This window comes from Mobula hypostoma, chromosome 8 (genome assembly GCF_963921235.1).
Source record: "Mobula hypostoma chromosome 8, sMobHyp1.1, whole genome shotgun sequence".
NCBI lineage: Eukaryota > Metazoa > Chordata > Chondrichthyes > Myliobatiformes > Myliobatidae > Mobula > Mobula hypostoma.
In genome coordinates, this window is record NC_086104.1 from 84,998,641 (window position 1) to 85,070,729 (window position 72,089).

Below are 72,089 nucleotides of genomic sequence, written 5' to 3' on the forward strand. Positions count from 1 at the left end.
CCTTGAGATTCATTTTTTTTGCTGTAGAGCGAAGAAATACAATAGAATCAATGAAAAACTACACACAAGTACTGACAAACAACCAGTTGTGCAAAAGGCAGTGAAGAATGCATTTGACATGCTGGCCTTCATCGGTCAGTACACTGAACATTGCAGTTGGGACATTATATTGACAATGGTGCACTTGGAGTATGTTGTAGGAAACCACGCTGTTGTCGGAAATCCATCAGTAAACTAGAAAGAGCACAGAGAAGATATATGAGGATGCTGCCAGGATGTGAGGGGCTGAGTTATCAGGAGAGGTTCAACAGGCTAGGACTTTATTCCTTCAAATGTAGGAGATGAGGTGTGTATAACATCACGAGGGGTGTAGACTGGGGGAAAGTACATACTCTTTTCCCCAGGAAAGGGGAACTAAAAAACAGGGGGCATTGGTTTAAGTTGAGAGATGAAAGATTTAAACAGGATCTCTGGGACAAATTCTTCACACAGAAAGAAGTGTGGATATAGATCAAGCTGCCAGAGAAAATGGATGAGGTGGTTACATGAATGACATTTAAAAGACATTTAGTAAGTACATGGATAGAAGGCATTTAGAGGACATGGGTCAAAGGTGGGCAAATGGGACTATCAATGTGAGCACCACAATCAGCATGGACGAACGCTTCCCTGACATATTACTCTATGGTTACTATGATTAATCTATAACTCTGTCATTGTACCAGGATGAAAAAAAGATCCACTGGTGAATCCTGTGGCTCTATTTATCTTGAAATGGCACAAAAAAAAACTAACCAAACAGTGTCTGCGGAAAGAGAGCACTGTACGTGTTTCAGGTCCGACAGCAAAGGAATTTCAACCTGAAGCATTGTTTTCCCTTCTCAACAGATGCTGTCTGATCTGCTGAACGCTTCTGGCATTCTCTGATTTTATTTCAGATTTCACCTGCAGTTTTTTTTTACTTCCACAACTCCCTAGACGTTTACTTTAACAGTTATATGAATTGCTTCCATTTCAGTAGAAAGGGCACACAGGTGCTTGAATATGTTCCACCATTTAAAAGCTGATCAGACTGTAATGTCAACCCCACATTCCTATGGTAACCTTACACCTCCATCACTTATCAAAGTTCAAAGTTCAAACTCTCATGAATTTATCTACTTCTGCATTAAAAACACTCAGTGATTCTGCTACAACCACCTTTTGAGGAAGAGAGATCCAAAGAATTCTCACAACACTCTGAGGAAAAAGATTTTTCCTCTTCCCTGTATTAAAAGGTTGACCTCTTATTTTTAGATTAATAAAGAAGAATTGTCAACCTTGTCAAGACCCCTCAGTTTGTTACATGTTTCAAATTCTAAAACGTAATATAGAATAAGTTGCTTATTTGCATAAGATGTTGTATATTGTATCATCACCGCCTTTTAAAACTGAATGTTTTGTTTATTCAAACTGTGAAACAAAATGGTTTATTTTAGCATTAAACCTTCAAACTTCCATGATAGTCACACTTTTTATGATACTTTTAACGGAAACATTGTGCATTTTTATTTCTGAATCTTTTTAATGACTTTCAATACACACAAAGGGGGAATGGCAAAAGGTGAATCTGTGCATCATTGATTTGGGAAATTCAGATGGTTGACTTGTTCCCAGTCACTTAAGTACTTTTGTCTGAGTATTAAGAATATCAGAATCTCGGAATCAGGTTTAATATCACTGGCATATGTTGCGAAATTTGTCATTTTGTGGCAGTGCAATGCATATAAAAACTACAAATTACAAAAAGAAATATATAAATAAATATATATTATATGCTATATAAAGTGTATATATAGTATATATAGTATATATGGATAGATATACTGTATATATAATATACATTATATAACATTAATTAAATAAGTAGTGCACAAAAGTGTAAAATAAACATCACTTGATTTAAAACATAAAATCATCTGAATAAACAAGGGGCTGTGTACATACATCTATTGATGCTTCTGGACACATCTTCAGTGACATTGCTGGAATCATCGGGTGTTTCGGGTCTTTCAACATCATACAACCTCCTCCAGGTGACCCAGCCGGGGCTGATCAGACCCCAGCTTGTGTCCAGATGGCTAGCTACTTATGACTCCATGGCTCCCCTCTTTTGAGCCACAGCCATCTTGAGGCCCTCTCTGCCGCATCGGTGGTACTGCGGATGGCTCTCCTCTTCCTCTCTCCCTCGATGCCCAAAATGCTGAAAGCTCTAACTAAAGAATGGGCTATGAATCCCCTACAACCAACCTCCACTGGGAGACACCTCACTCTCCATCCAGCCTGCTGGCAGTTGCTGACCAGTCCTGCATACTTGGAGAGCTTCCTTTCAAAGGCCTCTTCCAAGCTATCTTCCCATGGGACTGTCAGCTCCAGCAGCACCACTTGCTTAGTAGACTCAGACACTAGGACAATGTCTGGTCGCAGGGTGGTGGCTGCAATATGGTTGGGGAACTTCAGCTGCCCTTCAAGGTCCACCGACAGCTGCCAGTCCCTTGCAGAGGTCAGAATGCCTGCAGATGTTCTTTTGGCAGGTATTGGCTGCTCCCCAGCTCTGACAAAGGCAATGGTCTGCTTGGAGGGTCGGGACCGCTTCGCCCACTCAACTCCTGCGCTGACGGCTTCAGCGATGGTCTTCAGGACCTGATCATGCCTCCACCTGCACCGTCCCTCACCAAGTGCCCTTGCACAGCCGCTGAGGATGTGCTCCAGGGTTCCTCGCTTGGAGCACAGTGGGCACGCAGATGACTCTGCCTTGCCCCATGTGTGCAGGTTTGATGGGCTTGGAAGCACATCGTACACTGACTGGATGAGAAATTGGATGCGGTGTGGTTCGGCTTTCCAAAGATCAGCCCAGGTCACTTTCCTCTCAACCGCATTCTCCCATCTTGTCCAAGCTCCCTGTTGCTTCATTCCCACCGCCTTGCAGGCTCTCATCTCCTCCACTACTGCTCTCACCTCCTCCTGAACTAGACGACGCCTTTCCTTCCCTCTGGTGTCCATTTGGGGAGTTGGAAAGGATCCTAGCCCAGCTCAGCCTCATGTGACCACTCCCACCAGCCTCCTGTGACGCAGCCTCGCCTCTGCCTCCTGAACAGCTTCCTCTGCCCTCCACTTCCTGCCAGTGCTTACTTGGATCCCTGCTCTAGCCACCTTCGGGTCACTTGAGTCCCTATACTGTAGCACTTCTCTGGCTCTTGTTACCTTGAATTCTTCCTCCAAGGATTTGAAGGGCAGTTGCAGTTTGTTGTGGTGTCCATAGAGTGCGATGCTGCTCAGGCTCTTTGGCAGCCCCAGCCATCTCCTGAGGTGGTTGCTAACCCTCCTCTCTAAGGTTTCGACTGTCGAGATCGGAACTGCATAGACGAGGAGGGGCCACAGGATTCTGGGAAGAATGCCATGCTGATTCACCTAGGCTTTAAACTTCCCAGGTAGGTCAGACTTGTCCACAGATTTCAGCCAGCCATCCAGTTCGGTGCAGGTTGCCTGAATGGATGTTGTGTCCCTTAAAGAGCTGTCAAAAACTTTGCCTAAGCTCTTGACTGGCTTTTCTGTGATGGTTGGGATGGCTGTGCCTGCAATGCTGAACCGGAACTTGTTCTCCACCTTTCCTTTCCTCAGCACCATCGATCTTGATTTTGGCAGGTTTGAAACGCATCCAGGCCCACTCCACCGGCTTTTTGAGACCTTGCAGAATCCACCAGCAGCCTGGGACTGATTCTGTGGCGACTGTGAGGTCATCCATGAATGCCCTGATAGGTGGTTGCCATTGAGCAGAATTCATTCTGGGCCCTCTGCACTCTGGTTCAGCAGACTTAGTGAGCATGTTCATGGCTAGGGAGAACAGTGTCACTGAGATAGTGTACCCCGTGATGATGTCGACCTCCACCTTGTGCCAGGTTGATGTAATTGCTCCTGAAGAGACCCTCGTCCTGAAGTTGCTGTAATAATCAGCGATAAAGTCTCTGATTCTGCTGGGGACGTGATATTTGGTCAGTGTGAGCTGCACCAGCTTGTGCAGAATGGAGCCATATGCATTTGCCAGGTCGAGCCACAACACTGACAGGTTGCCCTTGTTCTCCCTTGCCTCCCTGATGAGCTGTGTCACCACACCGATGTGCTCCAGACAGCCTGGCATCCCTGAAATGCCACCCTTCTGGACTGATGTATCAATATAGGTGTTCTTTGCTAGGTAGGTGCACAGCCGGTTAGAAACGGCACTGAAGAAGATCTTCGCCTCGACACACAGCAGGGAGATGATCTATCTGGGTGGTATTTTCCTCCTTCGGGATCCACACCCCTTCAGCCACTCTCCACTGTTCTGGAATCTTCCCCCTTCTTCAGAAGATTCTCAGGATCTTCCACAGACGCAGCAGGAGTTTGGGGCAATTCTTGTACACCTTGTACGAGGTGTTGCTTGGTCCTGGAGCCGAGCTTGCCCTTGCTTTGCGGACGACCTCTCTGACTTCCATTAGTTGCAGCTCTGACATGTCGAACTGCACATCCGGTTCAGGTGGGTCTATTAGGATGTTGCACTCTCCCAACTCCTGCTCTCTTTCAGGATCATTATATATCTTCTTCAGATGTTGGTCTATGTCTTCCTGCGAACAGGCCAGTTTCCCACTGCACTTCTCCCCCAGCAACTCCTTGGTGAACTTGAAGGTGTTGGTGATAAAGGCAGCACGTTTTCGGGCCCTTTCACAATGCCGTCTCCGATGCCACTCTGCCCGGCAGAGGACCCTGATCTTCTTTCGTAGTATGCACATCAGCTGGGCCAAGCCAATGCGCTCCTCTTCTCCTGCCTCCTTGTATTGGGACTTCAGCGCTTTCATCTCCTGCCTGATGTTGTGGATCCTCAATGCTCTTTGGTTCTTCGAGTAAGATATTTTGGAGCCTTCCTTCTCCTCTTCTCCGAACCGTTCAGCTGTGATACTGACAATAATTGCTGTCATGGCTTGCAGCTTCCTATCAACCCCTCCCTTCGCCGTTGCCTCCAGAATTTGATTAACATCTTCATCAAACTGCTTGTACAGTGAAGTCATGTTAGCTGCAGGCCACTTGATCCGCCTCCTGTTAGACTTCACGTTAGGGGGATTAGTTTGCAACACTTGGAGGTTCCGGGCACTATGGGGTGACTCCGGGCCTGGCCCCTCCTTCGTCTCACCAGGTTGGACACCTGCGCGTTGTGCAAATAGTTTGTCACACTGGGGCTTCACACCTTTGCTTTCAACTGTTACTGTCCCCACTTCCACTATAGAACCCACTAACTCTCATGAATGAGTGAGATAAAAAGCAGCAGTCTCACCATTATGACATTCCATATATCCATCAGGCATACACTCAGAGACCGCCTTATTAGGTATACCTACTTGTTAGTGCAAGTATCTAATCAGGCAGTCAGCAACTCAATGCATAAAAACATGCAGACATGGTCAAGTCGTTCAGGTGTGGTTCAGACCACACATCAGAATGGGGTCGAGTATCTCGAAAACTGCTGATCTCCTGGGATTTTCACACACAACAATCTCTAGAATTTACAAAGAATGTTGTGGAGAACATCTGGTGAGCAGCAGTTCTGTGGGTGAAAACATCTTGTTCATGAGAGAGGTCAGAGGAAAATGGCCAGACTGGTTCAAGCTGACAGAAAGGTGACAGTAACTCAAATAACCACACGTTACAACAGCGGTGTGCAGAGGAGCATCTCCGAGTGCACGACACATTGAACCTTGGTGGATGGGCTACAGCAGCAGAAGACCATGATCATACCTTCAGTGGCCACTTTATTAGTTACAGGAGGTACCTAATAAAGTGGCCACTGAGTGTAGATGATATTGTTTCTGAGAATATTCTTTGAGTGAGATGTAGCTGCATCTTTAAAAAGAAGCAAACAATTCAATTTAGTGCTAAATATTTTAAGGAAATAAGTGCAGCAAGCAACTTAATAACTAAATTCTGGACACTTTGTCTACTTAATAAATATTTTATTTCATTCTCCATGAAAAGTTTTGGTTTAATTATTTCCAACAGCTAGAAATAAACAGAAGGAAACATTTTAATTTCCCTAATACATGGAAATATCCCTTTTCAATTGATTGATTAATTGCAGGGCGAAGGTTTATTGCTGGATGTAGTACTTTTTTGACAGCAGATGGCGATAATGGACCACATGTGTAAGTAGTCTGTACCTTTCCTGCCACTTGAAAATAGATTTTAAAAATGTGGTGGACTTTTTGCCATTATCTCTTATCAATTATTTTTAATTGTTTTTCCTGTTGATGCAACCCATCTCCCAAGACTTGCAATTAGACTTTGCTGACATAAGTACCATTCAGTATTCAGCTACAGAGACACACACATTCAGATTTACAGTTACTTTGTGAACCGACATTTCTCCTCCAATTTTGACTGGGAGATGTCAACGTTTATGTGGCTCTTCTAATTAGAAGCATGGTCCAAAAAGAAAATTTTGTGAGGACAAAGGATATATCAACATGTCAACCCCAAGCCCACCCCAGTGAATTTGAAAGTTTAGGTTTGTCAAATTTCTTAAACACTCCCATCAGGAAGGAGGCTACATAGTATCCTCACCAGGGCCACCAGACTTAAAAGCAGTTAATTTCCCCAAATAGAAAGGCTGATCAACACCTCCACCCATTAACACACCCCACCACACCTCCCCACCACCACTACTTTATAATTTTCTGTCAGTCACCTTAACGTACAGACACTCCTGTGCCTAGCATCACTTTAAGGACATACAATCAATCTATATACGTATATAAGCTATCTTATGTACTTATACTTACCGTGTTTTATTATTATTAATATTATTGTGTTCTTTACCTTGTGTTTTTTTGTGCTGCATCAGATCTGGAGTGACAATTATTTTGTTCTCCTTTACAGTGGTGTACAGGAAATGACATTAAACAGTCCTGGATTTTGGATTCTTAAACCATTTCACCAGCAGCGAACGGATGGCTGGAGAAATCCATCAAGCAAGCAGCACTTTGTTGGCTGGTGCAGACTTGGTGAGTTGAAGAGCTGTTTCCATGCTGGTTTCCCATCATCAAAGTGAGTGATATCGCCCCCTGGGGGCAGTGGGAGTTCCTAAGGACACAGTGAAGATAAAGAGGTGCTCAATAGAAAGGGGGAAGCTGAGAGATTACAGGCCTAATTTAAGAAATTTACTTATATGCATTTGATCCTCAGTGCCTCAAAATCAATTACAATGATCACATAATCACCTCATCTCTTACTAGCCTATCATTCTCTTAGACATTGCTTGAAGCATGTTATAGTTGTTGAAAAGCAGTGGGACACTTCTGCATTTGGCAATTCATAAGAAATCTAGACTGAAGAAATACTGTTATTTTCAGGCCTGACCTGCGTATGGGCCGTTCACTACTGTAGTACAGTGTTAGATAATACTCCAATCACACAGTTACACAATTCCTGTGAATTAGGGTATGGAAATCAATGGGGTAGAGTTCAGAACCTGCCCTTTCGAATGGTCTTAACCATATTTTTCTAACCCACAGCCCAACCAAGATATCATGGTCCCACTTTCTGTACCTTCAGGCAGAGAGTCATATTTTGCCTGAGCAATTATCACATCATAAATAACTTCCCCCTTTACTAATCACAGAGCTAGAAGCTGGACTTAAACTATAAGGGATTGACTGTGGTCACTAATCCAAAATGTTGCAGACCAAATGAAAAAGAAGTGTAAACAGTATAATGTGGAGTATCTCAAAATATGGGTTTATACCAGCACCAAGCAACCAACAGCAGCCAATATGTCTGTTGTGTGAAAAAAGTTTTTTTTTCAAATAAGGCAATGAAACTGTCAGGCTCCTTGAACGTTTGAAGAGTATATATTCTGAAAAGCAAATAAGAACTTGGCTTATTTTCAGTCACTTCATGAAAACTTTCAGAAATGAAAAACACTTCAAATCATGTTTGCAAGCACTTCACAACAAAACAGCGATGGATTGCGTACTGCATACATTTATTGCTTCTTGCTAAATCTGAAAAGCCCCATACAATTGGAGAAGAACTAATTCTGCCAGCAGTAAAGGAGGTTCTGAGTATGGATTTGCATAAGTCACCACCCCGAATAATTAAAGTCATTCTGTTCAGCAACAACTCTGTTCAACAATGAATAAATAAAATTCCTGAGAAAGTGGAATGCGCATTGTGCAACATACTTACAACAGAATTTGCTCTACAGTTGGATGAATCAACTTTGCCAGGCAAAGAATCTTTGCTTCTTGATTATGTTTGCCTCATAATAAAATGAAAATATAGTTCAAGAGTTTGTTATTTGCAAGGGGGCTAGAAACAGATATGAAGGGGGAGTCAACATTTCGAGTCATTGAGTAATTTTTCAAAGACAAGGGCATTCTGCTCATTACCATTCTTCCTTGTGCACCATCAATGACAAGACACCACCGTGGGATTATTACTTTCTTGAAAAAAGCTGTACCTAACATATTTACTATTCTCTGTGTAATTCACAGATATCTTGTCATAGAAAAACCTGTGATCAGCTGCACAAATCATTAAATACTGCCAGTAAATAAAGTCAAATCCCATGCTTTCAATTCTCAACTATTCCAAGAGCTTTGTATTGAGAATGATGAACAGTTTGAATGCCTGCTGTTGCACTCAGAAGTCAGATGGCTTTCAAAAGGAAACTGCCTGAGACACTTTAATGTGGTTTTTGAAACTGTGATAAAATTTTTTGAAGACTCAAATGCTTCAATAGGTAATCAACTCAAGCATATTAGGCATGACTTTGCTTATTTGTCAGAATTATTTGCAAAGTTTAATGAAATCAATCCTCATTTGCAAGGAAATGATGTGTCTTAACAAGGTCAAATCAGTCGTCTCCAGATTTCTGTCCAAGTTTAACACTATTTAAGTTCAACACTGGCTGCCATGACCTTTTCCAATTTCTGAGCATCTCTGAGTTGGAAAAGAAAGAGTAGCAGATAATGAACTTCAAGTATACTGTGCCTACCTTGGCGAGCTGTATAAAGACATGTCAAAAAGATTTCAGGATCTTCTCTCGATGCAAATTTCAAATTGGGGAATCAATTCATTCCCGAACATCTACAATAAGCAATTAACATGAAGGATGTAGGAAGAACTGATCTTGCTACAAAATGACTTTGAGCTGAAGACAAAGTTCAATAGATCATATCAAGACTTCTTGTTGCAGAATGCTATCCTGCACTGTGAAAAAAAGGTCAAGATGTTCTTTATTGCCTTCCCAATGTCATATTTAGATGAGTGCAGTTTTAGTGCAGTTGCCCAACATCTGTCAAGCCAATGAAGCAGACTGCAAATTGCTGAACATAGGGTTTGAGACTCCTGAGTGACATTCAGCCTAATGTTGAGAAGCTGACATCACTGCACCAAGCCCATTCGTCTCATTAAAAGTTTAAAGAGCAATTAAGTAATGAATAGTTGGACTACTAATGTACACTCTAAAATTGCTGATGAAAATTGTTTTTACTGTAATTAAATAATTTTATTTGTAGCTTTAAATAAATTTGAATGATTTTTGCAATTGTTGGTCACTGCTTTGAATTTGCAATTCCTATTTTCTTCACTGTACATCATAAATCAAAATTATTTATAGTTTTTGTAACGGCTAGAGATGAAGAGGGGGAGCTGGGGATGTGGCCTGGGAGCTAAGGGGTGGGTAATCCAAAATAGCTTGTCAATAGCTCTGCGAGTGACAACCACAGGTTGTGTTGCAGCACTAAAATTACCCAGGAGGTGGCAGCATTGTCGTGCTTAAGCATAAGAGTAACGAAATCTATGGGCATGTTTCTGATTTTGACTAGCAGGTCTCATTTAACGCCGCTTTTTTCGCGCAACAGGATTAAACGAGCAGCTGCTTCCAGCGGCAGCAAGGGTTGTTACAACAGTCACTAAGTAGGGAGAGGGAAAAGAGTCCAACCGTATGAGGGAGGCATTTGTCCTGGTTACTTTTTCCCCAAGCCCCACCCACACACATCGCATCTATCCAGACTACAGATGCTGGAAATCCAAAGCAAAATGCCGGAGGAGCTCAGCAGCTCAGGCAGTATCTATGGAAGTGAATAAAGAGTCGCGTCTCAGGCCGAGAACCTCTCCACAGGACTGGAAAGGAAGGGGAAGATGCCAGAATAAAAAGGTTGGGGAGGGGAAGGAGGCTAGCTGGAAGGTGACAGGTGAAGCCAGGTGGATGGGAAAGGTCAAGGGCTGGAGAAGAAGAAATCTGATCAGAGAGGAGAGTCGACCTGTAAGAGAAAGGGAAGGGGGGGACCCAGGGAGAAGTGAGAAGAGGTGGAACGAAATATTTTTGCCAGAAGGAGAAATCGATATTCATGCCATCATGTTGGTGGCTATCCAGATGGAATATAAGGTGTTTCTCCTCCACCCTGAGGATGGCCTCATCTCAGCAAAAGAGGAGGTCATAGACACCTTCTATGGTGGGATTTGATCTCAAGGTTTCTGGGCTATTGTTCTGTCCACCTGGTTTACTAGTCCAGTAATTTAACCAGTACACCCTGATTGTAGTAAGGCTCAATAAAAGTTCATCAACCCAAAATCCTCAGGTTTAGCTTTAGTCAACTTTCTGCAGCACATCAATACCATTTCCTTGGTTTGATTCAAAGCTTCATCAGTAAAGCATTTTGGAACATGCTTTTAGGAACGTAAACATGGCTGTTTTCTGAAGTACAATTTTTTTTCTTTTTCCTTGCAGCTTTTATTTGTCCTTTCTTGCAGCCATTGACATCCTTCAGATCACTGGGAAAGATTTGGCAACCTCTGGAATTAGACACAAGCTTTCCCATCCAGCCAATCCCACTGCACCAACAGCAAATCACTTCAACAGGGTAGGACCCCAATAAATGTTGAGTCCACTGGGAGCATCACCCACCCCAAAAGTGGTGGTTTTATTTATTTATTTTGAACTCAGTAATAGGTCCTTCCGGCCCAACAAGCCCTTGCCGCCCAATTAAACCCATACTAACCCGTACATCTTTGGAATGTGGGAGGAAACCAGAGCACCCGGCGGAAACCTGCGGATATGTACTGTCTAGACTCCTTACTGTCGGTGGCAGGAGTTGAACCTGGGTGCTGGTGCAGTAATAGCGTTACTCTAGCTGCTGCTGTGTCAAAACTGGAATCGTCTCATTGTTTCCCACCAGAGTGGGTATGCAGCAATGTGTAAATTAAAACTTGTGGGTTTAAATGGTTGGTGTCAGATTAGTATTGTAAATGCTGGGAACACAACTGTTTAAAAGCATTGGACTAGAAATTCTTTCATACAGCAGGACATGTTGTCTGGTGTAAGCACAGGAATTATATCGAGATCCCGTGGGGACCCTGGCAAAGGGTGATGAGATGCCCACTTCAAGGATTGGATTAGTGTTCAAACCGCAAATGAGTTAAAAGCAAACTGCTGGAGGAACTCAGCAAATCAGAGGAAAAGGAATTACCAATGTTCTGAGTCAATAGATTCCTTCTCCCCCACAGATGCTGCTTGACACGCACACACTGAAACAGAGTCAAACACATAATCAGACACATGGACATTCAGCCACAACCCATAATATGTATGCGTACACTTGCAATAAAGTGCTCATACTCACATTCATATATACAAACATATGCATGTAATTACATACACACAAAAATATTCACACATAGAATTATGCACACATTCACTACACACTCAGGTACACACAGAGAAATATACATGTGTACACATAAAGCCTTATGCTCACACACACACACACACACACACACACACACACACACACACAACAATTTGACTATCTATCTACAGTAAGACCCAAAACTCTGGCTAATCTGCCCTGCCTTCTCATTTCGCTCTTCTCTCTAATTGATAAATTGTCATTAATATTTCAGTGCTTGTTTCTGTTAATTAGGAGAACAATCCACTGGCTTCACAGGTGGCATTTTCTCACATTTGTGTATTGACAGCCCGCCCCGAACACACTCTGAATATCTCAAGGCCAAGCTGTTCCTTTCCTTCAGCAATTCTAAGCTGACTCCTCCGACAAAGTCCATCTTGGCTCACTCTCACTGCGGTGAATGACCCATCCTGGGCTGTCACTCATTTCAAGAGTGATCTTCCATTGGCTAACTTACCACGAGTGGGGGACAGTGTCTAATCTGCCTATAAACTGGTTGAATCAGCATAAAAGATCCCACAGATGAAGAACAATAAATTAGCTCATTGTAACGCACACAAACTGCTGGAGGAACACAGCAGATCAGGTAGCATCTATGGAAAGGAAAAGAATCAATGTTTCAAGCTGAGACCCTTCATCAGCACCATAGATATAGACATAACACACACACACACACACAGCAATTTATCTACTTACAATAAGTTACTCTGGTTAATTTGTCTGAAATTAATTCATTTCAGTCTCTCAGACTGCTTTTCCCTTTTCCAATCAACACTTTTATTCCCGGAATCTTGCTGTGCAAACATCAGAGATATATGCCCAAACACAAGCTTGTCAGTGAGATTAATGAGATCAGTCCTGATGAAGGGTCTCGGCCTGATACATCAACTGTTCACTCCTCTCCATAGATTCTGCCTGACCTGCTGAGTTCCTCCAGCAGTTTCTGTGCATTGGCCTGGATTTCCAGCTTCTGCAGAATCTCGTGTGAATGAGATTAAGGAACTTAATGTGATTGTTTTCTTCGCTGAATGTACTGGCCTGGAAATTCAATGTTTAGCTGTGTGCTTGGAATGCACAAGATGATTGGCAGGGGATTGTGACTGCTGGAGTTGGCATTGACCTTGGAATTGGCAGTGCAGTACACACAACAAAGGATGCACCAACTCGTGGAAGTCTCTCACCTTATGGCAGTGACGTCAGCTAAGGTGTAGTATTTGTTTGCGCCCATGGGCAGGACGTATGATGTAGACTGTGAATAGGTAGGGTTATAAGGAGCAACAGTTTGGGAGTCTGGCACTGAAGAAAACAATGGAACCTTATCTCTGCCAACCACCTCGTGGGACTTCCTTTGGTCACCCTGATGCTGCCGCACATTCAATGCCAAGGTTATCCCAGCCCTGGGAGTGGGGTGCTGCCCACTGCTGTACCCAGTCTCCATTCCCAACGATGGACACCCAGTTGTCCACACCGTGAAGCAGCACCTCCTATTGAGACCCACTGCTATGGCAGGCAAGCTGGCCCAAACTCTGTGATACCATGCACTTGCACATGCCTTGACACATTGTGTACATCAGGACATCATTGTACGCAACTCAGAACGAAGATGGATAGGTCCCCCATACCAAGCAACGTCTAGTGTCATGTGCACAATTCCAGTGAATTACAATGAAAACCTTGCTTGCAGACATTTAAGTACAGACAATATGGAGAATATTAGTTATACATAAATCATACAAACAATAAAGAGAGATGGAAAAAAATTGACTGTGCATAAAAAAATGACAGTACAAAACAAAGACACATTTAGAGATAAGTCCATAATTGTGCATTCTCCCCCAGGACTAAGAACAGCCACACAACATGACACTACTACACATTTGGAAAGTGAGTATAAGAATTGGTGGAAAGCTCATATGTCCTTGTGTGTACTGGCATTACTGGTCTCAACCTAGCTGGTCATCAGAAAAATGCCATTGCCTTCAGTGTCTCCAAAGCCAGGGAGTGTTTGCTGCTCTTCTCACACTCCAATAATGACGCTGGAAGGGTGAGGTGTAATTGGTGAGCGAGGGTAGAATTAGAAAGGTTTGCAATAATTCCCATGATAATTCGCCTGTAACTCCATACCCCACTGACACCACATAAGCTCAGAAAGAAAGAATGGTCAATTGGTCAAAGCTGGAAAGTGAGGCGGGTGGCATTTAAGAATAAGTACGCTTAGATGATGAAAAATAGAATACAGATAAGTTTTGCAGGTTTTGCAGACATTATTCTCCTGGGCATTGTAAATTTCAAATTGAAGTCTGCAAAATTTTCTTTCTATCTATCACCAAGGTCACTACTGATTGACTAATCAATGTTTCTGGATGTCCCTGAAAACATGGTTTTATTATCACGAACACCAGTTGAGCAAGCAGTTCCCAGTTTAATGTTGGAAAGTACTTTGAAAAAGCTGGCCGAGCCTCAGAGCTGAAGTGGTGATCACCCGAAGACCAACCTCTGTTCACCCCCGATGTTTCTGAACAGGAGGAGTTGGGGAGGGACATCCACGGCTTGTACTGTAGTGGTAATATTACAGTGAAAACCACTGCCTCGCAGATGTGTGATCAAATATAATTCGTTAACAAGCATTAGATTGGGTGGTAGATTTATTAATTTTGTGTGATTTAAATTTCTTATGCTTATCTGTATCTGTATTTTTATGTAATCACTTACATACATGCAATTGTTCAGTCAGCTTTTCAGTGGTTACAGCTGCCTCTGTATTTTTTCAGAAAATACCTGATTCCAGTGCTGCTATCATACTACTTGAATCTAGCTATCTGATTGGTTAATGTTATCAATAGAATTTCAGTTAATAGCACTCTGGTATAAGAAAACAACACTACTTTGAGTCTTTCTCTCTTGCTCTTTTCTCTTTGTCTCTTGCCTTGTTTCTTCCTTTCTATTCTTTGCTCTTGTAACACTTGATAAAATGATTGCAAACAACAAGCTTTATACCTCATTCATAACTTCTGAAGAACTTTTGGATCACAAAGGCATCAGGATCCGACAGAAGTACGTTAGGAGATATTGAGATAGGTAACTAAAGTTGGTGCAAAGAATCAGATTTCATGGAGCTTCCTCAAGGAGGAGAGAGATGCTGTCTAAGTTGCATGCCATCTTGGTCAATGTCTCCCATCCACTACATAATGTACTGGGTGGGCACAGGAGTACATTCAGCCAGAGACTCATTCCACCGAGATGCAGCACAGAGCGTCTTAGGAAGTCATTCCTGCCTGTTGCCATCAAACTTTACATCTCCTCCCTTGGAGGGTCAGACATCCTGAGCCAATAGGCTGGTCCTGGACTTATTTCATAATCTACTGGCATAATTTACATATTACTATTTAACTATTTGTGGTTCTATTATTATTTATTATTTATGGTGCAACTGTAATGAAAACCAGTTTCCCCCGGGATCAATAAGGTATGACTATAACTATGACTATGACAATGCAGAGGCATTTAGGTTATAGAGTCATTCAGCACAGAAGCAGGTCAACTGGTCCTTGCTGACCAAGATTCCTATCTAAGCTAGTCCCATTTGCCTGTGTTTGGCCCATATCCTGAAAAACCTTTCCTATCCAAGCGCCTGGCCATTTATCCCATGTATCTGTTCCAGTAGGGTGGGAATTCCAGATGCATAGTCTGGATTAGCGTTAGAATCATAAGGGATACCTAGGGGAGATATGTTTAACTGGAACCATGCATTTGCTTAGTCCAGCTTGTAATATGTTTCATGGCCATCGGTAGTGAAAGGAGATGTGGACCTTAGTATACACAAACATTTATATTAACCAATTTTTTACAGCTGAGGGTTATTGGGCCTGCCTAGCTGGTATAGGCTTTTAAAGGCACGAGCTTGCACCTGATCAGAAAGGAGTCGATGACTGAAGTGTCTATCGACAGATATCATAATCCTAAATGAATATCCAGGCACCCTTTGTCACAGCTGGCAAAATTGTGACAGACATTTGCAATTACCATAATCTTTGAACCTGAGCTAATAAAACTGCATTGCAGAATTGAGTATATTTGTATCAGATATGGTGGTGGGGGGGCGGGGTGCTGGATATTATTGAATGATTGGAAGTTATAGCACTAAATAGCATAATGATGTGCTCAAGAGCTGACAGAAGATGATATATGGGACCTAATATAAAAGACAACCTTGATGATGAATGAGTGCAGATGAATTGCACAGATACAATCCAATGATAAAGCAAAGTAAGTGCCTCTAGAACAGTGAATGCTTGGCTATTCACATGGCTTGATTATTGATTGATAAAAAAAGAAGCACAAATTTAAAAGTTTTTAAATTAATAGTGATAAAAATGCCAATCCTTATTGAATGAAGGGTTATTACCGTCACAATAAACCCAGCCAGGCAACAACCACAAATAGGACTTGCTGTCATGCACCAGTCTTTGGATGAAGAGGAAAAATATATCAAATTACATTTCAAAACCTATTGTTTTTCCCAGTTCTGTTTGCTTCATTTTCTCTTTCAATACTATATTGACAAAACACTCCTTCCAGTGACTTTACACACAATGGTGTTTACTACTTCGCATTAACTACAGACATCAGGAGAATCACTACTGGGCCAGAAAAAATGTGCTTCCTATGTTGAATCTGTGCCTGAAGGAAGTGGATTTCGGCAAACCTCTTTCACCCTCAGTTCTAATAAACTGGCCAGTGAATTTATGTTCAGTATCTTCGGTTGCTGCAGCCCATCCATTTCAAGGTTTAACATGTTGTGCATTCAGAGATGCTCTTCGGCAGACCATTATTGTAGCACATGGTTATTTGAGTTACTGTTGTCTTCCTGTCAGCTTGAACCAGTCTGGCCACTCTCCTCTGACCTCTCTCATTAACAAGGCGTTTTACTGCCACTCACTGGATTATTTTTTTCACACCATTCTTGTAAACTCTGGAGATTGTTGTACATGAAGATCTCAGGAGATCAGTAGTTTCTGAGATATCAAACCCACACCATCGGGCGTCATCAATTATTCCACAGTCAAAGTCACTTAGTTCACATTTCTCCCCCATTCTGATGTTTGTACTGAACAACAACTGAACCTCTTGACCACGACTGCATGCTTTTCTGCATTGAATTGCTGACACATGATTGGCTGATTAGTGATTTGCGTTAACGAATGGGTATACAGATATACCTAAAGAAGTAGCCATTGAGTGTATAGCGCACCGTAAAACAGAGCAAACATCCCAAACTACTTCGCCCAGCAAAGCTAGTCAGAATTTGATGCCAAACTACGTTGAAAGGTTTGGAACAGACAACAGCAAATGTCAAAATAGCACATATTAATTGGTGCCTGGAAGTCGGGGAGAGGCCAAGGTTTAGGGGGGAAATTTTAGGGATCAGGTCTTAGGCAATCACTTATGGAAGCCATGTTCAGTAATGGAATAAACTGAGGATGCCTAAGAGTTTGGGGAATGCAGGAGACACAAGCCTTCTAAGGCTGGAAAAGACGCAGACTTTCCATAAAAAATTTGAGTGCCCTTGTCTCTGAGGAATCAAAGTGTTTCCTTTTTTTGCTTTTTCTTAAGATCACATGAATATAAATAAGTAATAGACTTTGACATATCTTTACTTGTTCTAAACTACAACTTATCCTATCTATCTGTCAACTGATTGAAGGATTCCCAGCATCCCAGCCCAAGCAAGGCTCCAACTTGGCTGAGATCCGCCAGTGTTTTGTGCGTTGCTCCAGATTCCAGCATCTACAGCCTCTTGCATCTCCTACTTGACTAACTTGGAGATTTTAAAGCTCTTATCATCCAATATTGGTTGCATGTTTGCAGTCACTGAAGATTACTGAATACAATTCAAAGCAAGTGAATAAACTGGATTACATTAACAATGGTTCAGGACACTAGGCAATCTAAGAAACACACAGAAGTTACAGGAGAAAGTTACTGAATGTGGGAGAAGGAAGTACACAAATGTTTTATTCTGCCTGGGGAGCTCACTCAGTCTTATAATGCATTAGATCATTGACAAGAGAGCAGCACTACCAATAAAGCAAGCATTCCATGCGCCTTCCTTAACTTGCAGGTTGAGTCAGTGGTGAGGAAGTCAAATGAAATGTTCACATTCTTTTCAAGAAGACTAGAATATAAAAGCAAGGATCTAATGCAGATGCTTTATAAGACATTGGTCAAACCACACTTGGTATATTTGTGAGGAGTTTTGGGTCCTTATCTAAGAAAAGTTCTACATGCATTGGCAAGGGTCCAGAGGAGGTTCAAGAGAATGATCCCAGGAATTAAAGTGTTAATGTAGGAGGACCATTTGGTAGCACTGGGTCTGTACTTGCTGGAGTATAGAAGAATGAGGAGGGATCTCATTGCAAGCTATTGAATATTAAAAGGTCTGGATAAAGTAGATGTGAAGAGGATGTTTTCTTTGGTGAGGAAGTCTAGGACCAGAGGGCACAGCCTCAGAATTGAGGGATGTCCATTTAGAACAGAGATGAAGAAAATTTTCTTTAGCCAGAGGGTGGTGAATCTGCAGAATTCATTGCCCCACGCAGTTGTGCAGCTCAAGTCATTGTGCATGTTGAAGGTGGAGATTGATAGGTTCTTGATTAAACAGAGAGTCAAAGGTTATAGGGAGAAGGCAGGAGAATGGGGATGTGAGGAATAATAAATCAGCCATAATGTGTTGGCAGAGCAGACTCAATGGACCGAATGGCCTAATTCTGCTTCTATGTGTTATGGTCTTATGGTCTATACCACCTTATCCACTTAGTAACACACACAAAATGCTGGTGGAATGCAGCAGGCCAGGACGAAGGGTCTCGGCCCAAAGCATCGACTGTACCTCTTCCTATAGATGCTGCCTGGCCTGCTGCGTTCCACCAGCATTTTGTGTGTGTTGCTTGAATTTCCAGCATCTGCAGATTTCCTCGTGTTTGCGTTTTTATCCACTTAGTACTCACTTCCAGTTAACTATAGACCTGGCCTCAAGATTCCACTGTACCTCAATGTTGTTACAGTTGGCATTAACTGTATACTTTCTCCTTTCATTTCAGATCCCAGAGAAGGTCAACATCTCACATCTGCCTGGATTAAACTCCATCAGCCATTTCTGTAACTAATCCCTACCCCTTTGCAATCTTTGATAGTTTTTTTACACAGTCCACAACTCCTTAAAGCTTGGAGTCATCCACAAATTTGCATTTCCATCCATCTTCGTTTTCATCCAAATCATTGTTATATATCACAAACAGCAGAGGTCCAAGCTACAATCCTTGCGGAACATCACAGATCATGATAGAATAGCAGCCTTCCACAATGACCCCCTCTCACTGCACCCCCTCTGTGATCTCCGCCTCTCTCCAACTCTTCGATCACATCCTGACTCAGACCCGCTACCACAGCCACGTCTCCTTCCTGGCAACGTGTCTCCGCCGCCAACTGGTACCGCAGGGATTCCAGCTACGGTTCCAGGCCTCCCAGTTTGGGCCCAGCGAGGATCCCAGGTACCTCCGTTTCATTGACCACTGCTCCCGCTGGATTCTCCGCGTCATGCTCACTGCCATGCCAAGATACCTAAGGGCCCTGTCCCTCTCGCTGCCACCACTCAGGGCCTCGCTCTCCACCGTCTGCCATGGACCTCTCCTACACCTCATTCTCCATCAGATTCACACCTCAAACCGACGTTTCTTCTCCTTCCTCGCGTCCAAGAAGGACAACAAGCTCGCCCGCCTGAAGCCCCCGACGACAACGACTGGCTCCAGCCTGGACCGCGACCACTCAGACCTCGACTTCTCAGGCCTTCGGCAGGCCGGAGACGCATCCGCCTCTGACTCTGACCCCGAATAGAACCACCACCTCCCGAAAAGGAGAACCAGCCCCCAGCGAGCCATGGACTCACTCGCCTCCGACTCCGACCTCAGTTCTGAGGCCCTGCAGGCTACAGGCCTCCGTCACCCCCAGCTCCAAATCCAGCCGGACCGAGATCTTGACACTCTCCAAACAGGAATTGCTACTACTGCAGCTGGGTCCCACCGCCCACCTTATTCCCCCACTACCCTCTTTCCACCCAGCAACTCCCAAACTTCCCTCTACCCCTCATCGCCCCTCCATTCCTCTGATTCCTCATCCTTCCCTAACCCTGCTCTCCCTGAACATCCCAACCCCGCTCTCCTCCTGATACCTCCCACTCTTCACCATCCTCCAACCCCAGCCCCAACCCTTGCCATGTCTTCACCATCCCCTCTGACCTACCCCTCTCTGAGGCAGAACATTCTGTCCTTTGCAAGGCCCCCACTTTTGTCCCCCTCCGTCCACACCTCAGTGAGTTCCATGCCCGCCATGACACTGAACTCTTCTTCCGTCCCCTACGTCTCTGAGCCTACTTCTTTGGCAAGGATTCCCCTCCCGCTACAGATGACCCTTTCTCCTGTCTTCAACCCTCCTCCTCCACCTGGACACCCTGCCCGGGCCTTCTACCTGCACTCGATCTCTTCATCTCCAACTGTCGCCGAGACATCAACCATCTGAACTTCATCACTCCTCTCTCCTGTTCCAACCTCACTCCCTCTGAATGCACTGCCCTCCACTCTCTCCGCACTAATCCCAACCTCACCATCAACCCTGCTGACAAAGGTGGTGCCGTAGTAGTCTGGCGGATGGACCTCTACCTCACTGAGGCAAAACAGCAGCTCTCTGACACCTCCTCTTACTTACCCCTGGAACAGGACCCCACCAAAAAACATCAAACCATTGTCTCCCACACCAGCACCGCCCTTATCAACTCTGGAGACCTTCCATCCTCAGCTGCTAAACTCATTATTCTCACACCCCGTACCGCTCGGTTTTACCTCTTCCCACAGATACACAAGCCTAACTGTCCCGGTAGACCCATAGTTTCTGCCTGCTCCTGTCCCACCAAACTTGTATCTGCCTACCTAGACTCCATTTTGTCAACCATAGTTCAGTCCCTCCCCACCTACATCCGGGATACATCCCATGCCCTCCACCTCTTCAATAACTTCCAATTCCCTGGTCCCAACCGCTACATTTTTACTATGGATGTCCAATCCTTATACACCTCCATTCCCCATCAAGAAGGCCTCAAAGCCCTCCACTACTTCCTGGATAATAGACCTCACCAGTTCCCCACCACCACTACCCTCCTCTGGTTGGGGGAACTGGTTCTCACACTTAATAACTTCTCTTTTGGCTCTTCCTACTTTCTTCAGACTAAGGGTGTAGCTATGGGAACTCGCATGGGACCCAGCTACGCCTGCCTCTTCGTTGGTTATGTGGAAAAGTCTGTACTCCAAACCTATTCTGGTACTTCTCCCCAACTTTTCCTTCGGTACATCGACAACTACATTGGTGCTGCTTCCTGCACTGGTGCTGAGCTCATCAATTTCATAGACTTTACTTCAAACTTCCACCCAGCCCTCAAATTCACTTCCTCTATCTCGGACACTTCTCTCCCCTTTCTCAATCTCTCAGTCTCCATCTCTGGAGACAGACTGTCCATTGGCATCTTCTACAAGCCCACTGACTCTCATAACTACCTCAACTATACCTCTTCCCACCCCACCACATGCAAAAATGCCATTCCCTATTCCCAGTTCCTCCGTCTCCGCCACATCTGCTCCGAGGATGAGGCTTTCCGTTTCAGGACATCTCAAATGTCCTCTTTCTTTAAGGATCGTGGTTTCCCTTCTACCGTCATCAATGATGCCCTCACCCGCATCTCCTCCATTTCCCACACTTCGGCCCTCACCCCATCCTCCCGCAATCACAACAGGGACAGAGTTCCTCTTGTCCTTACCTACCACCCCACCAGCCTCCAGATCCAGCACATTATCCTCCGCAACTTCCGTCACCTTCAACAGGACCCCACCAGTAAGCACATCTTTCCCTCTCCACCCCTCTCCGCTTTCCACAGGGATCGGTCCCTCCGTGACTCCCTTATCCACACGTCCAGCCCCACTGATCTCCAACCCGGCACTTATCCCTGTAAGCTTAATTGCTACACCTGTCCCTACACCTCATCTCTTGCAAACATTCAGGGCCCCAAACAGTCCTTCCAGGTGAGACAACACTTCACTTTTGAGTCTGTTGGGGTCATCTATTGCATCCGGTGCTCCCAGTGCAGCCTCATCTACATCGGTGAAACCCGACGCAGATTGGGGGACCACTTCGTCGAGCACCTCCACTCCGTCTGCCATAACAGACAAGATCTCCCGGTAGCCACCCACTTCAACTCTGCTTCCCATTCCCATTCAGATATGTCCATATATGGCCTCCTCTACTGCCATGATGAGGCTGAACTCAGGTTGGAGGAGCAACACCTCATATACCGTCTAGGTAGTCTCCAGCCTCTTGGTATGAACATAGAATTTTCCAACTTCCGGTAATTCCCTCCCCTCCCCCTCCCTTCCTCTATCCCTATTTCACTCTACCCCCTCCCCCAGCTCCCTCATGGTTCCGCCTCATTCTTCTACTACCCATTGTTTTCAGGGCTATGATGTCAACGCTTCCCCTCCCCCACCCCTTTGTCTTTCAAATTACTAGTCTATCAATTGACGCTACAAGCGTTCTTCAAATCCTTCCCCATCTTTCATTCTTCAGTCCTGACGAAGGGTTCCGGCCCAAAACGTCGACTCAGCATTTCTAACTGATGCTGCCCAACCTGCTGAGTTCATCCAGCGTACTAAAAGCATAGCCTTCCACTCCTACTCTCCACCTATGAGCAAGCCAGTTCTGAATCCCAGCTTGCAATTCACCCTGAATCCCATACTTCTTTATCCTCTGAAACAGGCTGCCATGAGGGACCTTGTCATATGCCTTACTAAAGTCCCAATAGATAACCTCCACTGTCTTATCCTCATCAAACTTCTTTGTCACCTCCTCAAGACAGTAATTCAAGTCCTTCAGGTATGACGTGCCCTGCACAAAGCCATTCAAAAACAAGAGAAAATCTGCAGATGCTGGAAATCCAAGCAACACACACAAAACGCTGTAGGAACTCAGCAGGCCAGGCAACATCTATGGAAAAAAGTACAGTCGACGTTTTGGGCTGAGACCAGGATCCCGACTCGAAACGCCGACTGTTCATTCTTTTTCATAGATGCTGCTTGGCCTGCTGCATTCCTCCAGCTTTTTGTGTGTGTTGCTTTAGTATTTAGCCCTGGTTTGCTCAGAGTAGACGACCAATTGGTTATTGTATACAATCGCCCATCAGGTTTGCTTCTGGGATCCAGTGACAAGCTTAAAATCTTTGATCAAGTACTCAATAAGTGTAGAACACCTGGACAGCTGAACACTTTGTCCCACACACAGGTCACCTTACACTGGCTGTCAGTCCAGCTACGTTCCCTTTTAAAATGATCATGCTTGATTTCAAAGCTCTCACAGCCTTGCCTCTCCCTGTTTTAATCATCTCCTACCCTGCAAACCACAGTTCTCTGAACTCCTCCAGTTCTGGCCTCTTGATCATCCCTGGGTTTTGTGATTCACCCCTGTCAACCAAAACATTGGAAACCTTTGGTGAATGGTGAAGTATTTCAGAGGGGAAATTTCTTCACTCAGAAGTGGCGAGAGTGTGGAATGAGCTACCAGCTGAGTTGGTGGATGCAGGGATAAATACTTAAATAGGTGGTTATCATTCAGGTGCGGGTTGATGGGATTAGGCAGAATAATATTTCAGCATGAATCAGAAGGGCCAAAGGGCCTGTTTCTGTGCTGTAATGCCCTATTACTCTATGACTTTGTAAACTTAGCCCACAGCTATGAAGATACCTCCCTCAACCTCTCCACTTCTCTACCATCTCCCATCTTTTAAGATGCTCTCTCTCTGTATCTTGTTTTACGGCGGTTGGCATCCAGCTTAATGGTGCATTACCGCCACTTTTAAGATGCTCTTTACAACCAAACTCTTTAAGGGATTATCAGGTCACATGACAAAATAATCCCTTTCACAACTCTCAAAATATCCTTGACTATCCATTTTATAAAGAATCTTACCATATGATCAGTGCAGGTTGTTATTATTCAGAGTATAATCTACATTAATTCTACCTGTTTTAACTCAAGGACTATCACTCAGCAACAGCACAAGCCAAAATTTAATCATTGGCTTTTCTTTGAGGTTCAGTAGTGGGATATTTTAGCCTACAGGGAACTGGATCTCATGGGAATGATCTAAGGATATAAATCCATGAAATTTATCTGGAGTAAATTCAAAACTGTAACAGTGACATCTGAGCTAGTGAGCTGGAAGAGTAACAAACAGCTTGTATGAGTGACACTTAGTATGTCTGACATGAGAAGCTCTCAAGTGAACAGTGCAATACTCTAAGATATGACAGACATAATGCAAGATGCTTATTGATGCTGATAAATTAAATACTCGCAGACACAACTGATCAATGTTGACTCCCCTGAAGCAAACTAGACCCTGAGTGCATTTCACAATGATGCGCTAGAGCTCAGCACCTTCAATCCTCAAGTCCTCATGGTAGACTTGGTATGCAATCATTTATGAGAATGAAGTGTTTGATGCAGATAAACCTGCTCCATATAGTTTTAAACCAATCTGCATCTGGTGCGTGAGCTACTCTAACACGCAAAGTATGATTAAGGGATTTTTACACACTTGATAAAAGCAAGGGCTGACGAAGGGCTATTAAACTTAAATGTTCACTCTGCTCCCATTTCCACAGATGCTGCCTGCCCTGCTGAGTGTTTCTGACACTTTTTGTTTTTTCTTCAGGGACGGAATGATGCAATTTAAGAGTCTAAAGTCAGAAATTTTTGACAGAACAGATTATATCTGTGCAATTTATGTTAATTTACATTTATGTAATTTAACTTTGCTATGTTTTTAAGGTACTGTGTTGCTGCCACAAAAAACTAGTTTTCATGCCCAGGACAATAAACTTGGAGTTGATGATGGTTTTATAGCTCTCGCCATGTAAAGAATGGATGATCCTTAGCTCCAGGGTGCTGATGAAGTTCAAAGTTCAAAGTATATTTATTATCAAAGTATGTATACATTATACATTCTTGAGATTTACAGGAAGCCATAAAACAAAGAAACGCAAAAGAACACTTTTTTTAAAAAAACTATCAAACACCCAGTATGCTGAGAGAAAAAAAATTCAAATCGTGCAAACAATAAAAGCAAGCAAACAGCATTTAGAACTGAAGTTCACAAAAGTGAGTCTGTCCACAGACACGAAGCCTCAGCCTCAGTTCAGCACAGAGCAGTGAGCTGAACCAGCCCGTCCCTCACCTCCAGCCCCAACTCCCTGACCTTTTCAATCTGGCCCAGCGTTTAAGTTGTCCAAACATTGGGTCGTTCCTCACTCTTGGACCCAGGTCTTGCAACTTCAACACGCTCTCAGGCCTGGACCCCACTGCTTCGATTCAGCCTGGCGTTTCAACTGTTCAAACCTCAGGTCTTTCCTCGCTCTTGGGGAAGTTTTTGTATTTTTGTATTAATAAAGGATAAAACATTGAATTGCCGAAAACTTCCGCAAAGAAGAAAGCCATTCAGCCACCTGTGTCTTTGCTATCCCTTTGAAGTACTGTCCCATTAGCCTCACTCCCCTGGTTCATTCCCTATGACAGCCATAATAGCGAATTAAGTTGTCTCTTTATTAGTGCCTTTTCAATAATGTTTCAGTAGAATTTTAGCCTTTAAAGCAAACACAAAGGATGATGACAATGCACACATTCTTAGTACAGTGAGAGATTAAAGGATTGCCTAATGAGTCATCCAACACACACTATTTGTCATCGCTTCTTACACACAGGCTAGCATACATTACTCATTGAACAATGACTTCCTGAACAGGCCCATTGGTAATGTTTAGATTAGACCGTGCTTAATTATCTCTTTGTTTATTTTAATAAAGGGACATCCGAGTGTTCCAGCCCATATGCACACACGATAGTTAGAATAATATTGTTTGATAATGTTGCACCAAAAAACAAAAAAAAACCTGTTAATAATACATTAACTAGTCCAACATATCAAAGCCCCTGGAAGCTACCATGCAGAATCACAGACTTTCATTATGAACCACAAATTTGCCAGCTTCAAGAAAATAAGAAAATAGTTTTATGACTAAAATAGGATGAAAGATGTTTCATTTGAAGAGGCACTTACCAAAGAGTCAACAACTTTACCTCTGTTTTCCTGCTGCACACATTGTTGCAATGATTAGGTTGTATCCAGGCAACCACAAGAGCTAGGTAGCCATAATGTGTGAATATATTTAACAATAAAACAATAAAGCATGGTCCTGCTCCACAGACATTAAATAGCCTTTGCCTTCTGTTGCATAATGTGACTAGTTACCATTATGTCTTTAATGTGTTAAAATTAGATCACAGCTTTTGTCTCTACTTCTTTCTTTGTGGTTTGAAAGGCACTCCCCCTTGTCAGTTTGACAGTCTCAGAATGGCCTTTTCACTCAGAGACTAATACAAAAGTGTGAAAGCTTGTGTGTGATCTGTAGTGTGTCTTGTATTTTAAAAAACACAGGTGATCATAACAAGAACTTAGCAGCCTCTGCATTTTATTTACAAGTAGTGCAACACTTTAACCTTGCTGACCTATTTTTGAATACTTTCAACAAAATCAAGTCCAGAATATTTTCTTCCAAATTAAATTTGTTGGCTTCAATAATGGCAACTTTGTCTGTTTATATAAGTCTTTCATGCAGTAAATTATCCTCAAACACAAAAAATATCAGGCCAGACAAGGAGATGTTGAAATGGATGCCCATAAGGGTAAATATCAAGGACCATCTTAACAAAGGAAAGTGAGCTGCAGAGTTTTAAGAAGAGAATTCCAGAACCTCAGGCCTTAGCTGCTGAAGACGTGGGATGAGCAAGAGACTAAAATTAGAGAAGTAAAGTTATCTCAGAAGGTCACTGGGCTAGAGGGAATTAGAGTGATGGGGAAAGTTGGAGGCATAGAGGAATATAAACTCAACGATGAGAATTTTAATACAACATGAGGCAGATCAGTCAAGTTCATATCAAATGGAAGATCAGGCTTGAAGAGATCCGTGACCAACTCCTATTCCTGATCTTGTATGTTCTTATGCTTGTAACTATCGCCAAACTATTTTAAAAAAAATCTAGATCAGAAAAGTGGCAAATGAATGGAACTTGGATCAAAGTTGATGCACAGAACCAGAGTACAAGATTACATCAAGAGAGGAGCAAGGGAGAAAGGCCAGGTGGCATTACAATGGCCAGTGTCAGAGGCCAGAGCAGTGTGGATGAAGACTTCTACAGCAGCCGACCCTTTGTAAGGTTAGAGTTAGGTGACAACATGAATAGGGCATCCAAAAGAACATAAAATAAACTGCAAACAACAGGAATTCTGCAGATGCTGGAAATTCAAGCAACACACATCAAAGTTGCTGGTGAACGCAGCAGGCCAAACAGCATCTGTAGGAAGAGGTGCAGTCGACGTTTCAGGCCGAGAGGTCGTAACGAAGGGTCTCAGCCTGAAACGTCGACTGCACCTCTTCCTACAGATGCTGCTTGGCCTGCTGCGTTCACCAGCAACTTTGATGTGTGTTGATAAAATAAACTGCTTATCTTTAGCCCCGCCTGAAGAGTAATGGCTCCAACTAATCATCCTTATGTGAGCAAATTCCAACCCTTTCCCAAATAAATATCTAAGCAGAAACCCCCTAGAAGAATCTTATGTAAAAAAAACTTTATCATTAGAGTGGCATTAACCAGAAATGTGCTTGGAAGTTCATCTTCTGTCAGTTGTACCCTGCATCGGACATTTAGTTCTTTTGTAGTCAGCAGGACTGAATTTTGGGGGAATGTAACCTAGAATGAATACTGGAACAGCAGTGTCACACTTGGGCACCCTGCAAAAATGCTGCATCTCCTCACAACTCACCTTAGAGCATCGAACTTACTCTTAGTCGGTCTGCCCAGGATCTTAGCACACTGTAAAGGTCACCTGTGTTTCTTTATATATCATGAAACAAATACCATAAGTAAAAGAATTAAATGGATAGCAGTTCACCGCCTATTCAGGAAATCTGAGAAGAGTTTTGCTTCTTTAAGCAATCCTAGTTCCATTATTGTAGATAAAAGACAGATTTTCATTTTATTGCAATAGTCTGTGCCTTGTGTGCTTATCCATGTAACCACTACAAGTGTATCTTTTTTTCTAATATTCAATTAAATTTAATTACAGTTATAAACATATGTGCGAACAAAGCAGAAGGCAAAAGCATTCACTTTTTTTTAGTTTGTACGTTCACTCACTTAAAGTCAGTCTTAATAAGTTCAATTAGCAGAAGGAAAACACAAATATGTGGAGCTGTTGGACATATGTTTTACTGAACCTGAGTTAACACAAACATCTCCTTCTGTGCCATTGGTCCGATCTGCTCATTCACAATGCACATATGTTCTCTTCAGCTTTGTACACAGACATGAAAATCGACCAGTCTCCCTCTGCTGAATGGTTCCTCTTTAACTCCGTGCATGAAACTCTTCCGTTAGTTGTTTAAAACTGTTATTGGTAGACTGTTAACAATCGTAGCGAAAAAGAATTCGGCTCCTGACTTCCCTGAAATAATCTGCTGCTGAAACCAATGATTTATTTATTTATTTCTGACCATTTTATTCCAAAGGACCTCTGGTTAGCCTCCTACTCTCCATAAGCATCTCATTTAAATTCTGCTGCCCATGTCCTAGCTTGTACCATAGCAACCACCCATTCTCTCTGTCTAACATTTGCCTGCAGATAAGCAACCCTTGGCTTTCGCAATCTTCAAATTATCTTCATCTGGCCTTGCCTCTCCTTACTCCTGTAACCTTGCCAAATCTATAATGATATCAGGGCTGTTCTAGCGCTACTCCATTGTTCCACCTCTGTTTTGTTGTCTCGCACAACATCAGCAGGACCTTCAACTACCAAGAGCTTTCAGGAATTTCCCTTCCCTCAGCTTGAACCTGTCAATCTTCAGAACCCCATTGGTGAAGATGTGGATGTGGTGTATTTGGGTAAGGCATTTGATAAGGTCTTTCTTGGTAGGATCATTCAGTATTGAATTGACTTTATTTCTTACATTCCTCAACCACCTGAATGTACAATGTGCAATTTATAGTAATTTGTAATAAATAGTATGTTCAACAGGACAGTAAATATAGCATAGAAATACAATTGTCTCAGCGTGAATTAATCAGTCTGATAGCCTGGTGGAAGAAGCTGTCCTGGAGCCTGTTGGTCCTGGCTTTAATGCTGCGGTACTGCTTCCCAGCTGGAACAATTTGTGGTTGGGGGACTCGGGTCCCCAATGATCATTCGGGCCCTTTTTACACTCTGGTCTCTATAAATGTCCCGAGTAGTGGGAAGTTCACATCCACAGGCTGTCCTCACCACTCACCGTAAGAGTCCTGTGATTGAGGGAAGTACAGTTCCTATACATGGAATCCAGAAAAAATGTTGCTGTGTGGATACAGAATTAGCTCGCCCGTAGAAGGCAGATGACGACATCAGATGGAGAGTATTCTGCCTGGAGATTGGTTACCAGCAGTATTCCACAGGAATTTGTTCTGAGACCCCTGCTCTCTGTGATCTTTATAAATGACTTCGATGAGGAAGCCGAAGGTGGATTATTAAGTTTGCAGATGACACAAAGGTTAGTGGAGTTGAAGATAGTATAGAAATTGTTGTAAGTTGCAATGGGACATTGACAGGATGCTAAGCTGGACTGAGAAGTGGCAGAGGGAGCTCATTCTGGAAAATTGTGAAGTTAATCACTTTGGTTGGTCAAATTTGAACACAGAATATACGGTTAATGGCAGGATTCTTCACAGTGTGGAAGAACAGAGGGATCTTGGGGTCCCACACCCATTGATCCCACAAAAATGCCATGGAAGTTAATAGTTGGAAGTTAATTAAGAAGGCATATGGCATGCTGGCCTTCATTAACCAAGGGATTAAGTTCAAGAGCCATGAGGTAATGCTGCAATTCTTCTGGTATAAGATAGCACTGGTGAAGCATGTAAATGTTGGTAGCAAACTAAACAAATCAAAATATAAATTACTGTATTAATCACACTTTCCCTTAGATACAATCACTGCAACCAATAACCTGTAATTTCCCTTTTGGAGTTAAGCTTTTGAAACACCTGTACAACCTGGCATTTTTGAGGTGTGAACCATAAGTCTCAAAGGTGCAAGACAGTTGCAGCAAGGTGTGTATGGGTTGAATCGAGGTGGTGGGAACTGGGCCCGAGTGCGGGGAACAAGCCCATGTTTGGCCATTGCTGGAGCAGACTTGGAAACGTTCCGATGCTGCAGAACCAAGGCGGCGGGGCCTGGGTCTGGGCTGAGTAAAGACCCGGGCTTTGACCAATCTAAGCACTGGGCCAAATTGGAAAGGTCAGGTACAGGCCGAATCAAGGCAGCCCGAGCCTGAGAATGTGTCAAAGCAGGACCTTGGTCTGAGAGCGAGGAAAGATGCAATGCTTGGACGATTTAAGCACTAGGCCAGGGTGCCAGGGCCAGAGATAAAAAATAGGGCCAGCTGAGCACACTGCTTCGTGAGGTTTAGTCACCTCTGCGGTGAATTGAGGCTGAGCCCTGCAACTAGTGGGCTCTTGAATCGGCTGCAGTGATGACTGGCTTCGTGGAAGTGGACTCGCTTTTGAGAACATCAGTGATAATAAATGTGTTTTGAACTTAGAACTTCGAAACCCCAGTTAGACCACGTGGAGTATTGTGTTTGGTCTTGGTTACCTCACTATAGGTAGGACGTGGAAGCTTTACAGAGGATGCAGAGGAGATCTACCAGGATGCTACCTGGATTAGAGTATATGTCTTATGAGGATAGATTGTATGAGCTAGGGCTTTTCTCTCTGGAGTGAAGGAGGATGAGAGGTGACCTGATAGAGCTGTACAAGATAATAGGAGGCATGGTTCGAGTGGATAGCAAGGGGCTTTTACCCAGGGCAGAAATGGCAAATACAAGGGAGCATTATTTTAAGGTGATAGGAAGAAAGTATAGGGGTGATCTCAGAGGTAAGTCTTTAAAGAGAGAGTGGTGAGTTCTTGGAATGCCTTGCCAGATGTGATGGTAGAGTCAGATACATTTGGGTCACTTAAGAAGCTCTTAGATAGGCAGATGGATGACTGGAAAAAAAATGAAGGGCTATGTGGGAGGGGTGAGTTAGACTGATCTTAGAGTAGGTTAAAAGGTCGACACAACATCATGAGCCTGTAATGTATCGTAATGGTTTATGTTCTATGTTCTATGGAGAGGTTGTGAAAACCTTTCCTTATTTTAAAGTGCTCCCCTCATCTCATCATCTATTGATACTTATGAAAAAAACTCCCCCTTCCAACACCATACACCTATCCTTTCCTGCCTCTCCTGTAATGTCAATAGTTCCATCTCCCAGGAATTCATCTACCAGAGGGATGGAAGCCGTAAACAACAATAACCTCCTCTGACAGACATCCTATAGCACCTCCATGGTAAGATGCAGTGTCCAAAAGCTCTGCTCCTTTCTGAGGTGCACATGGGGAAACAGTCCCTGACATCCACTTGCTGAGACTCCTTCTTTACCTCTGTCTAAGCAACTCCATTCAACCTATCCTTTTGCAAAGTCTTTACTCAAAAGCTCTAATACCTCCCAACTTGGTCCAGCATCAAAAGAAACACAGTTGAAAATTCAACATGTTAAAATGCACATTGTTATAAATTGAGAGAGCAGGATGAATGAATTGCACCCTAATACTAACCATGCTGCCTTCCTACAAGGAGAGACCAGCTGCTCCTTAAATTGAACTGTTGTTGTGATCACAGCCATCTTCATGACAACCCACCCAGCTCTAAATCTGTGCACAGAAATACAATATGATCACACTGATAAATTTGCTGTTCATCACCTTTCCTGCTGTCTTGGTATATCTGAAAGCATTGTGATGCAGGCGGTTGATAGGTGGTCTATGACGTGAATTTAGACATCTCCATGACTGCACGCAAGATTGACTGTAAAGGATAATTAGGGTTGCAAGGTTAGCAAACATAAAATATTAAGCCAATTACAGCATTTGCTAAAGATTAAACCTAATGCCGAAAGCAGCTTGTGTCATTAAATGTTTTGTTATTGCACAGATGAAGAGTTAATGCATTTTACCACAGTAAGATTAGCTTTAAATTGTATCTTTACATATATGATCTGCAATATATTTGTTCACATATCCTGTTATCCTTTTCTCTTGGTTAAAACTCACCATCTGCCAAGGAATACTCTTTTCCCTTTGCTTTTACAATATATCCTTCCAATCTCACCTTCCAGTTTCCACTTGGACGTTTTACCTTCCAAGCTCATTATTTTTTCCTGTAACCTATTATAACCAAACCGGTTTGTGTGGTAAAACAGAAAATAGGGATTTGGGGAATAAAGAGAGAGAAATGAAGAGATGTTTGCATTGGAACTATACTCAAGCCAGGAGGGTGCAAATCAGAAAGCTTGACAGCAAATAAGAAACGAGATCTCATCCCCAATACAAGGGCTTTGGAGAGAAATAAAAACATGAGTTGCTGGCAGCATGCAGCATGTCAGATGGCATCTGTGGAAAAAGAGACAGTGTTCATGATTCAGAGCAGTCCTGATGCAGAGTCTTCAACCTGAATGTTAATTCTGCTTCTCTCTCCAGATGCTGCCTGACCCACTGAATATTTGCTGTATTTTCTGCTCTCATTTCAGATTTCCAACATCTGCACTCCTTTGATCTTAATTTTTGCTCAAGTGGTGGGTCTCACTAAAGGCAAACATACTACTCCAGTGACTATATTTTATAGCAACTGAAGTTATCGTGAAGCACTTTTGGACGTGTAAGGTCATGCTGGTTGCCATAAAAGCTGAAATGCTTTCTTCATACTGTATGCAAATGTCTATTTTGCCAGCAAAACCCTTACACTGAGGATTCAAAGTGAAAGGAAAGTCAGATTGCTTCTTCAGTTGGAGTAGCTGCTGAAAGGTTATCGAGGCTTTCTCACCAGTAGAGAGCTGATCTCCATTCCCTTGCTCTCAAACATGTATTCATCTTTACATGACATTACAACCAATGACTCTTCTTTGAAAATTAGAACTTCACCCTTAGCCTCTTCCAGTGAGTGGTGAACCTGCAGGAGCAGAGCCTTATCTGACTTTTACTTGATACCATCTGGCCAAACTCATGAATGTGGTTTTCAGACACAAGGAAGCTGAGTAAAAAATTACAGGGATATGTGTCAGGTGGGAGTTGTGAACGGAACAAAGCACACTGAAAGCCCATTTCCCCTCCAGTGTTGCCTCTTTGTTTATTCAATTCATGTTCAAAGTTCAAAGTAAATTTGTTATCAGAGTGCATACAGTATATGTCACCATATATTACCCTGAAATACATTTTCTTGCAGGCATTCACAGTAGAACAAAGAAATAAAACAGAATCAATGAAAAACTACACACAAAGACTGACAAACAACCATGGTGCAAATGAAGACAAACTGTACAAACACAAAAGTAATAAATAAATAAATACATCTGAGAACATGAGCTGTTTACTTGAAAATGAATTTTAAGTATCTGCAGGATTTGCTAGTCCTATAGATGCCTCCAAAAGTATTACTCCTTTCTGAGGCGTACGTTGAAGAAATGGTCCCTTGCTGGATGAGTTTCCTGCTGAAACTGTTCTCTCCTCTTCCTCTCACCTGCTCTGTATGCTCTCACCTGCATATTTTATGTTCAATTATAGGATTTGGATTGGTGAACTAGTGCCTCCCTGCCTATCTATTTTACTACGGATTGATAGATGAACCGCTGCCTGATTATTCCAAGTACTTCAGTCTGTAAGATCAGAGTTCTTTTGCAAGCCGGGGCCTACAATAATTTAAAAAAATAAAACATTAAAGTGCATTTACCCTTAAATTAGTGCAGAAACACAATTCTTGATCAAAGCAGCTTGCAAGTATTATCTGTCATGTTTCACTTAATCAAGCCTCTTGTAAATTGAGCGTCAACAGCCTCTCAATCTGCTCTGCACTGCCTTGGAGTAATGTTGAGTGAGTGACCAGCTGAAAGAAAATTCCATTACAGAGGGAACAGCTGTCTGTTTGAAGGCCAAAGTGGGCAAGGATTTAACAACTGGAAGATGACTAGGATGGTCTAAGACAAGAAATGATGTTCCCGACACCAAGGTACAGACCAACAAAAATACTTTACTTCCAGTTCACTCTAAAATGCTTAAACACTTTTATTTTCAACTTGATATTCTTCTGTAAGTTAAAGACGATCAGAGTGAAATTATAAAAAGGCTGAATACAGGGAAGTATTTACTTTCTGGACCAACTCCAGGCCGCACAGGTATGATGAATGATTCATAAAAAAAAAATTTTCCCACCAGCAATATTTTGTTCTGCTGACACTGTTTATTCAGATCCTACTCCCAATTACCAAGAACCTGAATAAAGTTCATGAGTTGCCATCAAAGTGAATACCATGGCCAGTCAGATAGTGAAAACACAACAACAGTCAAAGCTCCATTCCCAGCTATGCCTTCTGTCAACAGTTATCAGTGGTGTTTTGAGCTTTCAAACACTCACAGCCAATCACCCAACAAAGCTTGTCAGAGGGCACCAAGGTGTGAAGGCCCGGTGAAGTAGGCTCTCCACATCTGTAAAGTACAGGCATGTGGGGGAATGGACAGCAGTCTATTACATTCTAGCCCATTGTAGAATGTACAATGCCTTTGGGGAGTTTCCTTTTAGCCATTCTAAGACCACTTATGAAAAGGTGTAGGGAGTAGTCTCAGCCTACAAAGAGCCAGTACTCATCCCATCCAGGTGAATGATTATGAGGCAGTATTTCATCAAGAGGAATAGGAAGATAATTACAGAGGAATGGGACAGTATTATCAGTGGAAACAGCTGAAGAAGGGATGGAAGCTATACAATGTATTCGGGATCAAAGTTGATTTACTTTCACTCAGTTCTGAAGTGACAGATTAGGCCAATGCGGTGTCAACAGATTTTGCCAGTTGAGAGGTGGTTGCCCCTTCCATCATAATGCTTGACCCAAGGTTCTCAAATGTTCTTCCATCACTTTGAACCAGAAATTACCAGATGTTAGTGGGAAAGCTCTTAAGCAGAACTTGAGTGCATCCTTCTTGTGGTAGACTGCAAATTGAACATCATTGTCAAGAGTTCAGTGTTAGGTATATGACACACCAAATCAATTCCTTCTTTGAGAGGACAGGCTGCTTGCATTATCTCCCACCATGCCACAGTGTAAGCAATGTATAGATTTCTATTTGTGCAGACAAATTAATAATGCTTCCATGGTCCAAAGACAGCTCCGTTCCATAAGGTGAAATCCAGCTGTTGTCAGGACCAATTTCTTTACGCATTGATTTGCTAGAAGCAAAGTGAATAACAGAGACATGATGTTCGAGCTTGACACTATGAGCAGGATTACACCAATGAACTGGACTGAATATGTAACTGGGTGATCAGGAAACTTCACTCAGATTACAAGGCCCAGTGAAATCTGAAAACCTGTACCAGTGAAAGGACTGGGAGAGCAGGAGCTGCTGATATGCCAGTGAAAAACCAGACACTGGCTAACAACACTACCAGTAGCAGTCGTTGCGGGCTCCAGACCAAACCTGTTGTAAAGAGGCTGAAGGAAAGTCCCCTAAATTGGAGGGACATTCATCACATTGCAGGTGAATAGGCAAAGCTGAAACATTACAGGAGGCAGGTACTTGAGAAACATAAGGAGGTTTACATTGACAAACTGGATATGTTGAAGGACACCCAAACCATAATCCATGTTGATGCCAATGCTCCACCGGGGTTCTCCAGGCCAAGGTGTTACGTAACCGGCAACAATGAATATCAATCGAGACAGGTTATATAAAAACAACCAAACATTTATTAAACCCGGATAAACAATAAAAAACAAACGAAAATCTTAACTGGAAGTTAACCGCTATGCAGCGGTTCAACAAATCATCACTTGGCACTGGTTCTTAATGCGAAAACAGTTCTTAAAGGGGTAAAGTCAGATATAGTTCTTAAAATGGTAAATTCGAAAGTCCAACTGATTTATACGTTCAATTGGGAGAGACTTCTCTGGAGAAGGATTTCTTCATAGATGCAACTTTCCTGTTGGTTCCGTCCAAAGGATTCATAATGCAGGAAATAAACAGTTTTAAAAACTGACTTTAAATTCTAGAGAGCACCTTGCATGAACTCTTTTCTCTTTTGGCAAGAGTTATCTTCAATGCAGGTCATTACTCCTTCAACGAAGACTCAATAAGATCGATCCTTTGTTAAACTGCCGAACGATACCGACTCCTCTCAATCCTTCGGGTCTTGTGCTTCGATAAAGTCTTCACTCTCCCGTACTACTGCTGGAATAAGGTACATCAACACATGTAGCAAAAATTTCCAGTCCGGCACTATTGTACCTTGCAACAGAACGTAACACTCCATTTTAAAAAATGAAACTGCGTCATAAAAACAAATACACAACAGAAACGGAGACACATCAATGTTCTAGCTGGAAAACTAAAAGCTAACTGCGTTATCTGAGGTCTTCCCTTACATAACCATGGTGCACATGTCATCATGTGACCTCACATCGGCAGGAAAATTACATCAGGTGACCTCCAAAAGATCATTACATCATCTCACAAAAAAAAATCACAGATCTCCTTGAGGTATGTAACAAAGGTCACTGTCTTACCAAAGCTGGAGCAGAAGTTGACTGCCTTCTCAGAGACAAAACAATTGAAGCTGTTAAATACTCTCAATGGTCAGCTGCATTGTAGCAATGCTAAAGCATGAGGAATCCATCAGGATTTATGGAGAAAACAAAGTGACAGCTTAATCTTGTACAGGTGCATTATCGCAATCCAGGAATAGACCTCTCTGCAGCTTTATCTGGAGGCATCCATTTATTGAGTTAAATACATGTTGTGAACATCAACAAGTAATTTTGCAAGAAAAAGTCAACAGCACAAGGGCATTTTCATGTATAATCAACTAACCTTCAGACTTTTGTTTGCACCAGTTGAATTGCAGAGGATAATGGATGGTTTGCTATGGGACACTCTCTCGTCTCAATACTGTTGGATGATATCCTAGTTGTAAGAGCATCAATGGGCAAATACAGTAGAACCTGAAAGGGGTGTTGAGCAGATGGGAAAGAACAGGTCTGCATTTGCCGCAGTGTGTGGATACTAAACCACTACACCAAATTCATAAAGCATGGCCAGTCCTCTTGCCCCAACTAATACAAATGAGCCAAAGCCATATGTGGGATCTTGGAATTCTATTATGACAAATTCTTGTCAAATTCAGCAACACTCTTAGCTCTATTGCACCAATTACTACGAAAGTGTGAAGTGGAAGAGGATTGAAGCTCAAGAAAAGGATTCTGTACCATCAAACGATTTGCTGCAGTCAGCCGACATGCTTTTCAGCTGTTCTACAGACAGGGAGGTAGTTATGTGGCACATTGCCATGCAGTGTTGGTCCTGCTTTGTCCAGCAGAGGGAAGTTAGTTCTGAGAAAAGGAAAGGGTATATGTCCAGTCAGTGTGCAGTAGCAGGAGAAAAGTACTTCCCTCTGGAAAAGAAAGTTTATGCATCACAGAAACATAGAAAACCTAGAGCACAATACAGACCCTTTGGCCCACAATGCTGTGCCAAGCATGTCCTTACTTAAGGTTTACCCATAGCCCTCTATTTTTATAAGGTCCATGTACCTATCCTGGAGTCTCTTAAAAGACCCTATCATATCCGCCTCCACCACTGTCCCAGGCAGCCCATTCCACACACTCACCACTCTCTGCATAAAAAACTTACTCCTGACATTTCCTCTGTACCTACTTCCAAGCACCTTAAAACTGTGCCCTCTTGTGTTAGCCATTTCAACCCTGGGAAAAAGCCTCTGACTATCCACACGATCAATGCCTCTCATCATCTTGTACACCTCTAACAGGTAACCTCTCATCCTCTGTTGCTCCAAGGAGAAAAGGCCGAGTTCACTCAACCTGTTCTCACAAGGCATACTCCCCAATCCAGGCAACATCCTTGTAAATCTCCTCTGCACCTTTTCTATAGTTTCCACATCCTTCCTATAGTGAGGTGACCAGAAATGAGCACAGTACTCCAAGTGGGGTCTTACCAGGGTCCTATATAGCTGTAACATTACCTCTCGGCTCCTAAACTCAATCCCACGGTTGATGAAGGCCAATGCACCATATGCCTTCTTAACCACAGAGTCAACCTGTGCAGCTGCTTTGAGTGTCCTATGGACTCGGACCCCAAGATCACACTGATCCTCCACACTGCCAAGAGTCTTACCATTAATACTGTATTCTGCCATCATATTTAACCTACCAAAATAAACCACTTCACAGTTAGTCCTGACGAAGGGTCTCGGCCTGAAACGTCGACTGTACCTCTTCCTATAGATGCTGCTTGGCCTGCTGCGTTCACCAGCAACTTTGACGTATGTCACTTCACAGTTATCATCATGTTTGGAGAGCCGTGTTCCTTTGTGTATATTGTAGGATGTCACTTCATCATTGACACTGATCACAAGGCCCTGATGTCCCTGTTTTATGAATTGAAGTGGATTTGTCACAAAGTTCAGTGATACTCTTTGATATTGAGAGCACATGAATGTACTACTATTCTCAAGGCAGCGTTTTCCCAGCAAGCACTGATAACCTCAGTCATTACCTGGTGCCTAATACCTACTGCTGATTGTCTGGACCCTGTACATGTGAGTACTGTGCAAATCAGACCCTGGACAGCACAGAAATCCTGAATTGGTTCAATGGAAGTCAAGTGTACCAGCAGGAACAGATCTCCAGCATATTCAGCAGATATAGAAATGAGTAACATTTATTATTTTTATTTATTTACTGAGATGTAGTGTGGAACAGGCCCTTCTACCCCTTTGAGCTGTGCCCCCCAGCCCGACTCAACCCTAGCATTATAACAGGACAATTTACAATGATCAATTAGCCCACCAACCGGTACATCTTTAGACTGTGGACAGAAATGCACAGTCAAGTGGAGAACATACAAACTCCTTACAGACAGTGGTGAGAATGCAGTAATATATATAGTTGATATTTTTCCTCCAGTTCATCAGAGGTCATGGTACTTTGGGATTTGGCCACTGTTTTTATCTTTGGCAGATGCCATTTTGGTTGCCAGGCCAATATTTGTACTCAGCAGCAATGAAGAAATTGAACAAACTTCCTAAAGGATGCAACACTGCCACAACCTTCTTGTATGTTAATACGTAAAACTTTGCTATGCAGTAGAATTTCACATGGCGTTTCCATACCACATCATAGTAGTTTCTGTCAAAAACCATCTCCATTAACAGATTATTATCTGAATGGTGGCCGATTAGGAAAAGGGGAGGTGCAACGAGACCTGGGTGTCATTATACACCAGTCATTGAAAGTGGGCATGCAGGTACAGCAGGCGGTGAAAAAGACGAACGGTATGCTGGCATTTATAGCGAGAGGATTCGAGTACAGGAGCAGGGAGGTACTACTGCAGTTGTACAAGGCCTTGGTGAGACCACACCTGGAGTATTGTGTGCAGTTTTGGTCCCCTAATCTGAGGAAAGACATCTTTGCCATAGAGGGAGTACAAAGAAGATTCACCAGATTGATTCCTGGGATGGCAGGTCTTTCATATGAAGAAAGACTGGATGAACTGGGCTTGTACTCGTTGGAATTTAGAAGATTGAGGGGGGATCTGATTGAAACGTATAAGATCCTAAAGGGATTGGACAGGCTAGATGCGGGAAGATTGTTCCCGATGTTGAGGAGGTCTAGAACGAGGGGTCACAGTTTGAGGATAGAGGGGAAGCCTTTTAGGACCGAGGTTAGGAAAAACTTCTTCACACAGAGAGTGGTGAATCTGTGGAATTCTCTGCCACAGCAAACTGTTGAGGCCAGTTCATTAGCTATGTTTAAAAGGAAGTTAGATATGGCCCTTGTGGCTACAGGGGTCAGGGGGTATGGAGGGAAGGCTGGGTTCTGAGTTGGATGATCAGCCATGATCATAATAAATGGCGGTGCAGGCTCGAAGGGCCGAATGGCCTACTCCTGCACCTATTTTCTATGTTTCTATGTTTCTATGAGAGCATTGGCTGGTAATAGGGGAGGGGGAAGGTAGGTGGGTGGGGTATGGGGGGGATGAAAATAAATGGCTTGGGAAGCTAGAAGGTGATAGGTGGAAGAAGTGTATGGCTGAGAAGGAGGAATCTGATAGGAGAGGAGAGTAGAACATGGAATAAGAGGAAGGAGGCACTGAACCCAGAGGGAAGTGATGGGCAGGTCATGAGGGCAGGGGAGGAGAAGAGAAGGGGTGAGAAGGCCACCAGAATGAGGGAAAACAAAGGAGGGGGAGTGGAATATAAATAATGTAAACAGAGGTGAGTGGTTACTGGAAGCTCAAGAAATCAACGTTGATCCAGGACCCTCTGCATCGAGGATATTCCATTTTCCCATCAGGGAGGAGGATCAGGAACCTGAAAACACACACTTAATGCTTTTGGAACATCTTCTTACCCTCAACCATCAGATTTCTGAATGGTCCATAAACCTATGAACACTACCTCGCTATTTTTCTCTCTTAATGCACCATTTAGTTTTTTTAAATATTCTTATTGTAATCATAAGTAATTTTTTTATACATGGCACAACATGTCTGATAAGTAACCTGTTTCCGATTCTGATTGGATGCTGTTAATTTGGTGACTATTAAGACAGAGTATGAGGTGTTGCACCACCAACCTGCATCTTTCCCCTTTGTGGCGGTAAATATCAATATGGGAATAGGAAGTGGAATTGAAATAACTGGCCACTGGGAGATTCTGGTTGCTCTGGTGGACAGAGCAAAGGTGCTGGACAAAGCAATCCTCCAACCTCTGTCGGGTCTCACCATTGTTGAGGAGACCATTTCCAGGAGCACCAGATGCAAGAAGTGACACCAAGAGACTTGCAGGTGAAGCACCACACTGGCTGCAAGGACTATTTAGGGCCCTGTAGCATCTGACGAAGGGTCTCGGCCAGAAACGTCGACTGTACCTCTTCCTAGAGATGCTGCCTGGCCTGCTGCGTTCACCAGCAACTTTGATGTGTGTTCGCTGTAGCATTTAGCATGGTTACAGGGGCAAGTGCCAATAGGGAGATGGGTGGAGAGGGCAAGTGTACAAGTAGTCCAAAGAAAATGATCCTGGCGGAAAGTGGAGGGATGGGGAGGGAAAGATGGGCTGGTGGGATTCCATTGCAGATTGCAGAAGTTGCAGAAAATGATGTATTGGGTGCAGAGGTTTCTGGGGTGGTAAGTGAGAACTAGGGGAGCCCTATCCCTGCTATGTCAGTAAGAATGGGATGAGGGCAGATGTGCAGGAAATAGAAGAGTTACAGGTGAGGGAAGCATTGATAGTGGTAGAAAAGAACTGTTTTCTGAAAAAAGTTGACATATTGGATGTCGTAGAAGAGAAAGCCTTGCCCCGAGAATAGATGTGGTGAAGGTGGAAGAACTGTGAGAAGGGAATAGCATTCTTATCAGTGAAAGGGAGGGAAGAGGTTTAGTCAAGATAACTGTGCGAGGCAGTGGTTTATAAAAGATGTCGTTAGATAATTTTTCTCTGGAGATGGAAACAGAGAGATCAAGAAAGGGGAATGAGGTTTTGGAGATGGACCAAGTAAATCTGAGGGCAGAGTGAAGTTGGAGACAAAGTTGAGCTCAGCAGCGATGCAGGAAGCAACACCAATGCACTCATCAATGTAGCAGAGAAAGGCTTGCGGAGTATTATCAGTGTAGGCTTGGAATATGGACTGTGCAGACAAAAAGCCAAGCATTGCTAGGGCTCGTGTTGAGTACCCATGGCTACACATTTGGTTTGGAGAAAGTGTGAGGAGCTGAAAAAGAAGTTGAGGGTAAGTTCTGCCAGAGGAAGGAGGATAGTGGTGGAGTGGAACTAGTTAAGTCAGTTGTCGAGAAAGAAGCGGACAGCCTAAGACCTTTTGATGGCTGATGGAAGTGTACATGTTCCCCACTTCCTTCCTTTTACTGCACAGTCTACTGTCCTCTCCCATCAGATTCCATCTTTTTCAGCCCTTTACCGCTTCCAGCTATCACATCCCAGCTTCTCAGGTCATTCCCTTCCAACCCTCTCTTGCACACATCTTCCTTCCTCCTCACCTGGACTCCCGTATCACCTGCTGGTTCATGACACCTTCCCCTCTTCACTCACCATTTCATTCTGTCTTCTGGCCCCCTCCTTTCCAGTACTCATGAAAGGTCTCAGCCTGAAACAGAGACTGCTTATTTCCCTCCATAACCACAGCCTGGCCTTCTGAGGTCCTCTGGCATTCTGTGTGTGCTGCTCCAGATTTCCAGCATCTGCAGAATCTATTCTATCTCCAAGGGTGACTATAAACCACTCTGAACACAGCTGTTCCAGTTCTACCAGCATCATTTCACCATGATCAGCAGCTATTGGCCTTCTGGCAATGGGGGCGGGGGGCAGCAATGGGATCATGAGTGCTGTTATTCTGAGGGAAGACAACACATTAATATGTTATAGGAGCAGAATTAGGTCAATCAGCCTATGAAGTCTGCTCTGCCACTCAATCATGGTTGACATATTTTCTCAACCCCATTCCCCCACCTTCTCTCCATAACTCCTAACCACATTACCAATCAACCTCTATCGACCTCTGCCTTAAAGAGATCAAATGACTTGGCCTCCACAGAACTCTGTGGCACTGTTTCTCTACCCTCTGGCTGAAGAAATTCCTCCTCACCTCAGTTCAAAAGAGACATCCCTTTATTCTGAGGCTGTGTCTGCATTCTCCTTAGAAAATCCTCGACATCCTTTTATGAAGAATTGGTAAGTGAACATGGTCTGCAGGGAGATGAGACAGGAGCTGTCCTTCCCTCCCCACTTTAGTGCAATATAATCACAGCCACCTACCCCTGGGATTCAGTTACTGATTCTAAATTATCCTTTATTCCCCACAAGGTGGCAGAATCTGAGCTGCTTCCACTTCCCTTGTCTAAGCATACAAGATCATTACAATTTTTCTTTCAACAGGACCAGAGGTACTTGTGGTATCTCTCTGAGTCCTCTATCCATTTCATTCTACTGACCTGTGGTGGTTTCTTGGGCACTATGGTGTGGTTATTATCCTCCTAAGCCAGCATCAATAACTTCACTCACCTCAGCACTGAATTAACTCTGGAACCTATAGGCTTGCATTGAAGGAGTCTACAACTCACATTTCCAATATTATTTGTTTACTTACTTCTGTAGTATTATTACTTTTATTTACTGTATTTGCAGCATTTGACTTCTTTTGACATTGGCAGTTTGCCAGCCTTTGTGTATAGTTTTTCACTGATTCCATTGTATTTCTATTGTGAACACCTGCAAGAAAATGCATCTCAGGGTAGTATATGGTGACATATCCATACTTTGATAATAAATTTACTTTGATCTTTAAAGCTCTCATTTCCATGTCTACCTTTTAAAGCAGCATGTTGATATTTGCCTCTGTGAAGTGGGAAGCCATCTCCCACCTCTTCTGCCACCACTCCTATAATTAGTTGTCCTCAAGTCATGCAGTGACTTTCAGCAGCAATCTGATTCAGTGTTCACCCTTTCTTACAAAGGAGCAAACATGACACTAACAAGTGCAGGCTGGTTACACCTGTTGACTCCAGCTCCCGAAGTTACTGGTGGTTAACGTGCGCTGATTCAAGTAAGATCTTAGTCAGCGCAACTTAAGCAAGCAAGTCCTTTAAACAAGTGAACAAATGAAGCCATGTACCAACTGCACCGTGACCATATGGCAGAGCACTGCCTCCCTTCTGTGCCAATTTAGCACAATTTAATTTCTAGGCCATTTATATTCTGAACGTAAATGTTATTATGACCCTGTTTTGGAAAAAAAAACAGGTCATTTCTGTCTTGTAGATACCAAGCAATACCAATATCAATGTTAAACCATCCTCCTCTGAGGAGAGGAATGGGCTGGAGTTAATTCAGAATGATCATCCAGCCTCTGCTTCAGCAAGCCACAACTGCAAAAGCTAAAGGACACTGCTTCATAGGCAGTGGAGAGAATTCCCTGCAGTCTTGCCATATGTTTATTCCTCCTTTAATATCTGAAAATGCTTTACATGTTTCCTATCCGATTACTCTGTGTAGATTTATACTGGGAGTATTTTCTACACTGCAACGGTTCCCAAAAATATTTAAATTGCTACAAAGTGGTTCTGAACATCCTGAGGTTTTGAGTTACATTATATAAATGCAAATACATATTTATATTACTTCTGAAAAGGAATATCAATTTGCATGCTCGACAAAGTGATTCAATGTTAAAATGTCGCATATGGATTCTTGTGGGTGACCTGAATATCATATGTTGTCCATTCTTTCTCAACATCTCAAACACTCTGTGTTGGTGTATGAAATCTGCTCTGGCTTGATCACCATTTATCAATTTATAGTTAGTAAATACAGTTTTTTTTCCCTCATTTTTTTGGAATCCATATGCTCACACACATAAACATGCAGAAAAGCATGCACACGTGCACACACACAAACACGTTTATCTCTTAATGAATGATTTCCTTCCTATACCAACTGGTATACTGGAACATATTGTAGCTGTATGCTTAGATGCTGTTTGATGATCCAAAGAATCTTACCAAGTTCCTTCAAGGATGTTTCTTTCAATTAAAAAATCTTGGTGATGACCAAGGCCCATGGCACTGGATTTGGATAAGTTAAAAGGACAAATATAAGTTCTTGCAAACTTGACTTTTGATAGCCCTCAATTCGAAAAAGAGGGAAGAATTTTTCAGAAGTCAATAGAAAGAGTGAGTAATGCCAGGAGGCAGGAAGATTATTTCTGATTAAAACAGTATGAGGAATCAAACAGAATAATTGATCATTATTTAGGAGGATTTAAAAAGGAATTCAACAGTAGAATCAGTTAAGTAGAGAAGCAATAGGTAGAATCTATTGTCACAAAAATGTGAATCAATTCATTAAAGAGATTGAATCCTAATCAGTGGAAGTTGTTTTCTCCCAACTTGATCTGGTGACAACTACTCCCTTCAACATCACTCCTGACAAATGCTTTGTTACTGTAATGGTTACCAAGGATTCAACAATAGAAAACTATTTTGCTGCAAGTTTATATATTTCTGCAGTTTTCTGCTTGCATTAAGTTGGGAAGATGTAAATGAAAGGACATCATTTAGTAATACTTGTAGGAAGTCCTTCATCAGCATTTGCAGTAGTATAAATTAATGACCATATTATAATCCCACTTGTGAAACCAGAACCCTATGGAATTATATCTTAACCCTTAAATCCGAACACTTGCAAAAATTGAGTCTAAATCCAGCATTGGTAACATGAAACAATGTAAAAAACAAGTTTTCTTCATCTTCAGATGATGATTTTCCATAAATAATTATGTTGTCCAGGTAACCATGTGAGCCTTGTGAGCTATATATTATTGCCTTTTTTTTAAAGGCTGCAGGTGCAGAACTAAGACCATAGTATGCACAAGAGAATCAAAACAATTCTTCATGACTAATGAAAGTAATTAGCTCTCCATTCTCCTCATGGAGTACAACTTGGTACTACACAATTTTCAAATTGTGTTGAATACATTATAAAACCCCTTAACTCAGAAAGAATATCTTCAATAAGAGATAGTGGATGACTATCAACCATAATAGCCTTACTAAGTTCATGAAGGTCAACACATGCACGGATACCACCTGTTCTATTCTGCATTGCAGCTATAGGGGAAGCCCATTCGATGCTTCAATTCTCTCAATTATGCCATTGTTTTCCAGAACCTTTGGCTCCTTGGAAACTGCATCCTTGACTGACAAAGGCGAGCTCTTCCGCTTCTATTTCACTGATTTTATGTCCCAATGCATTTTAGCTTCCTTGATGAACCCTTTGGCTCGCCAAATACAGTTTTATTGACCGTCTCCTGCTGCTTGCCGCTTGAATGCATAATCAGAGGACAAAAGCACGATATAAGTTGGTGGTGTAGACGGAACCAACTTGTCCTCAAAAATTGAAAGAACATGCACTTTGCACATCATCAAGAAGTCCTAAAGTACTTCACAACCAGTAAATTATTTTTCAAGTGCAGTCACTGTTATTGCTTAGGCAAATGCTGTGACCCATCGCAGACAGCAAGGTCTCACAAACAGAAAGTGAAATGAATGACTAATCAATCAGCTTTGGTTGGGAAAAATATATTGGCCAGTATACTAGTAGAATACCTTAGTCCTCATGCCATCAGGCTACTTGAACAGGTTGACAGGGCTTCAGTTTAACATCTCAGCTCAAAGACAGCATTTCTCACAATGTAAGGCTTTTTCAATAACTCACATATGCTTAGGTCTTGCAATAAGACTTATTCCAACAACCACCTGGCTCTGAGAAAGTGAAAAGTAGAAAAGCTTACACTCAAAAAGTAAATGCAATATTATTTATTCATGAAATGGTTTGTGGAATAAAATGGAACTGGAATAGCTCTGTTTATGGAAGACAATCCAGGTGATTTGGCAACAGGTTAGCCTAAGACGGATTTAAAATTAAAGTTCTTATTATGGCATGGTTAAAAAAATTCTCAGAGAGAGAAAGCAGGGCAAAAGCTATGCTTGGCCATTGATCTTTGAAACATTTCCGTTAGCGGCACTAATATGTGTGATTGGCAGTAGTCAGTTTTCATTGAAGAAAGCTTTTTCAGATGTAATCAATTGAGTATTGGGGCTGAGGAAGATAGCAGATATTATTGAAATGATCACTATCTCATAGAGTCATAGAACACTATAGCACAGAAACAGGCCCTTTGGCCCATCTAGTCCATGCTGAACTATTTAAACTGTCTGAACCCATCGACCTGTACACGGAGCTTTGCCTTCCAAAGCCATCCTATCCACGTACCTATACAAACTTCTCCTAAACATTGAAATCAAAATCACATCCATCACTTGCACTGGCAGCTCATTTCACACTCTCACCACCCTCTGAGTGAAGAAGTTTCCTCTCATGTTCCCCTTAAACATTTTGCCTTTTACCCTTAACCCATAATCTCTAGTCGAAGTGTCACCCAATCTCAGTAGAAAAAGCCTGCTTGTATTTATCCTATCTATACACCTCATAATTTTGTAAGTTATGTTTATTGTTTAAAATATAAGGTACCAACTACCAGATAATTGGTGGGCTGACAACACAGAACCTGTAGCTTGATACTACTTGTTTTTGCTTATACAGTAATCCATGATATTTCACTTTTATGTTTTAAATATCTCAGTTTGTCATCTTCTTCGATATTAGCTATAGGCCCAGTGATGAATTCGCAGATCTGTTTAATAGCAAATAGTACATGCAGCTTGGATGTTCCTCTCATGGTATAAACCTTTTCTGGTACAAAGTTATATGGGTGCAAGATATTTCTGTTGATTTCCTTGCATCTCCTAGATGATGACCCAGGCATAAGCATAGATTGGAATAGCATTGATCTTTCTAACATTTGATATCTTTAATGGGCCCCGTTGTAACATCTCATCGGAAAGAGAGCAACTTCAACATCAAATCCTACCTTAATACCGATTTAGAGGTAATTAAAATGATTAAGGGTTTTAATAGAATTCATTTCCTTTATGAGGGAGCTGGAATAAAGAAAAAGAAATTTAAATTAAAATCATGGCACATTGGACTGAAATAAGGAAGCGTTATTCATACAGTAGTTTTTATCTTGAACTCGCATATATAAAAAAACTGCTGAGGCTAGGTTAGTTCAAATCTTTCAGATGGAGACCAATGCAATTTTGTTAGCTAGCATTGTTAAGGGTGGAACACAAAAACTGCAGAATGGAATTGATATGTGGATAAGTTGTGATATATCTTAATGACAGCGCATTCTAGAGAAAGATCCTAGTTCTGATCCAACGCTTCCTTTGTCCTTTGGTCCACAATGTAACATGGACGAAATATTTTTACTACCATACCTGAACCTTCTTAGGCTATGCCCCTGCTTACTGATAAGTATGACACAGGGCACCACCATTCTTTCAGTGGGCATTCAAAATCATCTGAATTGTGCCATGGGATCCCAATGTTTCAACATTAATGAGGCATCTGTCCACACCACGGTGGAGATATTGGTGGTGAGGAGTCAACTGGAATGTCCTATCCATTATTTTCTTCACCCAGCTGGCTACTTTTCACTAAATGACCAGAACACAGTTGAGCCTTCCATCTCCAGTGTTTGTCTCTCCCTCTCCACATCACACATCTCTGAAGAATCAAGATATCAATGAAATGACATTAAATTACATTTTGGCTTTTATTTTAAGAATTGTGCTGGAAGTGAAGATCAATGTATGAGGGATGGACACAAAAAATTTGTATGAGAAAAGCATTGTAATAAAACCGCAACTCATAGGAAGCAATCTGCCAGGTCCTGAACCAGCACAAATATTTGAAATTGAATTTGTAATACGAAATTGAAACACAGAAGATGCAAGCAATAGAATCTGGAGCAAAGATAAACTGCTGCAGGGGTTTAGCAGACCAGGGAGCATATGTGGATGGTCTCAACCAGTGAGCATGACTGACCATTTCACTTCACAGATGTTGCCCAACCCGCTGAGCTCCTCCAGCATTTTATCTTCTGCTGTGCTACTATTGCTGAGGTTAGGGCCATTCAGCCACAAAATCTGCCCTGACCAACAATGTTCTTTCTCTGTAGCTTAGGTGATGAAACCCAGGTACCATTCTAGTAAATCTTCTCTGTACTCTCTCTATTTTGTTGACATCTTTCCTATAACTCGGTGACCAAAACTGTACACAATACTCCAAATTTGGCCTTACCAATGCCTTGTACAATTTCAACAGTGTGTGTGCACACACATCTTTTGCTACCGGCGCACAAAGGAATTTAAACTGCACACAAAAGGATGTCACCCTCTACCTCATTGGCATGTTAAGTATGTTTCACAATCGTGCACAATCACATCTCCTGTTCCGGTTTCTGGTGTCGACGGTGTTAGCAACATGGAGTTTGAGATGATTGCCTGCAGATTTTCAAGCTGGCTTATTTACACTTCTTTCATTGAAGGAAGTATTCAGTGTGGTCATGTTGTTGTCACTGGGCAAAAAAATTGGGACAACATAAGATTTTTGCACACACTGATCATTACAAATTAGAGGGCGCTTTACCGGCCAACTAATCCTTCACTAGTCAAAGCGTATTGTCATATGCACAAGTATAGGTGTGCTCAGGTGCAATCATAAACTTACCTGCAACAGCATCACGAGCATATAGCATCTTATAAGCAGCATACAATAATCCCTTGTAAGTTTCTCACATTTCCTTCAATCCCCCAGCCATTACCATCACCCCAGATTCTGCCACTTACATGCACATCAGGGACAATTTTAATTGACAAACCCACATGTCATTAGATCTGAGAAGGAACCAGAGTACCCAAAAGAAATGTGTTTGATCAGGAAAAAGAATGATCACAACCACCCAGAGGCTGAGATTGCGACCGGTTCACTGGACCTGCTTCACTGTTCTGGAATGAAAACATTCCAGAACAATTTACTGAACAGTAGCCAGAGAGATAGAACTGAGCCAGAAGTTATTGGAAATTTGAATAAAAAGGGGGAAAGGAAGAGGCAGAGAGGTCAGAGCATGAAAACCAAAATTGCACAGGGATGGTAACTGGCTGGTATGGAATGGGGTGGAAAGAGCTTAGCAAGCAGAGAAACTATGACAGTGTGATCACTCGAGTTGAGTATGATGTTGCAATTTTAGAGGTCACAGGCCTCCAATCTGAGGACTAGCCCTCCACTACCACACTCTGACTTCCTCTACCAAGCTAATTTTGTATCCAATTTGACCTTTATGACCAGTCAATCCTGTGGGATGATTTGAAAGGCTTTGCTAAAGCCCTTTTCAATCTTCTCAGCCATCTCTTCAAAAAGCTCAGTCAAATTCTTTTGCACAAAGTCATACTGACTCTCCCTAATCAATCCTTCCCAAATGTGGGTGGATACTATCTCTCATTAGCCTGTAATTTCCTAGATTTTCCTTGCAAAACTTCTTAAATAAAGGCAAAATGGTAGCCACCTCCAGACTTCCAGCAATTTCCTCCCTAGCTTTCCATAATGTCTTAGGGTGAGGTCATGGGTATCTATCTACCTTTGACTGCTTTAATACTGCCAACATCTCCAGTTTTGTAATGTGGATATGTTTTAAGATGTCTGTCTTCTCTTCCTTGAATTCCATAGTTTCCATGACTTCCTTTATAGTAAGTAAATGAGAAATATTCATTTAAAAACTGACCCAGCTTTTGTATCTCCGCTTGGATGGACATACTGATTCTTAAAGGATCACATTCTCTCCCTATTTACGGTAGTACATTTTCCTAAATCGGTCACTTCTGAAAGGCAACTTCTGCCTACCCCATCTCGAAGGTTCCTCCAACAGTAGCAGGACTTGTGATTCTGCAAAAAGTATCAACGAGTCTGGTGTACATCTCCAGAATCACGAACTTGTTTATGATTCATGTCTGACACACAAAGACGCAAAACTGTCTGGTCAACCTTGGCTCGATGGAGAAAGTGACAGACAGCAACATTCACATTTCCATAAGAATAGAACTGTCAGTAATAGAGGGAAAGCAAACTTAAACCTCTATAAACAGAAGTTTTCAATGAGAAAGGAAAAATAGATTTAAACTAATTCACATCAGTTACAACACTGAGCACCGATATGCTCAGTAATCCTCTGCAGTGTTAATGGAGATTGAGTATCTTTCTACTAAATGTAAGGAATATCAGAATTAGAATAATCACCTCGCATCTCAAAGAAAAATCAGGCTCTCTCAGCTAGATTTCCTATGACAGAAAATCAGTCATAATGGTACTTCTGATAGGGGTCTTCATTATTATGATTTTTGTTGAATTAAAGCTAACTATATAGCCTACCAAAATTCTAATTCAATATACATATTTCTTTGGATTCTCAATTACTGAAACTCAAATGTTTCACCTGGAAGGTCACAGCAAAAGTGCTGAAAAACATTTTCTAGCTGCGTACAGTAAATGCACCAACAACTTAAGAATGCTTTTCATATATCAAGGACACGCTTTGTTGAAGCTGTTACATGAGTGACATTGTTCCACTTTCAGTGTTCATTCTCAGATATTTTGTAGGCTTGATGCCACTCTCGAAATATTCCTGATACGTAACTGTCATTTAAGTCAACAATAAAAAATACCCAGTCCCGGAATGAATAGTACCACTTAATACTAGAGGACACTTCAGTCGATCTCAAGGTTATCCCAGAATTATAATGAAATGCACAAAGCTGTAGCAAGGGAAATATGTTCCACTTACCTGAAGTAATTCAAATAACAATTTACCTCATTCTTAGGAAAGTTTGAATTTGACGAAGAGTTTTTTGTAGTAAAATAGCATACAAACTCTATTCCAAAATACCAGACGTATACTGTACACCGGCCTTTGCTTTCTGGCTCTGGAGAAGCAATGTATAAAAATATCACGAGTAAATGAGAAAATACCTTTGATCATTCTTGCCTGAACTCGTGTGACAATGTGGTATCTGAATGTTTAATTATTCACATTCCAGGGACAGAACTGCTCAGTTTTCTGATAAATAATGGTTGCAATCCACTTGTTCAAGGCTATTCGACTTTGCAGCTCTGGTAATGTGCCAGCAAGCTGCTGTGATTGTATCCTCTTTGGTATTCTTTATTCAACAATCTCACACAGTGTTTACAACACAACTTTAACCTCATAGCAAGCACTTCAACAAAAAAAATTAAAGTTGTTAAATAAACCTAGACTAGGATTCAACTAGGTTAAGAATGATGACAGACTGTCTACAGATCCTAGTTTGACAGTTTGGTGGCATTTATGTAATCATTCTGAAACTAGTTTGCATGTCAAATATGAAGAATTTGAATTATAATTGTGTGATGACATCCATGCACTCTCTCCTAGAGAAAAGAGCAGCATAAGCTTAACAGTAGAACGATATCGCTTGGCTTAAATGGAAAACATTGCCATTGGTGTGGGAAGAGTGGTAGCAATATACATATACACAGTAACAAAGAAATCGGCATTTTAAACAAACAAATGAACAGTGATAATTAGTTAGAGCACTGCTTTACTATGCTTCAGGGATCCAAAGCCCAGACGTCTCCGTTGAAGAGATGCTGCTGCTTATAATCAGAGATGGAAATTGCTCCACAGATTCGAAAAACCTTGTAATTTCTTTTTGTTCTCAAGTTAATATCCAAGTTGCTGATTTCTGAGACAGTACACTGCAGTGCCTCACATACGCAGGATCTCCAGGAAAACAGCACATGTCATGTCGGAATACTGAATTGAATATATGCTGCCATTCTTTCAAGTTGCTGGGTAAACATCAGAACACTTTAGCTACATGAATTACACTGGGACAGTGACCATGGCATTTAATTTACTGTAAAATAAACAGATGCTCAAAAGTCATCAAAGCAGTCAAGAGCATTTGCAATTGTGATCTCCTTAAACCAGCACCAAACACCACACCCATGCCCATATTCTTGCCTAGACTCTTTAAAGTTCTTTTCTCTGTGCGATGGGTGTGAATCAATGCATCAGAGTAGCAGAGAACTAGAGGACAATTCAGTTTCAGGTCACTTCTGTGTAATATACCAGCAGCCGAATGTTAAATTATTAAAATAACACTGTTTTTGGAGCATTAACTGAAGCCCTTCTGGAGACTGAATGGAGTATAGGAAATGAGTCCCAGTCTTCATGCCTGAATAAATTATGGAAATGAGGGGTGACTGAACAACAAAAAAATTATTCATCGGTCTGTCCCCTCATGCAACTGGAATAAATAGTGTTCTGTTTCTTTTCATTCATGAGCTGTGTTGTTTAGTATCCTATCTTCTGCTGCCATTGCTGAGATTGCAATACCCTGGCCTATCTTCCGATATTGCTGCCAGTGTTTGTGAGACAAATTTCTACCCTTTGTTTTTGTCGCCAAGTTTGAGTTTGTTTTTTTTCCTCTCTCGTTCTGCTGCCATCCTAGCGCAATGCCTCCACTGCGGCAAACCCCCGTTACTGCGAGGGTGTCGAGTTGTTCACTCTGGTGGTTGAGAATCATCAATCCCGTGTGTGCTGTGAGCTTGAAGAAGTATTAGAAAAGTAAATTCAAGAGGTCAATTGAACTCATTAAGGCCTTGTTAAGGGTCACGAATGTGCAATTACCCCAGGAATACACAAGAGTAAAGTATATCTGAAGGCCAATTTTTCAACAAGTGCACAGTTATGTCATAACCAACCCCCCTGAATTTTAAAAGTTGTTTTGAATTATACAAAATTTACAACACGGAAACAAAGCAACAGGTTTGCACATAACCCTATCATTATCTCCTTTATTCCTTTCAACTTTGAATCTTACCCCATACTATTTACCACAGAATTTCATTTTCTAAGTGTTCTGTAGCAGAAGAACAACATTATTACAGGAGCATGTTGGTAATGGAACTTAGGAATGGGGGGAACTTTGGGTGTGGTATCTCCAGAGCCCAGAATTTCATCATTGAAGCTTTGGAGTTTGGTGAACTTTTGGGTACATCTCTAGCCATTGGAACAATTGTATTTCCTGGGGAAACGTGATGCCAGCTGGGAGTCTGGACAGCAAACAGATTGGGGGGGGGGGGCGGGGAATGAAGTGGGGATATCAGAGGAGTGTGACCATTCAGAGACTGGAGGGATCAGTTCTGTCGAGGATTGAGCTCAGTGGCTGAGCAGTGAGTTGGGATCTCCAGAGAATGGTAGTGGTTTATTATTGTCACATGTACTGAGGTACAGTGAAGAACTTAGTTTTGCAAGCCATTCATGTTAGTCACCTCAAAACAAATGCTATGATATTGATATTGATCATCTGCTGTTATAAGACTCTTGAATATAGCAGACTCTTGAATTCATAGAAGCTGCCCTTGAGCCTGGAAGTGCATGTTGTCATGCTTTTGTCTTTTCTGCCTCATGGAAGAGGGGAGAAGGGAGAATTTCCTAGATTGAGAGTGGTCTCTGATTATGCTAGCTGATTTTCCAAGGCAGCAAGAAGTGTAGATAGAGTCCACAGAGGGGAAGCTGGTTTTCACGATGAAAATTCATGTCTATAGAATGAATTAGTGGAAGTGGGTGCTGGGCACATCAAGAGGCTGTCCTGAAGAATAGAAATACAGTATTCTCTTAACATCCATCATTTTCTCTCTAGAATATACTGAATGAGTGATCTTCATGGGCCTCGAGTAGAAAATTCCAAAGACTCACCTCCAGTTCAGTGAAGAAATGTCATCTCATTTCTGAATGGTTGGTCATTCAGTCTGAAACTGGGAATCTTGGCTCAGCATCCCAGCCAGAGCAAAAGTCCTGCATTTAGTTAGTCAACTCACCTAAAAACATTGCCTGTTTCAATGAGATCACCTCTCATCATTCTAAACTCAAGGCAGTATAGACAATCTCTCTTCACTAGACAAACATTTATTACAAGTATATCTTCCTTTGGATGGGGGATGAGACCCGAATACAATATTTCTCATTGGGACCCTATATAAGTACAAGAAGATGCCTTCAGACTTGGTATAAAACCTTCTGCAAAAGAGGGTTTCAGTTTACCAACACACATAAAAGTTGCTGGTGAAGGCAGCAGGCCAGGCAGCATCTCTATGAAGAGGTGCAGTCGACGTTTCAGGCCGAGACCCTTCGTCAGGACTCCTGATGAAGGGTCTCGGCCTGAAACGTCGACTGCACCTCTTCCTAGAGATGCTGCCTGGCCTGCTGCGCTCACCAGCAACTTTTATGTGTGTTGCTTGAATTTCCAGCATCTGCAGAATTCCTGTTGTTTGCGTTTCAGTTTACCACTTGCCTTCCTAACAGCTTGCTATATCTGCCCCACAAAGTTTCAAAGTTTGTGTACAAGATCACCAGATCACTCTGAGATTGGCATGCAATATCTTAAAGTCATTCTTCAGAGGACAGCTTACAACCTAACCAAATGTTTCGCAGCAGTCTAGAAAACCTGCTGAAAGCTGTTACATAATGCAACCTCACACTATATGACATGTGGCATCAGAGACAATGTGTGTATTGTATGTAGTATAACTGAGGGAAGCCTGGAGGAACTCGGACTTGCTTCAGTGTCACCACAGGAAAACTAATTAATCTGTTCCACTAAACGCGTACAATCCCTGCTTGAGGCAGCAATGCAAAAGCAAATTGACTGATATTATTATTGTCACATGTTTCCGTCTGGAGCAACCCAGAGGCATACATAGGCAGGGTCACAATCAGCTGCAATCACAAAAGATGTAACGTGTGCCTGGAACCTGGCTGCAACCAGCACTATATCACAAACAGAACTTAGGATGGCACAGTGCATAGCTAGAAGAGTAGCCACCTCCTGATACTCCAGTATTTTCCTGTAACCTGCTGGTTAGCCGGTTAGTTCTCCTATGTGAACTAATTGAACATAATATGTAGGTGAGTGGTACAATCTGGAATGAAATAGGATTGGTGTCAATGGGTGTTCAATGGTCAACATGAGTCATAAGCTGAAGGGCCTCTATTGGAACTGTATCAATCCCCCTGTGCTAGCAATAGACATTCAGTCCAATAACCATTCCACCATTTTGTTATTATTTCTATGACCCGTTTCCTTTAAGGCATTGCCTACAGAAAGGGCAGAATCAATTGGCCCAGCAACAGGTAAGATTTTGGAGGAGGGAAGTTTACAGCTCTTCCTCATTCATGAGAGAATGTGACAGGCCAAGCATGAAGATCTAGAGTGACAGAGCATATGCAATTGGCATGCAATGTCTTTAAAGTTGTTCTTCAAAGGAGAGCCTCCAATCCAATCAAATTGATAGCAGTCTCTAAAGACTGCTAAAAGTCCTTACGTAATGCAGTTCATATCCCTTTAAATATGCTGGTTTTGCATTCTGCCTGGTAGCAAGGATAAGTGAGCATATTTCTAGATTATACATTGTGCAACTGTATTGGATAACAAGGTTCATAACCGGGCAAAGTTCCTAAATTTGACATACTCTCAAGGAGACCACAGCTTTTTTATCATATATGTCTCAGCCCGACTCCTTCCAGCAATGCTGAAAGCAACCAAACTAGTTACGTCCTGTCAGTATCCAGATGCATTCATTGAAAATCTCTTGACTACGTTCCTGCAATCATTATTCTGAAGACTTCTCATGAATGCTGGTCAATACCCTCAAGCCTGAAAATTAGCTTTGTTGTAAGTCATGAGAATTGATCAGAACTTAGGTGAGCAGCAATATTGCCATGAACCTGCATTTATTTGGAAGAAAATGACGGTTCATGGTTATGTATATTGATTGGTATCATGGCCTTGGTGAAAGCAGATACAAGAACACTATTGCAATTCATGGAGACACTCGGAGCAAAAAAGTATGAATGAGATTGTAATCACAGCTTCCTCTGGAGATATTTGATAGAGAAGAACCCGATGGCAAAGAGATGGAGAGAGTCACCATGAATGTGATTGTGCAGCAATAGCAGCAATTACACAGAGAAGATTGTCAGCAGATTATGTGAGGTTAAAAGGTGCAACATAATAACTACCCTCTCTAAACCTACACTTATCCCTCAGCGCACTCCTCAACTCCCATTATGAAGAGATTATTATGGTGTTATTCCTTACCTACTCCTTGCCAAATGTACATATTACAGCCAGCTCTCCCATTTCAGTTTGCAAGGCTATATCAAAGGAATTAAACAGAGTGCACTTCGGGGACGGATTGCATAGTCAGAGGAACAGAGACAAGATTCTATGGGCATGATAGAGACACCCGGATGGTATGCTGCCTCCCAGGTGCCAGGGTCAGGGATGTCTCAGATTGAGTCCATGGCATTCTCAAGGGTGAGGGTGAGCAGCCAGAAGTCTTGGTGCATATTGACACCAATGTCATAGGTAGGAAAGGTGAGGAAAACCTGAAGGAAATCCTCAAGGGAAAATCTTGCCTGACAAACCTGATGGAATTTTTTGAAGAAATAGCAAGCAGGATAGATGAAAGTGAATCGGTTAATGTTGTGTACTTTGATTTTCAGAAGACCTTCAATAAGATGCCACACATGAGGCTGCTTAACAAGTTAAGAGCCCATGGTGTTATTGGAAAGATTCTAGCATGGATAAAACAGAGGCTGATTGGCAGGAGGCAAGGAGTGTGAATAAAAGGAGCCTTTTCTGGTTGGCTGCTGGTGACCAGTGGCGTTCCACAGGGTTCTGTGCTGGACTGCTTCTTTTTACAATATATGCTAAGGACTTGGATGATGGAATTGATGGCTTTTTTACAAAGTTTTCAGAAGTTACGAAGATAGGTGGAGGGGCAAGTATTTTTGAGGAAGTAGAGAGGCTACAGAAGGATTTTGACAGATTAGGAGAATGGGCAAAGAAGTGGCAGATGGAATACAGTGTCGGGAAATGTATGGTCATTCACTTTGGTAGAAGAAATAATAGGGTAAATGGAGAGAAAATTCAAAAATCTGAGGCATAGAGGGACTTGGGAGTCCTTTAGCAAGATTCCCTAACGGTTAATTTTCAGGTTGAGTCTGTGATGAGGAAGGCAAATGCATTCATTTCAAGAGAACTGGAATATAACAGCAAGGATGTAATGTTAAGAGTTTATAAACTACTGGTGAGTCCTCACTTGGAGTATCGTGAACTGCTGGGGCCCCTTATCAATGTCAGTGCTGACACTGGAGATGGTTCAAAGGAAGTTCACAAAAATGATCCCTGGATTGAACAGCTTGTCATACAAAGAGCATTTGACGGCTCTGGGCCTGTGTTCACTGGGTATTCAGAATGAGGGGAGACCTAATTGAAACCTATCGACTGTTGAAAGGCATCAATAGAGTGGATGCGGAGAGATGGTTCCTATGGTGGAAAGAGTCTAGGACTATAGGACACAGTCTCAAAATAGGTGGACATCCTTTTAGAATGAAAATAACGAGGAATTTCTTTAGCCAGAGAGTAGTGAATCTGTGGAATTTATTGCCACAGGCAGCTGTGGAGGCCAAGTCTTTATAAATATTTAAGGCCGACATTAATAGATTCTTGATTGGTCACAGCATGAAGGGATACAGGAGAAGGCAGGAGTTTGGGGCTGAGAGGAAAAGTGGATTAATGGATCAGCCATTTGAAATGGCAGAGTGGACTCGATGGGCTAAGTGGCCTAATTCTGCCCCTATATCTTACGGTCTCCGCATTTGTACACCAACCAAGTACAGAAGAGCACTAGGGATACTGTGAGGCAATGCAGGCCATCACTGTCTCTGCTTGTGGCAGAAATTTCCAAATTGCCTGTAATTAGGGCAAAGTTGCAATTGTTCACACTCCCATCCTCCCTCCACACCCAACCCACACACCCACAAAAGAACCAACATTTTATTAAGTAGCAAGCATAAAGTGCTCCTCTATTTCTCATAGACTCAAACATTTAGACGTGCATCTAGGGACATAGCTGGTGTTTAGAGCAGACTATTGCCATGGGAGTAATTTGTTGCATTTATTGTGAAAATGCATCACAGTCACATACTTGCCTTTTCAGATCATGAATCTTCTCAGTGTTGTACAAGGCAAGGAAGAAAAAGGCATGTTGAATGACTATATGGGCAGACAGGGAACCTAGAGTAGGAGCTAACTCATAGTCTACACTTTAATATATATGCAGTATAAGTAACAGAATTCTGGGTGATAGAATAACTTCATCCATCTGCTTATATGACTGTAGAGTTGATGGCATTAAAACTGATCCACTCTTATTTTCAAAATCTGTCAAAAGCTTTATTGCTACCTAAGGATAAAGTAGTGTTTGATTTCAGGGGAAAGGGTTTTAACTGCATAGATGGAAATCTTACAGTTCATTTCTCCTCAGGCAGCCATTGACAACCATCACAAATACTCCACAAACAAAGAACATATAATCTACAAATAATAAAATGTGGCAGAGTTGCCCCTCCCTGTTCACAACAGCATAACCATTACAGTCACAATGACACTATACATGCCTCATTATCAGCTTCCACTAACATCAGCTCAGTTTGGTTACTTTTTTATCATGCATATGCTGTATTCTGCGCTGTCACATATAACAAAGCCCTTGTGTATCTAATGGTTTATTGATTTGTACTGAGCTACATCACACCACCACATCATGAAAGGAATAATTTTTAATGTCAGTCTGGTAAAATTATTGGAAGAAACAGTAATTCTCCTCACTGTGGCAGTTGAAGTAGCATTAAGTGGAGTTAAAAATATGCAAAAACAAGATCATACACGCAACATAATGTGGACATTAATCATCGTGGAAATGCTTCAGACTGCAATGCGATATTTATATTTCTTCCCTTTAGTAGTGAACGGTAAAAGTCATTGGGTAAAATGAGGGCCACTTGGAACAATAATACCCCTATTATGAATCACATAGTGTTGTATTATCAATTTAAAATGAATGTGGTTTATCTACCATGGGTGCCTGCACTCCAGTGTTCCAGTACCAAGTTCTGCCATTGAATTTTTCTAAATGTTCTGGTTTCCATGAATATTGAACAAAATCACAAATGATAATGTGATTTTAATATTAAAGTAATGTGACAATCCTGTCTATTCTTATCCAATAACGGTTGTCTGACTCTCAACAGCTATGTGACCATACAGATGTCAGGCCTGCCTTCAGTTTCTATAATATATACATCCTTTGGTTATGGACTGAGAGTAACTTGTAAAGAAAAAAAACCACAGCATTCAAAATCGTTTACCTCCAGAAGTGTGCCCAGAAGGGCTAGAGGGACTACAAAAGCTAGTGATTGTGAGTGCAGGCAAATAGGTAGGTTTATTTCCATCGATTTGCTGGATTTCATGGAAGATGGCAGTAAAACAAAGGAGAATGTTAGGTGCAAGACTTTCCCAGATGGACAACCATGATCTTGGGGTAGTGCTAGTGGTTCCAATGAACCACTTATCGCAGTTAGATATCGGCATTTCTCTTATGGTTAAATGCGCACCGCACACAAGGGCAATCTTTGACACCTGTAACACTGAAAAAGATGTTTCCCATTTTTTTATAGTTGCTAGCTTCTGGATGTTGTGCTGCTGGCTCCCATTTTTTCAAAAGATTAGATTAGCTTTATTTCTCACATGTGCATTGAAACATGCGGTGAAATACATTGTTAGTGTCAAATCAAATCAGCAACAATTGGAATGGGCAACCAGCAAATATCGCCATGTTTCCAATGGTAACAGAACATCCCCACAACTCCTGAACCCTGACCCGTAAGTCTTTGGAATGTGGGAGGAAGCCCACGCGGTCACTGGGAGAATGTGAAAACTCCTTACGTACAGCAGTGGGAATCGAACCCCAATCTTACAGCCAGTGTTGTAAAGAGCTGCACAAACCACTATGCGTGGCTGTCACTCTCTAAGTGATTCTCAGAGCTGAAACCCAAGATAAACCAAGGAAAATAGATCTTCAATCTAATGCATTAATGTGATTTAATGTGGATAAATGTGAAGTTATCCACTTTGGTGGCAAAAATAGGAAAACAGATTATTATCTGAATGGTGGCCGATTAGGAAAAGGGGAGGTGCAACGAGACCTGGGTGTCATTATACACCAGTCATTGAAAGTGGGCATGCAGGTACAGCAGGCGGTGAAAAAGGCGAACGGTATGCTGGCATTTATAGCGAGAGGATTCGAGTACAGGAGCAGGGAGGTACTACTGCAGTTGTACAAGGCCTTGGTGAGACCACACCTGGAGTATTGTGTGCAGTTTTGGTCCCCTAATCTGAGGAAAGACATCTTTGCCATAGAGGGAGTACAAAGAAGGTTCACCAGATTGATTCCTGGGATGGCAGGTCTTTCATATGAAGAAAGACTGGATGAACTGGGCTTGTACTCGTTGGAATTTAGAAGATTGAGGGGGGATCTGATTGAAACGTATAAGATCCTAAAGGGATTGGACAGGCTAGATGCAGGAAGATTGTTCCCGATGTTGGGGAGGTCTAGAACGAGGGGTCACAGTTTGAGGATAGAGGGGAAGCCTTTTAGGACCGAGGTTAGGAAAAACTTCTTCACACAGAGAGTGGTGAATCTGTGGAATTCTCTGCCACAGCAAACTGTTGAGGCCAGTTCATTAGCTATGTTTAAAAGGAAGTTAGATATGGCCCTTGTGGCTACAGGGGTCAGGGGGTATGGAGGGAAGGCTGGGTTCTGAGTTGGATGATCAGCCATGATCATAATAAATGGCGGTGCAGGCTCGAAGGGCCGAATGGCCTACTCCTGCACCTATTTTCTATGTTTCTATGTTTCTCAACTGAGCCAGTTCAGCATATTTAGATTAGCATTTGTTTATGTCAAGGTCGTCTGGAATGGGGTTGAATCTGAAGTTGACACCACAGAAACTCGAACACATTGTGCCCATGGCACTTATGTTAATATGGAAAGATGATGCTCTCTGATGGCTTGACTTGAACCTCCACTCCTTGATAAACACTCAATGACCACTTTACAAGGTACCTCCTGTACCTAATGAAGTGGCCGCTGAGTGAATTTTGTGGCCTTCTGTAGCTGTAGCCCATCTGTTTCAAGGTTTGGTGTGTTGTACATTCAGAGGTGTCCTTTGCAAACCATTCTTATAATGTGTGGTTATCTAAGTTACTGTCACCTTCCTGTCAGCTTGAACCAGTCTGGCTCGAAGGGCTGAATGGCCTACTCCTGCACCTATTGTCTATTGTCTATTCTCCTACGACCTTTATCACTCACAAGACCTTTCTGCCCACTAGATGTTTATTTTGTTTTTCACACCATTCTCTGTAAGCTCAATTTATAGTTGAAATAATTGTGTGTGAAAATCCGAGGAGATCAGCAGTTCCTGAGGTTCTCAAACCACCCTATCTGTTCTCACAATATTAATAGACAAATCAACATTAGTCAATCACGAGTTAATTTACCCGCCCTTCTCAAAAAGACCATGGGATCTTTAACATCCACATAATAAAGTAGGCATATCATTGGCTTATTGCTTCATCAAAAGGATATTATCATGGACAGTGTGTACCAAAACATCAGCTTTTCAATGATTGAAATGATTTCTGATAATTTAACCCTTTAGTGCTTTAAGTCATTAGATGTTTGATTTGAACCTACAATCTTCACTCAGCATCCAGAACACTACCATCCCAGCTACAGCTGCTACACCTTGTTGCCTGATGCCAGTGCACCCTTGATATTCAGCAAATTAAGTGGCCCAAATCACAGCCAAGACACCAAGTTGTGAAGAAGGAGAAATTACTCTATTGTCACCTACAGTATAAGAAGCTAGATGTGTTGATTATAAGCTTCAGAGCTGAGATTCACAAAAGCCCTGTTTCATGATCATGAAACCATACTTCAATGTGCAGGAGGTACCAGCAAAGGCAGTGGTTAATCTCCAATGTGGTCGGGAGGAATCTCGGAGGGCCAATATAACTGAATGAATGCCAACACTAAGCATTACTCTCGGGCTGCGTCCAGTGTTTTAATGATCCACCCACAAACTCCACTTCACAATACCATGCCAAGAGAACAAACTTCAAATGGTGAAAATTGTGCAAGTCAATTGCTGAACATAAATGTAATTATAAGTGCACAGTGAATTGAAAAATAAGCCTGAGATGAGAGGCTGCTCTTGACAGGAACTGCTGCTCATTCACTCATCATGTCCGTACACTGCAGCATAAAAGCACCGAGTGTCCCAGCGTACAGCTGCTAAATTCACCACTGGCCATCAGAGTGGAGCTCAGTCATGTTGGGTTGAAAGGTTGGATCGGGACCTCCACCCAGCCATGTCTGACCAGTATACAGTGGCTCCATTCATTAGAACGGGGTCACATGGATGGATGGAAAAGCTAAGTAAAGGTGTGCTATTTTACTTTAGCTAATTTAAGTATTTTAGGTCATTTACCATAGCTAAATGCAGTATTAAATAGAGTTATTATTTTTTAACATTTTTAAAGACAGCTATGCTTTCAATTACTGAAATATATTTCAATTAAATGCTTCTGGTTCTTAGACAATTACACTTGAAAAGACCTTTATTAGCAGAATCTGCCAAAAGAGAAGTTGGATTGCAAGGCCTCAGGCTCTGAACCTCGGGCCTGGTCATTGCTTAGTCTGGGCAGGATGCTACAGTAGGAAGGACAAGAATTCAGTAAGGTTTTGGCAGCCAAAAAGACTATGTGGGACATAACTATGGTCAAACATGATCCAATGCCATATTTCTGTTAGTGTGGTAGGTCTGTCAAAAAAAGTGTATTCATCAGATGTAATAAATACTTCCGATGGACAAGCCTGCAATTAGAAATAATCACTGTTGTGCCATGGCTGAATTTCATTATACCCAGTTTCTATTGGTAGGCATGGTAAAGAAGGTATATGGCATGCTTGATTTTATTAGTCGAAGCATTCAGCTCAAGAATCACGAAGTTACATTGCAGCTATGCATCTAAATCTCTGGTTAGGCTAAATCTGCAGTATTGCATTCATTTCTGGTTGTCCCATTACTGGGAGGATGTGGAAGCTTTGGAGAGGGTGCAGAAGAGGTTTACCAGGATGCTGCCTGGATTAGAGGCTGTGCGATATAAGCCAAGGTTAGAAAAACTTGTAATGTTTTCTCTGGAGTGGCAGAAGCTGAAGGGAATTCTGACAGAAGTTCAAAAGATTGTGAGAGGCATAGATAGAGTAGACAACCAGTATATTTCTCCAGGTTCAAAATACCTAAAACTAGAGGGTAACACACATCAAAGTTGCTGGTGAACGCAACAGGCCAGGCAGCATCTCTAGGAAGAGGTACAGTCGACGTTTCAGGCCGAGACCCTTCGTCAGGACCCAGAGATGCTGCCTGGCCTGCTGCATTCACCAGCAACTTTGATGTGTGCTGCTTGAATTTCCAGCATCTGCAGAATTCCTCGTGTAAAACTAGAGGGTGTTCATTGAAGGTGAAAGGAGATAAGTTCAAGCGAGTTGTCCAGGGCAGATTTTTTTTTATACAGAGTGAGGTGGATGTCTGGAATGCACTACCAGGGGTGATAGTGGAGTCAAATATGGTAGAGGTGTTTAAGAAGCTTTGATAAGCACATGAATGTACAGAAAATGAGGAATATGGACATTGTGCATGCAGAGAGATTGGTTTAGTTGGGCATTTTTTATTAATTTATTTAGTTTGGTACAACATCATGAGCCACAGAGGTATGACGAACATCATGGGTGTGTATGGGCCTACATATGCAAGATACTGCACTCTTCTATATTCTATGTTCTAGTTATTAAGGTTTATAAAGTTATGAGAGGTAGTAAATAGGATAAACATTAACTGTCTTTTTCCCAAGGTAATGGAGTCTAAAACCAGAAAGCATGGAACCAAAATGAGAGGAGAGATTTAAACAGGTTCTGCGGGGCAGGTTTATCACCCAAAGAGTGGTGAGTATATTGAACAAGCTGCCTAAGGAAGTGGTAGAGACAAGTTCAATTGCAATGTTTAAGAGACATTTGGACAAGTACAAGGATAGTTTTAAACTGCCATGGGACAAACACAGGCAAGTAGGACTAGCATAGATAGGCGTGGATGAGTTGGATCAAAGGACCTGTTTCCATGCTGTGTAAAGGTCAGCATTCCAGAACAATGTAAAGCTCAACTGGAGTGTTGCAAATCTATAGTGAAATAGCAACTGACGAATTTGCATCTTGTCAAGGAAGTGGGTGGTAACAGTCGGAAAGTAGAAATTATACATAGGTACATATCAATATCTTGAGCTTTCTGTTCAATTCCCCTTCCCATTCCCACATCAACCTGTGTCCTCAGCATTCCACACTGCTACAGTGAGGCCAAACACAAATAGAAGAACAACACTTCATATCCCACTTGGGTAACCTACAAAATCAATGGAATGGAAGTTGAATTTTCCAATCTCAGATAACCATCTGCTTGATGGATTACCTGGAAAAAAAGAATAAAACACCATTGTCTAGATACTCAATTTCACCTTTTGCTGGTGTGCTAAACTTGTGCTGATTCTGAAGCAAAAATTGAAATTGGCTGAGGAGACATTAAGGTGGGTTTACATCCAGAAATATGCATTAAGATGCAAGCTGTGTGGTTCCTGATGGGATTGCACCCAGTTCACTGCAACTGCAAATGCTTTTCTGTAAAGAATTCAAAGTGCAAGGCTGAAAGTAAACTTATTATCAAAGTAGTATATGTCACCAGATACCGCCTTGAGATTCATTTTCTTGCAGGCGTTCAGAGATGGGCATCAGCTCTTAAAGGTACATTCCCCTGTGTTGGCAGGCCATATCAAAAAACAGAACAGCTGCCATTGAGGAAGGGAGGGAGGTTATTCTATGTTTTGTTCAGAAAGACAAGGCTACTCCAATAAATGCAATAGAAAGCAGGAGGGAGACCCGTTACCTCAAGGAGAGCAAGGATATTTGCAAAGTCTGCAATTCTAAAAGGCTGGCAGGAGGTAGCAGCAGAGGTTTTATGGAGAAGTGACAAAGGGTCATGGGACTCTCAACGTCCCAGTAGAGTTCTCCTTCAAAGTGTGTCCAACCCATCAGTTCAGTGCAATCAGGAAACGTTACCGCCCCAGATTCTGCATTCCTGTGCATTCATTGTGCAGCTGCTGAAATTCACAACATGCCAGCATCTGTACTCCTGCTCACTCCTTCCTCCCTACAGTACAGCCGTGTGCATGCCAGCTCCTGTACATCTGTACTCCTGCTCACTCCTGGCTCCCTACAGAACAGCCATGTTCATGTCAGCTCCAACCGACTCTAGACTGACAGAAACATTGCTCTTTCAATCACGCACACGTGCACAGACATAGACATGCACACGGATACAAACACAGAAATGTATGCATGCACACACAGAATTAATTGTGCTAATTGTGACCTCCCCAACATGCCACCCTCCCTTACACCACACCCTTGCCTATCCTACATTAAAGATCTCCCACCCCACACACAAAGGTCAAGTCCTCTCAAATTCAATAATGAAGTCCTTAATTTCCTTTTGGCAAAGAGACCACCCTGGAGCACTATGAATGTACATCCTATCTGGAATGCTGACTAGCAATACTTCACCATTATCATTAGCTCCCCTTCCATTCAATCAACAATAGCCTCCTTCATTACCAGCTGTTGAGCTGCATCTCTGAAAAGGTGTTTCTCCCTCATTGGCAGGTGCAAATTCTGGCTCAAGAGATTGTGCTGTTTACCTTTGAACCTGGAAGGAAGGGAAGAAATAGGAGGACCAGGAGCACTCATGAAAGGGAGAGAATGAGGAAAGGTTGCTGACGATGAGAAATGTAGCGTCCCTGGCACCCAGCAGCACCACCTCAAAGACTGATGCCATAATGGGTAGAGCAGTGAAATACATTAGAGTAATAGTGGGGCGCACTTGGGTGAAGGAATCATTCTGAGTATCAGCAGGCTGCACAGCCATCCTTCCATGACACCATTGCTGACAATACATAGCAAGACGTAAGCGAAAAGTGAAGCCTGCCTTGGTGACAAAGAGTGAGCGTGGGCAAGTCTACCTCCAAGCTCGTACAAGAAGTCAGAAGATACTCGGTTCTTAGCTGGGTACGGACAGAGGCTCCAGCACTCAGTGCTTCGTGCTTGAGGTGGCAGCTGCTGGGGAGGCACAGACAGAGGGGCGCATGACCCCACTGCTTCTATGCAGGCTCACCTTGGTCTTGCTGAAGGTCTGGTCTCTGGACACAGAAGCCAGCCCGTGGATCTTCATGCAGAGAGACACTACCTCTGAACAGATTGCTGCTCTCAGTGGACCCACAGTCAGACTGCTGCTCAACAGGGGCAAAAGCACCGATTAATCCACTGCAAGAAAGAAAAATGCAATGCATGAGCAAACCAGACAGCAAAGGCATGGCACTCTGGAACTTGTCTTTCTTTTGCAGAGAGGGCAAACTCTTCTACACTAGGGTGTAGAATTGTTATTTTCCTTGTATTTTCTTATAATTTAACTTTCCTAGGCTTGTTTCTATTTTTATATAACCGCCTATATACATGAATTGTTCAGTGAATTTTCCAACTATGACTTGGGTCGGGGGCAGGCAGCTCCAGGCCCAGACACTGAAACATTAACAGTGTGCAGTGTAAGTGACAGCAGAGCATTCCGCCCTTCTCTGCCCTGTTCCCCCGATAGATTGTCTGTTGCGCGGGATTAGGACAGTGATGCCCCACTCAGAATGGGCACCGATTCTCCTCCTGCTGAACCCACTTAGACGGAACTCTCAGCCATTAACAGCCATCCCACATTGCTTCCTCACTTGGCTCCCGGGCTGCAGTTTGAAATCTGCTCACCTCAAGCATGAGCTACTCGGCGTCATCGAGGAGGTGGACAAAAAGGGAAAGGAAGCTGCCAGACTGCAGACACACAGGATAAACTTAGTTAGCCTGCATCACAGGGTAATGCCCTGAGTAAAGTTTTGAAATTGCATATTATTTTCTCTGCATGCTAGGATTTTCAATGTTTATGTAATTTAAATGTTCTTATTTAAATGACTCTGCACATTCTTGCTCATCTTGGCTAAATTATATCCTTCAGTGTGCAAAGGTAATTGCCAGTGTTGTGATACAGCTTTGCTGCAGATCCTGCCTTGCCTAGGCTGCGCAGGGAGTGCTGCGTGCAGAATCACCACTGAGGCACCATTGATGGTGTATGTCAATGGCTAGGCATGGGAGAAAAGACTCTCTGTTATTTATAGCACAGTCTGTGAGCTTTAAAAATTTGCAATAGTTCTGAAGCGGTCTAATCAGACCCAACAATGCCAACAAAACAATCCTTTAACCGGACACAAATGCAACAAAGTAGTGAGATATATTCATGACTGTATTGTGAATGTTCAACTAAAGTCATAGGTTACACCCAAAAGCTCCAGTTTACAAGGAAGGGGGAAATGTGCAGTGCACAGGCTCTATAGGTGCATGAGTGATACCAGGAAAAGGTCAAGTTCCCTAATGTGAATTATGGGCAGGAATACCCTGACCACCTTCCTGATGGGCACAGTTTCACACGGAAATAATTGTTCCTGCGATCCATTCTAGGATAAATCAAATTTATATGTAATCAGCACTTGGAAAACAGACACGAGGGCAAACAATTTCTATGCTTTGGATTCAAAATGAATTTTTTTAGAGTTATTCATTCCAATGACTGGAAATGGTGTAAATAATGTTAAGCATAAAATAATTACATGTACTGTATTAATTCTGGTACACCATACAATTGAACACAAATACAATATGCAAGTAATTTAAAATAAATACTGAATGGGGTGTTTTAAATGACATTACAATGAAGATGTTATTAATATGATGCAACTGAAAAAAACTTTGCCAGTAATTATTGAAGTATTATTGTACTGGGGAAACAATCCTGCCTTTGTCATCATGTTTTTGTTTGTCACAATAGGGCTGTTTGCTGATAATTGTAGCTCCTTATCATAAACACAGAAGTCAGTGACATCCTTTATATGTTTTATATAAACAATATTATTGACTGAAATGGAAGCTTTTGATTAACTTGCAAATAGAAGTAGGAAGGTGTAAAAGCCAAAAATGGCCAATTAACTAGAAGGGTCTTCCTTTTTGCTTGATTCCTACTGTATACAGTCACTGTGAGAAATGAAACAATTTATCTCAGAAACCCTTCTTACTATTAGCCTGTTTAAATTAAATCTATATTATCACAGGTTTAGAATAAATATATAATAATTATTCCTTTTGTAAGTTCTTTTCAGCTAACTGAGTCCTAGCATTTTGTTTTCTTTATCAACTTCATCAGTGACCTTCCGAATGTTTGGCATATTACGTGGAAAACTTTTATTTTCAAATATTTTCACGTCAAAGTTAGTTAGCCTGCATCATAAATTGTTCAAATCTGGGGCATCCAATGGAAACTCTCTCAGAGCCAGTCATAATTTTCCTACGGGTAATGATGGGCACTTAACGTGGTACAGTTTAAGGGCCTGTTCAAATTCTTAAAGAGTAAATATTTACTCAATATTGTTGCTTGGTTTATGCAACTCAACACATTTGCAAGTCTTTCACGGCAACCATGCATTGGTTGGCTTTTGTCTTACTAGTTTGCCACATTAGCTATGAAAACACTTTCCTGCTTAAAATGCTTCATGGCCTGTCCTATTCACTTCTGTCTTTTTTGTTGTTGTGGTTCTACACCTGTTGTTATTTTACTCCAACACAGATTGACTGGGATTGCTGTCTCCTACTTTCATTGGTATGCTGTTTAAAATTTTTGTTATGCTGACTGATTTGGCTCAACAGATTGTGTTCTTTACCTTTGAACCAGAAGGATGAGGGATTAAGTCAGATTCCAGAGACTTCAGTTCAAGATTAAAAGCTGATTTATACTTGTGCGTACAAGCTTACGCCACAGCCTACACAAGTGGGCTACACCGTTGTGAGCATTTATACTTGTGCATTGGTGTGCCTGCGTCGCTCTGCAATTCACTGCCAAAACGCTAGTTGGTGGTGCGGTTTCTATGCCACTGCATTGAGGTTCTTTGTGTTGAAACTCAACACGAAGAAACTCAAACTTCAAACAATGGCGACTGAAACTGAAGGAGGGTGAATTTTCTGTGCTTGTCCGGCCACTGAGAGACATGGACGAGGAAATGTATTTCAAATATTTTTGGATGTAGGCAGGTAGATTTGATGATTTGGTTCATCATCTCCAACCATTTATTTCGCATCAGTGTACTCAGAGACCGGCAATCACCATTCAAGTTTCAGCCTCAGGTGGAAGTCAACAGGCTGTAGCAGCTAGCTGCAAACTGGCGTCAAGCACAGGGCCCTCCATAATTTCGGAGGTCTGTAAAGCTTTATGGAAAGCATTGCAGCCAGAGTTCCTTCCCTGCCCTTCAGTCGCCCAATGGCAAGCTATTGTAGTGTAGGAGGAAATGCGATGCTACCAAGCAGACTAATCACAGTTGTTGAGGTCTGCGTCACCACGACGCATAGTTACATTTTGGGAGAGGTGCACGTTGGGCTACGGCATAGGGTTCAGCATAGATACAACGTAGGGTTCGCGGCTACGCCGTAGCTATGGCGTACATTTGACACACAAGTATAAATCAGTCTTAAGGAAGTGTTACTCACTCATAGGTATTATTTTCCAGATTCTTTATTAATCTGAAGTTCTGTCTACTTCTTCCGTTGAGTATAAAAGGTCCCACATCACCACTCTGGAAAAGATCAACTGTCCTATTCCCTGTATTTATTACTCAATTAATGGCATTATCTAATCATCATCACGCTGCTCTATATGCAGCCTGCTGTGAACAAATTGGCTTTTGCATTACATTATAACAGAGACCACACATCATAAACACAAAATAATCTGCGGATGCGGGGGTCAAAGCAACACTCACAACACGCTGGAGGAACTCAGCAGGTCGGGCAGCATCCGTGGAAAAGATTGGTCGTCGTTTCGGGCCGGAACCCTTCGTCAGGACTGTAGGGGGAAGGGGCAGAGGCCCTATAAAGAAGGTGGGGGGAGGGTGGGAAGGAGAAGGCTGGTAGGTTCCAGGTGAAAAACCAGTAAGGGAAAGATAAAGGGGTGGGAAAGGGAATAGGCAAGAAAGGTGAAGAAGGAATAGGGGAAAACACAATGGATAGTAGAAGGAGGCGGAACCATGAGAGAGGTTATAGGCAGCTTGGGGAGGGGGCAGAGTGACATAGGGATAGAGGAAGGGACGGGGAGGGAATTACCGGAAGTTGGAGAGTTCTATGTTCATACCAAGGGGCTGCAGACTACCTAGATGGTATATGAGGTGTTGCTCCTCCAACCTCAGTTTAGCCTCATCATGGCAGTAGAGGAGGTCATGTATGGACATATCTGAATGGGAGTGGGAAGCAGAGTTGAAGTGGGTGGCCACCCGAAACGTGACCGATCTTTTTCACGGATGCTGCCCGACCTGCTGAGTTCCTCCAGCGTGACGAAGGGTTCCACACATCATAAATCATTTTTTTGGCTGTAAAACAATGTAGGATGCCCTAAGGACTGGAACAGTGATCCAGAAATGCAACACTTTCCTCTACATCTCTTTAGCTTTGAGATTTAGTTGTCAATACATACAATCAAGTAATTTGCTATCATTAGATTTTGCCTAATTTCTTAAGCAACTGCTTTAAATTTAAAGCTGGGTAAGTCTGGCTAATTATATGTTTCTGTTTTCTGAATGGTTCTTCTCTAATTTATGAGAATGAGCATCTCTCTGGATGGTGAATTGATCTTTCTGCATTTTACATGGACCCATCTCAAATAAGTCCCAGAGTTAAAGGTGCTGGCTTGGGTTGGAATGGTGTTCCACAGACAGGTTAAGTTCTAAACCTTCTGGCTTTAATGTTAGGTGAGATTGTTTGGCCTGCAGACCAATAGTTATGGGAATACCTGCTGCTAATTTCTTTCCTTTGGGATGAAGAAATGGCCTGAAGCAGGGGTGACTCTTCCTACTTGATGAGCCACTGACCTTCTGACCCACTATCCAACAGTGAAGTAGGTCCTTTGCAATGCCACTGTGAGCTTAACTGTGAGTATGTTAATGGCTGACCTCCCCTTTCAGAAACGAAGGCACCATCAGGTTTTTAGGCACATCTAGATCAATGAGTGGTGAGAGGCTTCAGGTTGAATAAGGTCCTAGACAGAAATATGTGTCTGAATCAGTATGAGACTCAGGGAGAGGATGTGGGGAGAGAAGGGGGAAAGTTATCAGAGGGAGAGGATCTTGAGGAAAGTGAATGGGGTTGCTGGGGATGTGGATCGAACTCTATAAAATCCAATTTTAGACCATTTATTTAGATCAATGTGCATGAGTGGCATTAGATCCATACTGTTCTAACCATTTTATAATTTCATGTGAGGACATTAAAAATTCAGATGCCAAAATCTAAAGCAAAAACAAACTGATGAAGAAACACAGAGGGTCAAGCAACATCTTTGAAG

At 42.3% G+C, this 72,089-nt stretch overlaps 1 long non-coding RNA gene across 1 annotated transcript; it reads right to left on the bottom strand.

Annotated features, from left to right (window-relative positions):
* Positions 1-31,788: 31,788 nt before the first annotated feature.
* LOC134350313 (uncharacterized) lies at positions 31,789-51,557 on the bottom strand. Its single transcript, XR_010018867.1, has 3 exons — positions 51,533-51,557; positions 47,538-47,607; positions 31,789-31,843 (listed from the first exon to the last, which is right to left on the bottom strand). It is a non-coding gene; the product is annotated as an uncharacterized LOC134350313 (long non-coding RNA).
* Positions 51,558-72,089: the final 20,532 nt, after the last annotated feature.